Source organism: Parasteatoda tepidariorum, chromosome X1 (assembly GCF_043381705.1).
Source record: "Parasteatoda tepidariorum isolate YZ-2023 chromosome X1, CAS_Ptep_4.0, whole genome shotgun sequence".
Classification (NCBI taxonomy): Eukaryota; Metazoa; Arthropoda; class Arachnida; order Araneae; family Theridiidae; genus Parasteatoda; species Parasteatoda tepidariorum.
In genome coordinates, this window is record NC_092214.1 from 26,827,390 (window position 1) to 26,899,478 (window position 72,089).

The 72,089-nt window shown below is 27.3% G+C and overlaps 2 protein-coding genes and 1 long non-coding RNA gene across 3 annotated transcripts; 1 reads left to right on the plus strand and 2 right to left on the minus strand.

The window, feature by feature from the left end:
* Window positions 1-15,561: 15,561 nt before the first annotated feature.
* On the minus strand, window positions 15,562-24,936 carry LOC139427048 (trypsin-1-like). The gene is made up of 7 exons (XM_071187548.1): window positions 24,770-24,936; window positions 23,452-23,573; window positions 23,059-23,168; window positions 21,837-21,912; window positions 20,678-20,873; window positions 17,644-17,783; window positions 15,562-15,813 (listed from the first exon to the last, which is right to left on the minus strand). Exons 1-7 carry the CDS (start codon window positions 24,834-24,836, stop codon window positions 15,640-15,642), a joined length of 885 nt encoding a protein of 294 aa, XP_071043649.1. The 5' UTR covers window positions 24,837-24,936; the 3' UTR covers window positions 15,562-15,639.
* Window positions 24,937-25,038: 102 nt separating this feature from the next.
* Window positions 25,039-42,541, minus strand: LOC107440329 (trypsin-1-like). The gene is made up of 7 exons (XM_043043990.2): window positions 42,301-42,541; window positions 41,921-42,027; window positions 40,907-41,010; window positions 36,514-36,586; window positions 32,705-32,885; window positions 28,968-29,113; window positions 25,039-25,213 (listed from the first exon to the last, which is right to left on the minus strand). The coding sequence occupies exons 1-7, from the start codon at window positions 42,344-42,346 to the stop codon at window positions 25,058-25,060; spliced, it is 813 nt and encodes a 270-aa protein (XP_042899924.2). The 5' UTR covers window positions 42,347-42,541; the 3' UTR covers window positions 25,039-25,057.
* On the plus strand, window positions 25,088-30,716 carry LOC139427049 (uncharacterized). Its single transcript, XR_011638201.1, has 2 exons — window positions 25,088-25,219; window positions 30,479-30,716. It is a non-coding gene; the product is annotated as an uncharacterized lncRNA (long non-coding RNA).
* Window positions 42,542-72,089: the final 29,548 nt, after the last annotated feature.

The window sequence follows — 72,089 nt, forward strand, 5'->3', positions numbered from 1 at the left end:
GAAAGAAAAACGATTTAAAAAATAGTGGGAGTGAATAAGTTCTCAGACGTCGCCAGAAATGTACATATTGACAAATGAGTGAGCTGACCCCTGTACCTTCCTATCATGCAATTGCAATAGCTTTAAATTCAGATGAAATTTGAGATAAAATAAAAAAAATAATAATTTCGCTAAAATGACACTTGAGTGAAAAAACGGTTTCGTAAAGTTCTTTAGAAATCACGTTTCACAACGAAATGGTTGAAAAAAATAACACAATACGACTTAGCGATTGCTGAATCATTAAAAATATGAGTTTTGTGTCTGAAAGTGTGTATAATTCTTTTACTATAACTTATAACAGTCATAAGTAGTAATATTATTTTTACTCTTAATTCTGACTTCTGTTGTTACACCCATAGCCTCTGAGTTCGTTTATTTTAAGAGTTTGCAATTAACAACTAAAATAAATATAATTTGAATTTAGTTTTGAATTACTATTACGAAATGAAGCTTGAAATTTTTTGGTTAAAAGTAAGTATTTTATCAGCAATTTTAACAAATCATTTTCATCAGGGATCGACTTTATTTCAAAATCAAAGATTTATAAAGAAAAAAATTTAAAAGTATTATGCAGAATACGACAAATCTCATAAATGATACTCTTGTCAATCTTATTTCATATACTTATCATTACAAATAGTTTCTTTTCTCTTATTATCTTCATTTTGAGTTTAAATACTTCGTTGAGCAACTGCGGCTTAGTTAATCATAATCTCGCTGAAAGATTAAATTGAACCGCAAACATCTTAATACCACAAAATCTCCAATCACCAAAACATTAAATCAAACGAACTGAAACGGACGTAGAGATATTCCAGCAAGTAATGTAAAATTTTAAAAACCGGAATTGTAATAACAGTAGAAAATTAAGTGGAGTGAAACAACGTGATCTGCTATTAAGTTTCTTTTTTTTTTTTTATCAAATATTTAACCCATGTCCACATTAGTATCCACTACCCCTTTTGGAGACATTTATTTTTTTATTTTTTTATTTCTAATGGCAAGGCAAGTAACTATCAGAAAACTATTAAAAATACAACAAAAATGAAAATAAAAGGGAATTGGCCTAAGCCATTGCCATAAAAGTTCTCTGGCCTGCCAATAAAGCGCTTTTTCGTCGTTCTTACGAACTGAACATTGACGGAATTGCTGTCTATGCATGGGTCTTAAGAGTCGCAATGAGGACAGCAAGGGCATGAAAAGATTCGAATGTGGTGTAAGAGTTCTGTCAGACAGTCATGTCTGATTAGTAGATGAAATTAGGCTACAGCCTGCTGTCGTGAACTGCTGGGAATTCTCAAGAAATCTTCCACGCTCCAAAGTTTTGCTTGTATTCCGACATGAACCTGTGATTTGAAATGCCTAGTTATTGTTTGATTGATATATAATTTTATTGAATGATAGTGGGGAGGATTTCATTTGAAGAAGTTTCGAAAACTTTTTCGCTCTACCATCAGCCAGCTCGTTTCCAAAAAGACACAATGATCAGATATCCACTTAATTATAACACGTTTCATTTTTAGACGCAAGTCTGGCAAGAGTTGCCAACACTAGGAGATTTCTTTTGATAACGGCGTAGTTGAACCTATTGCCTGAATAGCGCTTTGGAAATTAAAATCTACTTTGTCGTCAAAAATCTTTAAGTGATAAAGAACAATTCGAATAGTCTCTACTTCTCCATCAAAAGCTGTTCCGTATTTTCCTGAAAAGGCAGACAAAGAGAATAAGTTTAGATAAACTCCTGCTCTTGTCGACTCAACATTTTCATGAAAGGAGCCATCTGTGTATGTATGCAACCACTCAGATTCATGGTACCACTTGTCTTTAGTATCAAGAGCATGACACTTTAATACATCTGAAGAGTTGCTTTTCTTAGGAAGCTTGATTGAAAGACACTAGCTTATTTCAACTTTCACCATATTCTGTGTATTAGAAGCTATCGACCACTTTACCGTTACTAGTACGTTGCCCAGAGTACACCAACGAAGAGGTATAAGTACACGTTGCACCCCACAGACAATTTTAAATGTGCATCAAACATCCAAAAGTTAAGGAATCCAGTTATCTTAATTTATAAATTCGATAAAAAAAGGGCTTCTGAATTTTTATTATTTTTTTAAGGAAACAAAAGCGAATTTTTATTTTTAATACACAGAAAAAAAATTAGCATTAGATTACCGTACAGTATGGTAAAAACATTTCTGGTTAAAAAAACTCTGATTAAAGAAATAAAATTATGCGGTATTTGAACCATTTATTCGGTAATTTTTTCATTCATATGACAACGGTTTACTAGAAATTCTGGTTTTCAAAATTACAGTTCTCCTAAAGGGGACGCGGTACCTTTTCTTTCAAATCTTTTATTATTAACCTTGGTAACAATTTATTGATTGAAATATATTCTTAAGGATTATGAAGAACTTATCCTAAATTCAGAAATTTGAAAAAAAAAATTTTTTTCATTTTTTTTAAAAAATTTCAAAAATTTCAACTATTTATTAAAACACTACTCCTCTCTCAATTTTCCTTATTTTTCCATGAAACTTTTACAATATCATCATTGAAAGGTGCTTAACAGAAAATGGTATTCATTTTATAGAGAGATGTTTAGAAATTTTGAAAAAGATTATTTTCTGAGGCAATGTAGCGTAATAGCATAAAAATTCAAAAATTTCAAGTTCGACAATTTTTTAAAAAAAAACTTCTAAACTGATTAAAAAATCCATACCATTTTTCAATCATCATAGTATCACAAACTTGTGTATCAAATATCTAAGTATTTCATGCAATAGTAAAAAAGCCTTAGGCTTTTATAGAAGGCGGAAATTTAGAAAAATTGGTTTTGAGAAAAATGGGTTTAAAGTTTTTATTAGCCACAAAACAATGTCAAAACACAATTAAATTATTCAAAATATTTCTTTATAAGAACTTCATACACTCATAAATATCTTCTAAAAGGTATTTAGCATAATAGTAAAATATGATATTACAAATATTTCATATTGTGTTAGCTACTCATGTAAAAAATAAATTTAAAAAAAGTGGTAAAAAACTGAATTTGATAGCTCCATGACCACCACTTATGTCAAGAAAAACTTGTACTGCACGTACGTTTACATCGAAATGTGACGATTTGCCATTGGTAGACGAAATTCTTTTGCTAGTATATATGTTAGAGTCAGATAATGCACAACTTTTACAAATAACTTTTAATTGGTGAGAAAAACCATACTTCTCTCCCAACTCAATATCTAGAGTGGATTTTTTGCAACAGCTCCAAAGAACAGTATTAAAAAGATTTTTCAAGGTATCTACACTTATAAATATGTATTTTGTTGAATCAAGAATTTCAGAACAAACAGTTTTGGTGTAGCCAACATCTGAAATTCTTGAAAGCTTAGAAATATTTGAAGATTCAGCAGCATTGTCAACAAATGCATTAGTTTCACTTTCACATTCTGCAAGATCCCATCGTTTCTGAATGATAGATTTGTTAGCCTTTGAACTTCGTTTCAAACGTGTCATGGTAAAAACAATTAAGTTTCTCAGAAATAGAATTATGAAACACAATTACTTTGATATAAAAATGTATAAAGCAAAAATATAATAAGTAATCTTGATAAAGCAAGTTTTTTTCGAAAACGAAACTAGATTTTGATTAAAATCTAACAATAATATAAAATTCGATACCATAGATAAAATGCTGAGAAAAATATAAGCAAACAATTCTAGATGCAAATGATCCACTTTACTTCAATTCATTTTTATATTTCAGCCGTAGATTTAATAAAAATAACTAAGCCTCTGCTTGCCTCAGAAAAACTTATTTTGATTACAACTTGTGAAAAATTCGATATCTAAATAATTATTGGTCGTAGAGGTCTAAAATTTTGCGAGTAGGTGCAAAACAGTACAAAGAACAATTCTAGCTAAAAAAATTGATTTTGATATTTTGATCGATTTTAGCCAAATTTTAGGTACCATGTCCCCTTAACTCACATTTAGTAAAAAAAAAAAAAAATACAGAAATGAAAAGTAAATTTAACCGAATAAATGGTTCTCATTCCCTGTTCTAAAGACATCGTGATAAAATTAAAATATTGTATCACAATTACAAAACCATATTTTATTGTTATTTTTGCAAAGCGCTTCAGTAGAAATTACACTGTAAAAAATTCTGAATCAAATTACAGTATTAATTAAATTAGCTGTAAAATCTATTTTTACTGTAAAATATAATACCGTAATTTTTACAGTAATATTTATTAAATTAATGTGAGACAGTGATTTTAAGTTAATTATTAATGTCAAAGGTACGGTATATCGGATTTTTGGCTATATGTAAAAATGGATCGGTAAAAATGGATGAACGGGCACCCTAAATGCCGGTACTTATTATCATAATTTACATTTTCAAACAGCAATAATTTAGCAATAATTTATGTAATTATGTAATTTATTTACAGTGTACCTAGCTTTTTGTTGTTCCAATCGAGTCAGAAACACGGTAAATTTTATTATATTTCGTAAATTTACGAAATTTGACTAGCTTCAGCTTTGTTATACGAATAATTTTTTTTACATTTCATTTAGTTCTTATTTGCTACATATATTTTCATAATTAAAAAAACGAATACGACGAAATAAAACTAAATAATACATGCATATTATCTCTCAAATTAAAGAAAAATTGTTTGAATTATTTGCTTAAATTGAATAAGCGAAATTCCTTTTACGATGTTTTAAGTTCCTATTGAATGATAATTATCTTTTGACGATGAAATAAGAGGAAATTAACGAAAACTCAGTTGCGTTTCTGATCAGATTATTCTACTATCAAACGTCGTTATCATTTTTCGTGTAGTTATAGAAATAAATAATCTTTGAGGAAAGATATATACGAAATTTAAAATTTTAATTTTAATATTTTTTAAAAGTTGCTTTAAATAGTTTCATTTTGGCTAATCAGAAGTTATGTCAGTAAAACTTTTAGAATTTCCTCCATTTTGAAATGTTATATAAAATCCAGGACATTTCGGTACCTCTATATCAGTCCTTTTTCAATTTTATCCTATTATTATTTCAATTAGTCTATTTTGATATAAATATTCAATTCCATTTCTTACTTTTTTATTAATATGGTCATATATAAATGGTTTTAAGTTCTTAAAATATATTATAATAAAATTAATTTTTTTAGTTGACTGCGTCGTAAACACGACATTTCGGCCTGTTTTCCAGTGATGGGAAATCGGGAATTTCAAATGGTTATTAAGTATTTGAAATTTATTCAACCTGGGAAGGGGAGATTTAGTTTTGTTTTTAACCGCTATCATGCTCATTCTGTCAGTGACGTAACTATGAAAAAAAGTTAAATGTTAGCAGATAAAATTTAAGAAAAACGAATTAAAAACCATTACATTTTTAACGAATATTTTGCATTGATTTTGCATATTTGTGTAAAAAAATTCAAATTTCAATAAGTAAAAAAGAAAAGCTAAAACGGCTAGAGAACGAAACGTCCTGCGTCGCCTGTATACCTGCGTATATCTAGTATATCTGCGACACAACGACCCGTGCAGATCTATATACCTTTTAAACCTTTTTCAATGCAATTTGTCTAGTCTAGAAATATTTATTCTAAATGTATTGCAAATATCAGCTTCTAAACATCCACCGTTTTAGAGCTATCATTATTCTTTAAACAATGGAGATTTTAAAAATATCTTCTATTAATATGCACTGTCTTACTATAGCAGTGGCTCCTAAAAGGAACCCTAAGGTTCCTCGAAATAAGAGTTCCGAGAGTGAGAACTTGTTTCTGATCGATTCCGTAAGATTTCATATTGAAAATAAATTGCTTTGTAGAGAGAAAGGTGTAGTATCGAATTTGTAAAGATACTTGATGAAAGTGCAGATGTGACTGAACGTTCTGTACTCAATGTTAGAAATTTATTGGATAAAATGGTTAAATAACAATTTTTTTAATGTTATTTTACCATATTCAAACAAAACAGTCAACTAGTCAAAAATACGATGGTAATCAAACTTTTAACTGCGAGAAAAACAGTTTATTAGCTGTTTGCACCTAATACGGTTAAACAACCAGAATTTTATAAGTTCTTTTCAGCTGGTAACGTTAAAGAGCAGCGCTCCCAGCATCTTCCGAGGTGAAGAATGTATGTTCTGACCAGACATATGTTCTTCACATCGAAAGAAGGTCGATTACTTAGCTTTTCACAACTGGGATTCGCTGTACTATAGTACTGTTTGTCTTAAAGTTTGTTACTTATTTTGAGTATCGGAACAGTATCGCAAAGAATAGTATGATGATTTTATCGTGATTCTTCAGTGTATGGTGCGAAAACAAATAAGAAGAAAAAGAATTTTAAATACTCGAGTTTCTGACGAAACTTCAACGTAACGACTAGAATAAGTGGCAAATAAATGACTTAAATACTGTAAATTTTGGCTTTCATACCCAGAATGCTTGTTTTTTTTTCAGAAAAGTAAAAAAATTCGAGGATTTTTTCCCAGTGTTTGTATGTTTGGAAAAAAAAGTTTTTTGAGTACCCAACTATTGATATGAACCGATAAATAAACAATTCTGATTAATAAGAAGTGTAGTTCTAACTCCGATAAGTTGTAGTTGCAGACTAAGAATATGATTTTTGATATTTAGCGAGTTTTTCAATTGAATCTTAAATAATAACAAATTTATTTCAAACAAATTTTTTTTTCATTTAACATTACTTTTAAATTTTACAGATCTTATGAATTTTTAAATAAATTGAATTTTATTTTGACACTAATTAGTATTATTTTATTTTATTTTATTTTATTTTATTTTATTTTATTTTATTTTATTTTATTTTATTTTATTTTATTTTATTTTATAACTAGCGTCGAACAACCGGCCAGTTCTGAGCTTGCAACAATAATTGCTCAACTCCGTAGTCTTGTAATTTTGAACCCGATCCAGAAGACTTGGGAACTCCTAGATCAAGCAGTGAGACTACCTAGACTAATAATATGCGTATTCTGCAAAAAATATACGTAATTCTTCAAATCACGTACTATTATAAATTTTTTTTCGCTTTTGCATTGGTTTTCTAATTTAACAAACTTTGAAAGATTCTAATTTAACGTTACAGATTTTTCTACTTTAAATAAAATACAAAAATGGGTAGGATATAATACAAATTAACAAAGTTTTATTAGAACTGCAGCAATGGCATAAATGGGTTAGTAAGAAAACTAAGCTGAATATTTATCAATTTTTTGCGAGTTGAATGATAATCTACATTTTGAAATAAATCTTTTAATCTTTTAACTAAGTGATTGTTATTCTTTTTTTTCTTCCTGATTAGAATATGAAATATTGTCTTCGTTAGATTTTGTTAAATAAAGCTACATTTCCGACTGATATTAATCTTTTGTAAGGAGTTTAATTTAGTATGTGTTAAACAATACAATTCACTGAACTTATAAGAGACGATAGCCTAAAGGAAAAAAGTAGTATATGTTTTGTTATCTGGGGATTATCATATTGTTATATAAACAAGAAGTTTTTGAGAACGCATGTTAAGCATTTCTACTAAGATTCTCGGATGACTGGACTAATCTTCTGTGTGAAAGTGAAAAAAAAGGAGTTCAAGTTCATTTCCTTACAATCTGACACCAGATCTGGTTCACAAGTCGTTTTTACACTGATTATAAGCGTTAAAAGGAAATTCAAACACCAAAAGCATGCGTCTGCGATTAAAGAACCAATTACTGGCACGAAAAAATTTTTGAAGTTTCTTTTAAAATGAAAGAAAGAAATTGTAAAAGCAAATCAAGTATTTTTAAAGAGTCATTAAAATATCGTTAAAACCATATCAGAAATTTAAAGATTGAATGATGCCATTTTAACTTCTTCATTCCTGATATTCAATCAGCGAAATAATTTTAATGATTGAATACAAAAAATAATGTGTCTGCTATTTAAGTACCAGTTACTGACATGAAAAAAGATTTGAGGTTTATTTTGAAATAGGATAAAAATTTAAAAGTCTAACAAGTAGGGGGAAGTGAGAGAAAGACTGGTTCTTAAGGGATTTTTGGTTTGTAGTAACTGAATGAACACAATAGCTTAAACTTTTATTTGAACAGTGAAATAATCCTTTAGTTCCAAATATCATAGTTAAACAGGCCTACAATCAAAACAGTGATTATAAACCAATAGCTAATTTTGATAGTAAAATAATGAAATTTATCCGTGTATCATTTTTTTTCACAAATTGCAAATTTTTATTCACCAATCACTTTAATCTAAAGAATGGAATAAAGATTTAATACCATAAGTAGTCACTAATGGCTAAAACGTGAGATATTTAGACTAGTCTACAATATGTATAAATGAAAATATATTTTTAACTAATAAAATGATCATAGATTTCTTTTGTCTGCAGATTTCAATTCTAAATGGCTCTTATTCGAGGGAAGAAACTAAAATTCTCATATCTAGGCAAATTAGGCGCTGTTACTACAATACTTAATTACGCTGAGTTAAATGAAAACAGTCCTAAGAGACGATTGGATCAAAAGCTTAGAAGCCATTAATATTTTATTTGTAAAAAAGTACAGTTTTTAACTCATTTGTACTCTTTGTATTAGCTTGGACATTTTTACGTGTCTGAGATTATATTTTAGGCATGCGAGGCAATAATTCCTATGTACTTTTTTACTTTATATTCAATAAAATCGAAATTAAATTGATGAAACTAACAGTTTAAGAGAAAAATGGGTTTTGCAAAACTAAAGTACAATTTTTTTATTTATGAAAGTCTATTAACTGAACCCTAATTATCTTCAAAACTGTTATTTATATTGAATGATTTAATTTTTTTAATTCTCGGATTTATTATAAAAAAAATATACAAGAAACAATATCTGTTTTGTCTGTATAGAAATGTCAGACTCATGAATAGGCATAAGTGTAAAATTTCACTTTTTACACATGAAAACTTTTAAACTTTTAAACTATTCGTTATCTTGAATTTCGACATATTCGATTCAGCATAAAAAATACGTATGCGCCTCATTTTTTGCTTCTCTTTTAGTAATTATTTAGCCTTTCCGCCACTTTAAAAACAGGCATTCTTCTCCATAAATTCAAACCAAATTTGGGAAAAATTCTTACGTGACTGAAAAAAATTAAATACAACGTTTGAAATCAGCTATTATCCAACAATTAACAAAATTACAATCAATTTTTCATAACTCAAATCATGCTGGCTGGTGACTATATTACAGAGAGTAAATTAAAGTGTAAAATTCAGTTTCAAATTAATTCTTGACCGAATAAAGCTGAGTATGTTCAAAAATAATTTAAAAAAGTTTTTTTCATCTGAAATATTTATTCATGGCATTATAGGAGAAAAGATGAATCAAAGTCTTACAGTATGTATACTCTATTTCTCCACTCTTTCAATGAAACATTTGTTCACGCATGCTTACTTGCTTTTATACTTTTCAAAAAATAAAACTGCACTGTGAAAAAACCAGAATCAAATTACAGTATAAAGTGTGGCACTTTGCGTGCATCATCCGGAAAATCAACTTTATAGTAAAATCCATTTTTATCGCACAATATATTACTGTAATTTTTACAGTAATAATTATTTGATTCGTGTAATTCACTGATTTTAAGGTAATCATTACAATAAAAATTACGGTTTATCAGATTTTTTGTTCCGTAACATGTTCAGCTGAAATAGATTACTCGGTAAAATGCAGCAGTATCCTCAGTGCTAGCATATTTTACCGAAATTTGATCCAGAATTTTTTAAGTGTGCTTGCCGTTATAGATCAGTTTGTTTCTCAAGCAGTATGTGGATGAATCTTTTATTCAGAATTGAAAATGAATTTTACAAGAAAAAAGCTTAGAATTGAACGTTAGAATCCTCTTGCCCTCTCTCCGCCTTATGTAAATGTTAGTGTCATCTAAAATCCTCCACCAAAGCTAGTTTGTCCTAATGGTGGATCCAAGAGTTCCCTTGTCTTCTGGATTTGGTTCAAAATTACAATACTGAACAATGATAGTCGTAAACTCAAAATCGGCCATCTGTTACATGGGTTATGAAATAAAATATTTCTAACCGAGTTTTTGAAAACTGTGGAGTCGACAAATTAATACCAAACTCTGTTTTTCCTTTATCTTCAAAAAACATAACATTTGTTTGCAATTACTTTCGTGGGATTTTTGATAATTAGCAGAAGTACTGGAGTAGCTGAGTCTCAGTTTTATTTACCTATCTGGTTTTTTTCAACTTTTTTCTATTTTTAAATAATTATTAAAGTATAGTTAAAATCACATCAGAATTGTATGATTGAATTATTATTTTCTACATTTCTGATGTTCAATCAAAGAAATAAATTTCATCATTGAATGCCAAAAAGTATCCGTCTACAAAAGAAGTCGATTTTATAATGGTAAAAAAAATTGAAAAAGTCAATCAAGTATTTTTAAGAGTCATTAAAAGATTGTTAGATTCCTATCAGTATTTTATGATTGAATGATGCAACTTTAATTTCTGATATCCATTCAATAAGTTGAACTCATTATCAAAAATTTATTTCTATAATCAATAGGAGTTTCATTGACTTTTCTACATTCTTACGGATTCCTTGTAACTAGTGCTTTAAGAAAAATAAGCATATTTATTGAAATCGTCAGTCATTATTATGCACCGTTAAAAATTTTGCATCTCGTTTACCCAAAGTGCCAAGAAAATTTTTGGTACAATCTTATTTTAGCTTTAAGCTGAATAGGACAACTAAACCATCTACAGTTTAATATTAATCAAACATTCTTAAATATTATATAATATATCCATCATTCTACATTGCAGAGTATGATTTATGAAAAAGACCTAGTTAATTCTAAAAGTTTGAAAGTTTGAAAATTTCTTAAGAACTCTTTCTTATCGTGATACTTTGATTCAATGTTGAACTGTTTTTCTTTAGGTTTATAAGAATTCGGAGAAAAATAGACGTTTTTCGAGCATTATACTTTCCATAACATAAAAACACTACCTAACTCAAAGCCTGGGATTTCTGCACAATGAGGCGAAATGTCCATACTAAAAGGGACTGTATTCAAATTCACTAAAGTGTCACTTACTACTTTTATACGTGTATCTATCGTACGTGTATTTATATCTGGCCGTGTATTCTAATTAATAAGTTAATCTTACTAAACTCAAACTTAAACTGCATACATTCTTTCATTTTTAGAAATGTAAGAACACTATTTTATCGAAGCGTAGTTTCAGTGAGTTTAAGTGAGAATAATTAATTTTCAACTTGTTAAAAGAATGTCAGTGCACTTACGATGCATCAAAAATGAAGTTCACTTTTTACCGTCCTCCTTCACCCTGACCATTGAATACTAAGTTAGTCTTCTTCTCAGTCTAACTCAATGAAGCATTACCAATGATTTGATGTTGGGAAACTTTATGCCACGGCAAATCAAATATATCAACTTTCTCATTGGTAAGAACATAATAGGCGTTGGAATAAACGTGTAAAAAGAGTTTGTTGTGTCCGAATAGTGATAGACATCGTAATCCGTGCAACGAACTGTGTCGCTGAGAAAAGTAGTTTTCATCAACTTAGTTGAAGTACGCAATTTGAGCTTTTAGCGCTTATTTGTATCATTATACATTCTACTATTTTCTCCTCATTTATTCGGTTGAAGAATTTTTCTACAGTCGCATTGGGTCATTTACATCGCTGAAATTGCGGAGACGACGATATTACGATATGTTCCTGGCTAATGGAACGGGGATAATGGAATGTTTTTGTAGGTGTTTAGTTTGTAATATATTACGATATTATGAAAGCTCAAACCACACATAATGAATATGAATAAAAGTATGTTATAGCAATTTCAGAGTTCTTATAGTTGAAGGGTTAAGCAATTTAACGCACTTGGTCTATTGGTCAACTTAATTGAAATTGAACACAATAATCAAATAATCAAGTAGTCAGTTATTGAATATATATANAACCATTAAAATATATATATATATATATATATATATATATATATATACCTGCTCCCCTCTTCTATATTTCCTCCTGTTCTATGTTCCATTGTTCTTTGGAACTTCTCTAAATTATTTAGCTATTATAAATTATTTAATAGATAATTAATAGCTTACTATGAATATTTTTAAGGAAGTATAACTCTTCTTACTGAAGAAGAAGCTGATATTTCTTAGTCTACGAGTTTTTCAAATCAATGATATGTCTAAAATTCCTAACAAATCAAATTTTAATACATTTATTACATTTATACATTTTTAATACATTCAATACATTTCAATACATTTTAATACATTTATTTCAATACGTTTATTTGCATTTTAATGTATTTCAAAGAATTACTAAAAGAATTTGTAATAATAAAATGGTATGGGAATGTTATGCAATGGTATTTTATATTATTTGCAAATGTATAAAGCCTGGTTTCATGAAATAACTAAATATAGTTTTTTAAATAAAGCATTGAAGTAAATTTCGATACAATTTTGATTTTTCTAATTTTTTCCTTAATTAACGTCTTAGCCTAAAAATTTGACAAGCCATCATTTTATTTTAAAAGCAAACTATAATACTTTCAATATCAATGCTCATTTCAATTTATTCAAAACAATTTCCAAATTTTTATCAAAATTATACAAAATAGGTTGTTGTCTAATGGAAAATAAGGAAAATGAAGTTACTTATTTCTATAAAAAAAAAAGCTTTCCATTTGCACTAAAAATATTCAGGTTTTTTTTTCTTTCATAACTAAAAGCTTTACTTTTAGAAACAAGATGAGAGAAAATAGTTAATTACTGCCTCTAAATATTTTATTCCTTTTGAAGCTGGTTTAATTTGCTTGGATTTTTGTATTAAAAATATTGAATACTACTCGAAAATAACATATAGTACAATTTTGTGCGGCTTCATACATTGCTGCTCTTATAGATCTTATTCAAATTCATTAAAATTGTTGGGATTTCAAAAAGTTTGAAAAATTAGGGAAAATTAAGTAAAATTTTAAATAATAGATGAAAATTTTTTTTATGACAATCATATTCAGCGTAGTTTTTGTGTTTGGACTCATCTACCATAATGATTACTCTCTGGAACAATTTTTGTTCTGCTGCTTTAAAATTTTGAACACATTATAGATACTTTCATATCGATGACATCAAATCTTCGATCAATTTTTCTCGCCAAGCTGCAATTTTTTTAATGACAAGTGTATTCTATTTTTGTTGAAATGTACGAGTTTATGAAGATTATATATAACAGGCGGTCACGTAAATAGTTCTACTAGTGCTGTTTTACTACTGTTATACGTGCTTGGCTAAAACTGTTTCTACGCATGCTTCTGAACTGGTCATAATAGAGAAGCTCCCCTAGCCGAGTATGACTACGTTTCAGGACATGGTATCCTATTTACTTTTAATCTTGAAGTTGTTGGTTGCAACAATTTCGCGAGCCGTGGTGGCTCAGGGGATAGAGCGCTCGCCTTCCTAGCTCCTTTAAAAAGTCCAGGTATACCCTTGTCTTCTGGATTGGGTTCGAAATTACAAGCCTACGGAGTTGAATATTATCAGTCGTAAACCCTAAATTGAGTCGGCTTTTCAAGGATGGTTATGAAATAAAATAACGACTTTAAGTTTGTACATTTTGACAAAAAGATGATTAAAAATGTCATTGAAAATAAGTCTGCAGCTTTAGGAGCTAAACTAATTTCAGATATGAAATCCTCTCATCCGATTCAGGCAAGATCAAGTATTGCATAAATGCAACAAAAAATTTGTTTCCTAGTGTTATTAATATATAGTATTATACCTAATCAATTAAAATATTGCTTAATATTATTTTTTAAATAAAACAACCGAAGTTTATAAATTTTATTTATCAAACAGGCTACTCTGGATTCGATTCTTAATGTTGACTTCATCATATTTCTGTTATTTTATATGTTAATTGACGAGAATTTCACTTTGAAAATTGAGAACATTTCTAAAGAAAATTAATTTTTTAGAAAATTAGGAATTAAAAAAAACTTTAAATATCAAATTTTTACAACGCATTTTTTATCTGTAACACTTTTTTTCTTTCTTTAAAAAAAAGTAGGAAATCCGAAGCATTCATTTAGTACAATCTTCACTGCAAGCTTCACAACAAAGTTTTTGTAACAATTTCAAAACAGCCATTTTCATTACATAATATACATTCCTCATTTTGTAAATTTTACAATCCCAGAAACTGAAATTAAGAAAATATTTATAATAAATAAATGATCCTGGAAAAGAAATGCAAAAGTATTTTCAATTAACTTTAATTAAATCAAGGTCAAACGTAACACTTAAAAGGAGTTCTTAAAGCATCGCTAAATCTTTAATGTGATTCGAAGTTAACAAACCAAGTGATCTACTTATTCCGCACCAAATGAAGTGATCTTTGTACAATCTCATACCATGCTTTGACATAATAAACAAAATTAATTAAGCTTTTTTCTAAGTCTCGACAATCTGTCAATCTTGATTAGCTCAGCAATACAAGTATAAATGTTTTAATTACCTTAGATAAATATTGAGATAATTTTTTTTAATTTGTATTTTAATTGATGTATATAAATAATGTAATAAAAACTATTTATTGAAATCTATATCTTTATATAAATCGTTATCCATTTTATAAAAAAATATAAATCATATTTTTGATTAAATTATAAAAGCATACCTTTGAAAACAAAGAAAAAATATTTAAGATTATATAAATGGATTAATTTATTTAAACACGGCGTATTTTTATAACTTTACAAGAAAGTTAATAATAGTTCTCTAAAAAAGATACGAATGAGATTCCACTAGGTAAACTAATTAAGCTAGGTTCCATGGATCGCTTGATCAACCACAACTCAACCATAACCTATCTTCAATGACCATTTTCTAGCAAAAAGCCAAACATAACCAAACTCTAATGTCCAGCTAAATTTCATTTTTATGGTTTTCAAACCATGCAAGTTGTAAATGGTTACAAGACCGTATAGTTTTGTTTCCATGGTTTTTTGACCCTATCACTTGTAAGCAGTTTCAAACCTGTGAAAGTAGAATAGTGTTCTTAACCATAAACTTTGCAACTAATTTAATAAACATACTGGTGTCGATTATTCTACCGTAAATTTAGTTCTAACAGAGTGATTCTTACTTGCAACTGTCCGCTCTGAATGCAATTTTAACTCTTCTATTATCTTTACACATGTCAAATTGAAAAAAAAATTATAGATGCATTCGATGTAATGAAAAAACTATCTATTGATACCAAGTTTGACTTCCGTATAACATCCTTACTCTGAAACGACTTTCAAGGGCTGGAACTGAGTTTGGAGATCCTTTTGTATATGTATTTAAAGTGATATCCTAGAATGCTTGCTACGAAATTATCTAAAGAATTCATTTAAAAAAATTTCAGAAAAGAACAATACATATTTTTATTAAAAATATTTTCATAATAAATAACAGTTGCAGTCTTGATCTATCAAATCTAAGAAGAGTTAAGAGAATTCATTGTTCTAACGATCCAGTCCATATAATGAGAAACTTCAGTATAAACACCAGGATATTTGGGTTGAGCACATCCTCTTCCAAACGATACAATTCCAATCAAGGTTGAAACTCCATTTTCTGATCTTTGAACAAATGGTCCACCAGAATCTCCCTAAATAATTAAAGGAAGTGGTAAATTTTAAATTAGAATAAATAATTAGAGAAAAATGGAAAGAAAAAACATGTTCAAAGTTCAAATATTCTTGTTTAAAACTGTTCTTAATAATGATGGAACTCACAATTACTATACCTTAGCACAAGTATACTGATATTTGATTTAAAAACATATCTTAAATTAGTCTCATCACAGGGCAGGTCGTTGCCGGCTGGATCATAGCACACGGTTCCCAATAGATCACTGAAGTCAAGCATCGCTGATTGCGGTCAGTGAGAGAGTGGGTGATCATTTTGATCAGCTTGCTAAGGGACAGGGGGTGCACATTAACGGTGGTCGTCAAACTGTTCTACAGTTAAGTGCTTGACAACTCAAGCTACCAAAGAAGGGCAGCCATCCCCTCTACAGAGTGTCAAAATTGCGTTGGCATATCTTGGAATCATCCTCAAGGATGTTTCCCAGACAGTTGCCAATAGACCATTGTTCAGCTCTAGCGCGACGTAAATGAATTACTACGACTGCATAGATTATTAACTTAAAACTTTCTCTTAACAGCCTGCGGTAGACCAAGAAGGTCATGAAGGTGACGGTTTACCAATTTCCAAGCGAACGGCATAGTGGGAGCAACGCGGTTGTCTTAACTTTAAGATATTCTTGAACATATCAATTTGATAGAGGATGACCTTAAAGCCAGCATGGAGATTAAACACATGTTTTATACAATGATATCTCAGAGCCTTAATCACTGGGCCGTTAAGGTACTAGTTAATTATAAAGAGTTTAATATTCTATTACACTTAAAATTACTAACACTGATGTTGTTTTCTAAGAAAGTACTGAATTTATTTTCGAAATGATTTTATTATTGCTGCGTTGAAAATTTTAACACGCTTTTCTTACTTTCAGTGAATTGTTTTCTTTTTTGTTCCAGATATTATTTATGTCTCATATTACAGTCATTTTACAAATGAAAAAAGTTTTGATATCGTTTCTTTATTTGTTTATTTTATTTATTTATTTTTTTTATAATTTTAAAAACTATTAAATCAGTTTTCAAAAGCACTTATTGCTTTTCTTCTTCTGGTTATGGTACACATTTTGCGAGTTTTCTTCTCTTTTATTTAAATTTATTCAGAAAACGATGGACAGAAAGGTTCATTTTTATATTTTACAGTACCATAATCAACAGATTGAAATTTTAAATTACTCGTCTTTCGGATGCATTCATGTTGAATTGAATGTATACAAAATTATGTTTATGGGTAAAACAAGGTATTTTAGCAGGCGAATTTTAAATATTAATCTGCAGCCTAAGTAAAAAAATAGCCATGCGTAGATATAAATAACAAAAACACGCTGAATTATCACAAAATATAAACAACAAAAGAAGAAAGCGAAAGATTGTCATATAAAGGAAACTTTTAAATGGTTCAAGATATTAAACTAAGTAGTAAAATTCAAGTGTCTTATTAGACTAATGCAATTTAAAGAAATAAAACAATGAATGAAAATCAATTTAAACCTTTGACATCATGATTTGAAACAAACTCCACAAGTTTTTCATGATAAGAGGTTTCATAAAAATGAAATTACAAAAATTCAGAAGATTGAAAACATAAAAAAAAAAAATCAAAACCATAAAAAAAAATTATAAACGTAAAAAAAGAAATTTATCAGAATAAAAAAAAAAGAAAAGTTCAGCAAATTCATAAAAACAAATAATAACAGAGAATAAAAACAAATTTAAAACATTTAAAAAGATCGTAAAAATAAAAAAAAAATCATGAAAATGAAAAGGAAAAATTCACAAAAATAAGAATAATGTACCTGGCACGAATCCCGACCACCTTCCTCATAGCCAGCACATAACATAGTGTTTTCATATAAATCACCATACACCTCTTGACAAACTGTATCATTCAATATTGGAATATCAACTGCTTGTAATGTTTCAGATAACTTTCCACCTACATATAGAATTATCTCCAATAAGAATATCAAATAATTGGTAATATTGACTTTTACAATGTTGCAACCAAGTAAATTAATTCTTAAACATTATTTCACTGATAGAATTTAACACAAAGGGACAAATTGAAACGAAATATTTCAAGTTTTCCCATTAAAACTGAATAGATTAAAAATACAACAAAATTGCTTTTTTTTAACCGCGTCTGTCTGTAAAAGCAATCATTAATGCATTATGGTAATTGAACGTATACAAAAGGTTTCACAATCTGTCGTTTAAGAAAGTAGTGATGACTCTAATTAAAGAGCTGGATTTAAATTAATTTTTAATACTTCCATTTTTTTTAAATATTTTAAGTATGTAAAGGAATTGATAATTAAATAGCTCAAAATAAAAATTTTTAATAACAAGAAGTTTGCAGGGACCTCCTCGTAATTAGTACTTTAGCATTGTAAGAGAATATTTTAAAAATAGTATTAAATTTTCAGTGCAATAGTTTAAACTAAGAACTTTTTGTTACGCTAATTAATTAATAATAAATAAAGTACTATAAAAAGGGGCGTGCACATTTACAATTTTGTTCCACACATATTCTTCTGAGTTAAACAGCATGTAGCACTAGCTAGAACGAAGATGCATTAGTTTTTTCTTGAAATAAAGTTACTCGAGAAATTTAACCAGTCTCAGGAACATGTTAAAAGGAGAACTGGTTGGCATTTTTGTAACTACTGATTCATGTTTATGTACAAAAATTACTATTTGTGTTTTTATTTCCAATGCGTCTGTATTATTGGATACATATTTATGGTACTATGATCGATAAAATAAGTTGAAATTCAGATACTTTGCAAAGTGAACACGAAACATTTAAACTAGTTCATGTCATGGTGATCCGGAATATAGCAATTTATTAGGTGGTGATTCTATTCCATTTTCTAGTTGTGTGAGAATCAGATCAATTTATCATGATTGTAGACATGAAATTGACGGGGATAATTTTTATTCTGATGTCACATTGCCAGTAGAAGTGGTTGAGTTTAATGTAATAACCAGAAATGATGATGAAATACCAGGAACTGAAAATGTATGATAGGTTCTATTGCAAGTGCCGATGAAGGATGGAAAGAGATGTCAAAGAGAATGGAGAGGCACAAATTGATTTTAATGAAAGAAGCTGATTAAAAAAAATATGAGTGCAATTTCTCGATAACAGCTACTTACTGTTTTGTGTGCCAGATTTTGGTCATTTTTAAAAAGGTAGGTTTGGCAAAAATTTTTTTTTTTAGATTGTCTTCATCATTTCAAATGTTTTCAATTTTACTTACAACAGTAAAAAACAATTGTGCCGATGTATTTTGTAAAATATTCATAACTCCAAAATTATGATTTTAAAGAGAGATAAAAAAATATTCAAAAATAGCACAAATGACCCCAGTTTAAAATAATAAATGCAGATGTAATAAACAACTAATATAATAAAAAGAAAGCAAATAACTAATAATCTCTCATTGCTATATAATAGTTTTTTTTCCAAAAAAATGTGGTCTAATAAATCAAAGTTGCGTAAAACTCAGTAAGTGAATAATTAAGTTTCATTTATGAAGTAAACAGAAGCATAAAGTAAATAATCAAAAGCATAAAGTAAATAATTATCCACTCTCACTTCACTTGCTCTTGGTACTAATCGTTTACATTTTTCAGAAAATTTATCCAACTAATGCATTCGGTCAGAAACTGCAGAAGAGATGTTAATGAAGCTTTTTAATCTCATTATTATCCCAAATTTTCTAATATTTTTACTGAATGTTATCTCTATCTTTCTTTAAAAGAGTTAGATATAAAATAATTATAAATTCCCAAGTAATAGTTTAAAAATAAGTAAAAGTTAAAATCTATAACTGTGCATTTTACTGAATATTTATTTTAATAAGAATTGGTTGAAACTTTTAATGTTTGATCTCTTTATACAAACTCACCACTATTTTGCTTTAACTCAAGCCAAACTCTTTTTAATTATTATTCGTTTAAAGAATGCACTTTAATGCACATTAAAACCTAAACTTCCAAGCACGTTTTCGTAAAATATGCATGCACGCCATGAAATGATTAGACCAAAATTTCATAAGTAAATCAGTGTAATTTAAATGGTTAATTCTGTTTAAAAAAACAGATTTTTAGTAAATGAAACTTAAGAGTAGATCAAAGTATTTAAATAAATTTAATGTGCTATTAAAGATATTATTTTGATTTCTTCAAAATAATGGAAAGAAGTTAAAATCTCACATTTTAATTAAATTATATATCCGAACGTTTAGTGCAACAAAAAGTCTTAAGAGAAAAATGCCATTAAAGGACATGCTTGCTAACACACATACTGTCTTGCTAACACACATATCTTAAAATATTCTTCGTTTCCTGCTAGAACTGTATTTCTGACTTTCTAAAAGGAAAAAAAGTTCTGCATTTTATGACAATTCAGGGCTGGTACCCCTGATGACGTCAGCTTTGATTGTCATGTTTTTTCAAAATTTTTATTAGTTTTTCTTCGATGTCTCACTTCTAGAAGGACACGTCTATGTCACTTTTCTAAAGAAATTTTTTTCGTTCATTTTTATTAACATTACAAAGTCTGATAATCATGGTAGGTTAATACAATGATAAAACTAATTGATAAAATAGAACGATAAAACTAAATTCCATTCCTTTTTATAATTCAGTAACAAGTATTTTAAGGAAATTACCTGAAATTGTATCTTCTTGTTGACTCTAAGAGTTTGATTAGATGAAAAAGAAAAACCCTTACCTTACTCGCCCTTGCCAGAATTATTAAGCAGAAAATACTGTGCTTAATTTTTAGAGTATGAAAAAGAAATAAATTTTATATTTTCCTACCCTGGCTTGTAGTTCCCCATCCTGTCACTGTACCAATGCCTGTAGTATTATCTGCCATATCTCTTGATGGCAAGCATACTCCAGTAATTAAGCCTTCTGCTTCTTCCATATTCATCGGAGACATCAATCGCAATAAAGCAATATCATTTTTTAAGCCAGTCATAGGATTATAACCTTCATGAACGATAGGAATAACCTAAAGTTAAGAATATCAAACACGTGTAAATGCTGTTCTAATATATCAATTAAATGATATTCTTTTTCTACTGCCTTACACTGTAAAAAATTCTAGATCAACTACTCTAAAAAGTACCGGCAATTTAGATGCATCTTCCGTAAAATCCATTTTACCGTAAAATTTCAGAGTACTTTTTATTTAATCACGGATTTTACAGCAATTAATATTGCAAACGCATAAAGTAAAAAAATTAATATTGCGGTCAATCCGATTTTTGTGCCGTAACATGTTCTGGTAAAAAATGATTTTGAGGTAAAAAGTACCCGCACCCTGAGTGCTGGTACTTTAATCGAAATTTGATCCTTAATTTTTTAGAGTGTATCCCTTCAAAAGCAGCTTTAAGTTAAGTTAGAGATAAAGATAGGTACCTAAAAAAGTTATTTAAGTATGCTATCAGTCTTTCTTAAAAGTATTTATTGCTGTAAATGAGAACGTTACTTTCATGTTTTGTTAATTTCTGAAGAAAAAAAAATTAACTGAATTAGCAGGAAATTTTATTTTATCCTGATATGCATTGTCTGTTTTAAATGTTACATTTCAGATATATAAATAGAAAAATAAAATATTTTAAATATAAAGATCTTTTTATGGCAAAAAATTAAGTTCATTTTGGATTTTTACATAAGTTATTTTGCAACAAATTCTGACATTTTAATACTTTCCCAGTTCAAATGCCCTGTAGCAAAATTTATATACTTTTGATTTATTTGAATGTTAAGTATAGTATGATATTTTTATTATTAATTTCTAGAACCTAATGAATTGAAAAAAGTTTAGCAAGCGTAAGCATTTTAATTATGTTCAAAATTTCGTTCAGGTGGAAGGATTTTTAAATTTTCTCGAAAAAATTTGAAGTTCGAAAGCGGACAACTGAGGATCTTCCCAACAATAGAACAAAAGCTCTTAAAGAACGTTACTTACTCTATGATTAGTTGGAAGAGTACGAGTCGTAATATTGTGCACTCCTGCGGCAACTCTATATGTTGTAAAATATCCCCTGTAAGAAATTACACATAATTCAATTTTAGATAATAGGAAATTTTATGTCTTTAGATAAAAAATGTCAATTAAGCTAGTCAAACATAATACTTTTCAATATTTCTTCTTAAACACACGTAAATGATGTAAGTTTTAGATATATTTATTTGGGATATGAGGTAACTGACAGTCTTCGACACTTGCCTAAATATATATATCGTAACCAATGACCACAAAGTAACACATATTACCACTGAGTAATAACTGCGTTTTGATTTCAAATAAACTCCAACTGTTTCAATAAACTTTCAAATAAACTCCACTGTTAAAACTCCAATTAGGGTGAACAATCTCTTCTTGTGATTTTTTTCCATGATAGTAGACATAAATAAACAGGACATTAATAAATTATAATTATATATATAATATTAAATATATGGATATAATTAAATAAAAATTATAGTAATAACATTTTTAAAACTCATTTGATTTAATACTGACAAAATTCTTTTTAAATAAAAGTTTCACGTTAATTTTCAGATCTGATGATTTTTTTTAAATTTCTTAAATAATTATTTCTATAAATTTATCGATAATGAAATGCCAAATATTCAATTTGTATCATAATCTTAAAGGAACACGGTTGTTTGTGAAATTACGTGAGGTACAATTTTTTTTCTTGGTACAATTGCAAATGCTTTTATTTTCTTTAATATAATAGCTATTACCCTTATTTATTAGCAAACAACAGTCTTTCAACAAATAAATGAACAAAAACATAAATTCGAGTAAAAAATATTTTTTATAATATTTTGAGCAAAAGTTGTTTTTTTTCTTCATGCTTTTGATTTCAATGTTGGTTTACTCATTGTCTAAAAACAATAAATAATATGGTAACTATAATCTTTGAAAAAACTGCATAAATGTTGAAATTTTCTGAATTAATTAAAATAGTATATTCCATACGTTTAACATAATATTTTTCGCAACAAAATCTCATTTTTGATGAAAAAACAAAATGTCTTTTTTGAAATAAACATTACATTAAAACAAAATAGCAAAATTTTTAAACATAAATAATGATAAAATTACATTAAATCACAATATTTAATCTATTAGTGAAAAAAATTACATTTAATCAGTTTCAAGAAAAAATAATAATTACCCTGCTATACAGTGTGCAGCAGTTACTGCCCAGTGTTTGTTGATTACAGAAGCCCCACAAATGTGTTCATAACTGCTCAGCATTGGTAATATTCTCATTTGAAAAGATAACTAAAGAATTATTAAGAATAAAATTGGTTATTATTATTTTTCAACTTGAAAAAGCAATTGAAACTCAAATGAAACAATCTAATTAGTTTTTCTATTGGCGTTATCAAAAACAGGAATTAAAAGGTTTGTAAAATAGTTAATTCAATGTTTCATCTTCAAATATTAAATATAAAAAAAATGCAACCTAAAAGAATAATAATAAGTATGAAAGAATAATGTTAAAATATATTTTGAATCTAAAATACTACAAAAACGTAAAAGGTGTTAAAAAAAAATAAACTACCTGCCAGGGAAATTCTCCTTGTAGAGCATTTCGTCCACCAACTATTTTATTATCTGATGCCGAAGTTTTACTGATCCCACATTTTTCCATACTTGGGTTTTCTTCGCCTTCGCTTTTCGCAGCTAGTAAATTTAAAATAGTTATGAATGAAATTATTTTACATTCGTTTGTTCCGCAGAACATTTTATTCATTCATACTTTACAACCGTTAGAAGAGAGGATTTTTAATAATACGAAATGTTCCATAATGACTTTTCTTAATCTATATTATTAGAATCTTTGTCCAAAAGGAAGTCAAAAATCATAATATTAAGGGACGCAAGTTAATATTAAAGTGAGGAAAACACAAAAACCTTTATTATAAAACTGTTAAAAACTTTGTAAAGAAAGCAGTATAAAAATATAAAAACCAATTTCATTGATTTACGAAGTTTGGAGGTTTCTTATTGCCACCTTTTTTCAGCACTTTTCTGCTTCATTGGAAAATCAAACGAGTTTCTAATTTGTTTTCATTTCCGCATTACTCGATAGTCATTCGTATAATTTAGATACAGTTGTTAGTTTTGTTTGTTTCCCGTGCCTATGAATTAATTTGCGACTGCCACTATGTTTTCTTTTTCTTTTTTTTTTTGTGAAAATCCTAAAAATTATTAAGGGTGGTTATTTCGAAACACCTTGTTCAGCAATAGCGGAAGTAAAATACTGTGGTTACCTCTTATTTCTAACCACTCGTAAGTGTTTTTAAAAAATGCAGAGTGTGCAAAATAAAAAAAAATACCTTATTGACTCTTTTATACGGTTAGATTTTCTCGTACTGTTATGCAATCTCAATGGTATTAGGGATCGACCTATATCCTAAATAATGCAAACGATATTTTAAGAGAGAGTTACGAAATAAGATACAAAAATTTCTTTCTCTGAATAAACACCATTATAAACTCATTTATTCAGAAATATTCACGTAAAAAGCATTTTTTAATAAACTATTGCTTTTTATTTTTTAATTTATTAATACTAAAAGAATTGAATTACATGGCATGTAAATTGTTAAATAATTTTAAAATTCTCAACTTTATAGTTTTCAATGGTAAAATACGAAACTTGAACAAAACCAATCCAACATTTTTGTGGAAATAAGAATTTGCAAGAAAGGTAAAGCCCGAGTAACAAACAAAATATTTAATTTCTCAGCAAAGAAGAAATTTAGGACAATTTCAACTTTAAAAAAAATATTAAATACTTTCTAACATTTTTGTAGTAAAAGTAAGAATTTATTAAGATATATCAAATATGTTTAAAATTTATAAAATATATTTACCATTTATGTAAAAATTAAGTATTACTAAGCAGTATCCAAGAAACATGCTGGAATGATGAGTTTTCATAGCTATACAACTTACAAGGATTTTTCAATGCTTTATAGAAATCGAAAACAGGTTTTAGGTTAAATATATTTATGACATGTCCTTTTTTTACCTTTATTTTCGTGTGTATGACCCATTAAAATTCTATGTCATATTCCTTCACCTTATTCCTTATCTGAAGTTGTATTTTAAATCAAAAAGATAGAAAAGAAAGGAAGAAAGCTCAGAAAATTATCAGCATTTTATTGAACATTTTTTTCAATCCAGTTTACAAAGTTAGATACGCGTGTATACACTCCAGGCAAACCAGGACGTGCACATCCTATGCCCCAGGATATTATTCCAATAAGTATAGCTCTTCCATTTTGACGTTGAATCAATGGACCTCCAGAATCCCCCTGAAAGTATGTTTGAAACATGTATAAAATTTGCTAATTCTAAACTGTTTGAATTTTCATTCTGAAATTACTGTAAGAAAACCGACACCAGTCTGTCCATTCAATTAACCTTAAAATTTAGGTTAAGCATAGTTTTTTACCTCTAAGTGTTTTTAACAATTTACAACTAGCATAGTTTTATAAGTTAATTTAACTGGATACTGGAGCTAAGCTTTTTGTTAGGTAATGGGAGCTGGAGTTAGATTGCGATTGAGCTGTATCTTATTAAATGAATCATGCAATGTGGTTTAATTAGTTTATCTGGTTATATCTCTTATTGTAAGAGATGGAAAATACAAGACTTTTTTGTGCTAAGCAACTTTATGGTGTTGCCCTCAGTGAGAATATCATATTCTAATAGTCCAGGGTCACAAATCGGGGAATGCAAGACACTGGAAATTCTTCATGTGTTGAAGCGAATAGAGGAAATATTGTGGTGTCAACGCTGGAACTCGAAACCCGTTCAGTCGATCATGTGATTGACCGATTAGCCCACTCGGCTATAACATGTACCCAGCTGCAGGCATATATGGCAACGTTACTTTTAAAAAGTAACGAGTAAAAGTACAAGTATTTTTAAAAAAAGTAACGAATAAAAAGTAAAAAGTTCTTATTTTAAAAAGTAACGAGTAAAAAGTACAAGTAAAAGTACAAATACTGAACAAAAAAAGTAACGACTTAAAAGTACATTTCTAGGAAATCGAAAATTCAAAGTAACATAAACTTTTATTGAATAATATTCTTATGTTCTTTAATGTTTTTGCAAAATTGTTGTTATTTATTTAATTATTTTTAATTTTGAAAGTTATGGATATTAATTTATTTTTAAATTCGGAAGAATATTATAATATAATTTTATAATATAATCGTATAATATAATTTTAAAATCAAATATAATTTTAATATCAAACTTTTTATGGATTTGCACGAAAAAGAAATTTTATCTATTGATTTTAATTTTTAGTTTATTATTTTTATTTATTTAAATTACCATTGATTTAAAATTGTTTTACTCTATAGAAACGCGTTTTAAAAGCACAAACATAAACAAAGCAAACACGGGGTTTCAGATAGCTTTGTGATCTTTGAGCTAGTAAAAAATAATTGAATGTGCAGTATAAGTTGAAACAGAAGGTATTTAAACACGAAGTTAGCTGTGAATGCATATATATTGCACATTAATTTTATAAATTAAAAAAACATAAGCATTTTTTTTAAATTTAATTTTTTGTTTTTTTAGAAAGCTTACCGAGTTTTAGAAAAAAGTAACGATTTCATTCGATATTTCCGTTACAAATACTTGTACTTTTTCCCTAAAAAAGTAACGAAAGTACAAGTAAAAGTACTAAATTTAAGAAGTAACGAAGTACAAGTAAAAGTACGTACTTTTTACTTGTACCGGCGGTACAAGTAACGAAAGTAAAAGTACTGCCATATATGGCTGCAGAGAACTAAGTGGCTTCACTAGTAGGCCTAGTTGTTGTGATAAAATTCTGGTTGTTTAACCATATTAGGAGAAAGCAGTTAATAAATGGTTTTCCTCAAAATTAACAGTTTAAGTACCATTTTATTTATGGTTATTTGACTGCTTTGTTCAAATATGGTGAAATAGTAATTAAATGAATTGATATTTAATCATATTTTTCGATAAACTTCTAACAGAACTATTAACTCTGTTAGAATCAGAGCTATTAGATATGTATTAAGCTGTTAGAAATTTTGCAACATTTTGAAATAAAATATCGTTTAAAGTTGTACTAACAATAGTGCTAAATTGAACCAAACTGTTGCATTTATAAACCTTTATTAAACGATACTGTTACTCAACTTGTATGCAAACACTGTTCATATTAAAACTGCGTTTAAAATATTCTATTTGGTTTCAACGTTGAACACTTTTTTCTGAGATTGAATGAAGCAGAAAATAAATAAATAAAAGTTCGAATTGAATGAAATTTTATTTAATGATCGGATTTTTATTTTCAAAGATATAATCTTAGTGGTTCAATGGAATGATCTTAAATTTGCTAAATATTGAACACACAATATTTTTTAATTTAAAAAAAATCAGACACAAAAATATGCTTTCGCCATATTAAAGCACAATTAAAAATTTGCGACCGTCAAAGCCTGGTTTGTAACCGCTATATAATTTTAAAAGCAAAATATATATTTAACAAAATCGGTTGCCTAGTTTCCGAGAAATAAAACTTTGAGTAACCAATCATTTTGCATTTTCATTACTCAGAAACTAATTTGAATAATTATAACTAAATCATGAACTTCCTCATTTAATATTATGTAATTTTAATTACCTAACAATTTAAAGCATTATTAACCTTTTAAATAATTCAGTCATTTAGTAATATAAAAATTAAAATTTAATACCTCTTTTACATTAACTTTTTCTTAATTTTTAAGAAAAACAGAAGGAACAATTTTATTGATATTTTTATAAATTATTTCTCTGCAAATTTAGTTTCCTGCTTAGAAAAAGAATTATTTCTATTAAAAGTTACAGTATGATATTAGTTTTTACGCATTTCAATCCAAGCGATTTCAAATTAATACCGCATTAAATAACAAAGCATAATTCATCAGCATTAAAGGTTATTTTTGTTAGACGTAACTTAAATTCAGTAAATAAAGAGTTACAAAAAGATGTTGGTTTCTCCAAAGCATTTTTAGCTCAAAAAAAATTCTGTAAATAAACAAATTACAGTACCATTTTTGAAAATAGGTTATTCTTTACGATATGCGACATAACTTATCTCTAAGAGTGAAAAAGAAATTAAAAAGGAAAGTTGTTTGCTCATAAAAATAATGACTCTCAATATTTTGTATTTAAGGTGTTGAAGAGAAAGCATGTTTGATATTAAAAAATATTTTTTATTCAACTTTGCTCAGATCCAATTAATTAGGATATTTTAAGAATTTCACAATCCATAAACAAGCAACAAGCACGTTTACATCATTGAAATATATCGAAAATAATAGATTTATTTAACCAGAAGTTGTACAGATCTTTCAAACAGTACAGTGCGCAAAATAAAAAAAACGGACCGTTCTGAATAACTTTTTATCTAATGATCGGATCTTCACGCTCTAGGACTCAATCTTAATAGCTGGAAAGGGTGACCTTAAATATTCAAGTTAATAAGTGTTGACGATATTTTAAATAACGAAATCAGACTCAAAACTGCACTTTCTTTAACTAAACATTTTTTTTAAATGGATATGGATTTGTGAACCCCCAAAATATAGAAGGCAATCTCAATATGGGAAATAGTTTGATCAGGAGAGTGATCCAAAGCTTGGGCCCTTTAATGTTAATTTTAGTCTTCGTTTCTTTCGTAACAGCTCGAGAACTTTTTAAGTAAGTAGAAAAGTTTTTTCGCACAATTATAAAATTCGAGATTTCAAGCAATAATAATAATAATTTATTATCATTATTTTTTTTAAAATAATAATCGAGAAAATTTTGAATTGTGAGGTACTTAGTTTGGTATTTTAGTTTTTATGTGTTAAGGAATGAAATTGTGCATAGAAAAATACAAATTTGAGTAAAATGGGTTGTATAGTTTCTGGGAAATCAAATTTTCGAAATATGAAATTTTTTAAAATTCAGTTTCTCAGAAGCAATTCGACTGATTTTTTTTTAAATTTATTTATTTATTTTGTGTGCAGTACGTAAGATTAAATTTTCTATCAATACCTGACAAGGGTCCATTCCTCCGTTAGGTTCTCCGGCACATAGCATTTCTAAGGCATAAAAAATATCTGATCCATAAATAATCTCACATTCAGAAGATGAAACCAAAGGGACCTCCACTGCTTGTAAAATATCTGACATATCACCATCTGAAAATTATCATCTTCTACATATAATACAATGTTTAAAATATTAGTCGAAAGAATCATTCATTGTACAATCATAGTGTATGAAATGATCACTTAAAGATTACAATAAATTATCGAATTTATTTCGCAGCTTAAAATTTACAATAATTTTCTACCATATATTATATTTAAATCAGGGTTTCCCAACGCATGCCCTATGCCTAATGAAAAGACAATTTGAAACTTAAGGAGAAAGGGCAATATAATTTTTGGCTTTGTATTCTAAACATATTATTGAATTACAACGAGAAAAAAAAGTTTGGGGACATTAAAATTTATTCATTTCATTGATATACTAACGATAGAGACCAAGTTAGTCTTCACAAATCTTTGGTTATCTGCTCAAGTTATTTAAACATATTTTACCTTTTTGAAAAAAAAAACGCTTAACTTATATAACTTTAGGCAGTATACCCTATGTTATGTAATATGACCAGGAGTTTTTTTTCCTACAAGGTAACAGACACTTAAATGGTTAAGCATATCTAATTTTTTCTTTTAATTGACTGCAGTACGCTCACGATGTATTAGATAAAATTATAGCATAGCACTGAGAGTTCGATCAACGTTTTACAATGCAAAAAATTCCGTATTATAAACAATGACATTTCCACAAAAAATAATGAAAGGAAACTGTAAACATATCTTATACATGGTTTCAGAAATGTTCTTTTAATGCAATTTCAAAAACGGAACAGTTTTAAATGTAAAAAAAAGTTCTTAATATATTTTAAAAGCATTCTTCACAGTAAAAAAAAATTTAATAAAAGCTCCGGAAAAAAAAATTCTAATTCGAAAATCTATTTATTCAAAAATGAAACAGCATATGCTCATTTTTGAGCAAAGTTCACTACCTCAAAAGAGACGCGGAGGAAGAATTGTGTGAGATAGATGCGCGTGGGTTGTCAGCAGGATTCGAACCAACGACCTGCGTGGTCAAAGTAGGACGCTCTAACCACCAGAGCAGTACACACTAATGAATAAAGACTTAGGAAGCTCTATATAGTGGTCGGCGCAATGAAACATCGTGGTATACATTCCATTCTCTTAAAAGTTTTTTAAAATATAGCAAGTAAGCAAAAAGAGAAATTAACACTACCGATCTTCTGATTTAGCTATTGGAACCATATTTTTCAAATGTCAACCCTTTGTACCACTGAAATTGGAAATTAGTAATGTGCCATTGCGCTTCTTCTTTGACAAAGCATTTTGCTCAAAAATTAGTATATGATATTTCAATTACGAATATATGGGGTCTTTAAATACGACCACTATTTGTTTTGTTTCGGAACTATTTTGACACATGTTAACTCATTTTTCTTACAGATATGTACTGGTAAAGATGAATCTTGACAGCTGAACTTGACAATGGAAGAAGTTAGAATTGTTTGGCCTTAAAATTCTATTTGATTCTGGCACATTTTAATACAAAATATATAATTGGGAATGCAAAAAAGATTTCCATAGTAAATATTAATATAAAATTTTAATTAATTTTATTATAAATGTGGTTTATATTTTAATATTTTTAATTGAAATTTAGAAATAAAAAATATATGCACTAGTTTTCCATTATTTTTTATGTTTTTGTGGTCGAAATTCAGTTCTTTTCAAAGTATCATCAATAAATAGAAATCCCGTATTGAAAATTTTTGAAGAAATGCAAAATAATTTTGAATATTGAAAAACACTATCATTATGTGAAATAGGCATTACTTCGTTCGGCAAAAAGTTTTACGAACTTTTTAAAGTTTTTAAATAATTTAGTTGATAAAAAGTTAATTAATTTGGAAAATCTATGGGATGATATGGTTATTACAATTAAAAAAATCCCCTTAAGAAAATCTGTTTTTTGCCAAGGTACAGACTATTTGCCTTTTCCATTTTAAATGTGATATTTATAATGGTCATACATATTTATTTTTTTTTCCATTTATTTATTCATTTTTTTTCCATAAATTTTTTTTAATCTCATTCTTTCGTTTCCTTCCTTCTAAGCTATATATTTCTAAATATTAATCACATATTCCGCCATTATTTAAATTTCAGATGTCAGGAGGATATATATAAATACAGGAAAACTCTTTTTATATTATAAAATAGTTAAGTTGTTGTTTTTAATGTAACTTGCCAATGCCAGCAAGCCTGTTGGTTGAAACCAAGCGAATTTTAGGCTTTTAGGCGGAGGTTGCGTTTCGTATTTTTAAGTGGCACCATCTATAAGCAATATTACGACTTCAGCCATACACATGTCATATCCCGTTTATAGAGCAGACTTATCCCATACATCCATTTATTCATTCTTAATCGTGATTTTGTCCTGAAACAGAGAACGATCACTCTCCCATTCAGTACCCCCAGAGGTATGATTTGATATGGGAACATGGGGGACTTTGTGAATAGACAGATTTACCGTGCACCAGTCACCATTTACATCACGGGGAGTTCATAAAATTCATTTTTAGTAAATAAAATTATTTTTGCTTCCAATAGCAGCTGTATTACCAGAATTAATCAAGCATCATTGGCGTCAATAATAGTAAAGCTATTTTTTTATGTTTTTCTGGAACGAATTAATGCTATTTCCTCATCAATTTTGCTTTTAAACACACCTTACAATATTTTATTAACCGTTCATTTTAAATTATTTATTTTTATAGAATCACGTTATAAACACATAATTTGTGACATAAATACATGAAAATAATATATAGGATTGTTTTATAACTGTGTAGATAATTATTCGAAAAAAATTACATCACTATACATTATATCAAAATTCATATTAGTACTCCCAAAAGAAAGAGATAAGAATAATAAATACACATTTAAAATTGTGAAGTACATTGTAAAGTATATATATATATGTATATATATATATATATATATATANTCCTTTTCATTCAATGCAAAAAAATATATATATCTTTTTTTTTTTTTTTCCTTTATATTTTGCGCGAAGAATGGGAAAAATTTTATCCGTATTTGAATTTTTTTTTTTAAATACCTCCAATTCTGTTTTAAGGTAAGTAAAAACGCATTTAACATAAACGTAGCGTAAATATCGGAAAAATTAATAATAGCTAAGTTGTTAAGAAAAACTTAAAGTATTTAAGCTTTTAGCAATATAGTCTGTATTTATATTACTATAATCCGTATTTTTATAAGCAACTAATTTCATTACCTTAGCAAAGTGGACCAAATTTCTTTAACATGCATAATAATTTTATACTTTCACTTTCGAAAATCTATCTAAAAAATTATCGTGATTTGCATATGACACCTTAAACACCTTTCTTGTAACTCTTTAAATTTCGGTGAATTACAATCCAGATATTTTTGTTGTGAAATATCAGCAAAAACTATTCACGTTTTATTAATGAAATACTAAATTTAAATACCATTCAAAAATCAACGGAATGCAAATTTTTTTCTTTCATATCAGAAAACCTCATTTTTATACTTTCTCACGATGCTTATTTACAACAATTTGAAGAAAAAAAGGGAAAAAAACGTAAACACAAACATATAATAAAATAAGATTCGTTCTACCCTCGATTGTGTCTCCCCATCCAACAGAAGTGGCGTAACCAGTCACGTTCTGCTCCAGTGGCGGTAAGCAGATGCCGTTCACTTGTTTACTCAGAAGGAGAGGCTTTTTCAGCTGAATTAACGCTATATCATTCAGGAAGGTCTCAGGATCAAATCCTTCGTGAACTCGTATTTTTTCTACCTACCACAAAAAGGAAGAAAAAAAATGAGACATTTAACGCGACATTAGTTGTATATTTAGTGATTAAAAAATTATTGTCACAGTCTGTCATATAAATATTCACTGATTGAAATGTTCATTTTTTGAAAAAAAAAGTTTTACAAATGCTTTCGATAAATAATTTAAAAAAGAGATAAATTGTTTTGAGACTTCCAATAAAGATTGGAGTTCAAAATATCACGCACTTCTTTTCAACTTTATAACGAATAGGGGTAGAATGAGCTGTTTAAAATCAATCAAATGGTTTAACACTTTAATTGTACTAAAAACAACATTTCCCCTTATATTATCGCGATTTGATTTTAATATTTTAAACCATATCGTGATCCCTCTTAATTTCTTTTTTTAAAAAAAAGCACCAGTTAATTAAATATGAATTTGTTGCTCTTTTACAATCACATTCATTTTTCTTTTTAACTCTTGCTCTTAAAAAGTATACAAAACAATTATTTTATAAAATTCACAAATTATGTGTTTATTTCAGTAAAACACCTAAATCCGTGCATTTCGAGACACTATTGAATTTCGACATTCCCCATACGATTCGATGTTCAAGTTACAAATCAATCTTCCATAAATATATATTTCGAACGCTGATCAATGTTTCGGAATATTTGTTACGCATTATTATTTACGTTATACCAGGTACCTCAGTAAAACATTAATGTAAGAGCTATGGGCAGTATGACAAATGTTTTTTTTTCTTATCACATCTACCAAAAGATTATTACTAATAATCTCCGGTAATGATTAATAATAACCGTTTTTACCCGCATAATAATAATCAAATAAATATTATAATATCAAATAAATTTATATAGTATCTGACCAAAATGTCCGGATTACTATTGTAAGTATTTGGAAAGTCCTGAAATCCTGAGTCATATATTATTATGATCTTCGTCCCTCATTTTTGCGTCTACGACAACCGGCACATGTTTGAGGAGTTTTATCTACAGTTTTTGATAGGTGTCAATGGGAATTGACTTCCAGGTGACCATCTGAGCTGGAGTGTGTGGTTTTGATAGGGACGTAATTTGCATTCTAACGCGTCACCAAGGTGATCAGTGGGATTTTGATAGGGGCTCTGAAAGTGCCAATCCGGATTTTGAACACTTGTTTTGTTAAATAATTGTTTTGAAAATCTCTTTCTGTGAATGGAACAGTTAATCTACTGGAAGAGAAATGTACCATTCTCGAAACATTGCAATGCACTCTAAAGCAGATTACTTGTTTCAGATTCTAAAACAGATTACTTGTACTTATTACGAAGTTTCTAAACCATAATTTAGAGTTTGTATCCTGTAACGTTCTGTCGTATCGTATGTAACTATAAATGCTAATTATTGGCTTATTTTTTTCCTATTTTATTAAAGAATTCAAAACACTTTTTTTAATCGTACTTACACACGCAGTGTAATAACTTTAATAACAAATTTTAATTTATTGCTCTTAATATTCCCCAGTATAAAGAAAACATCAGTACACTGAAAAATTTCCGAAGCTTTCTTATGTTCTCAGCATATACATAAATGCCTTTATTTTGTCTTAATTTTAATCTGCTACTTTCAAACTTAACCCCATATTTTATTTCAATATAAGTAAGCCTGATAGCAAGAGGCAAATTTATAGACAAATTAGTTCGGGCACAATGGGGCCTAATGGAATGTCGATCTTCTTCATTTTTGAGCGTGTCTTCTCTATATATACATAAAGGCCTATATTTTTCTTTTATGTTAACATATAATTTTCAAACTTGGTACCATTTTCACCCCAATATACTTAAACAAGAGGCTAAGCTAAAAAATTAAAGAAAATGAGTTTGCCACTTTGGGGCCAAACGGTCATGTCAATATTCTCTTTACAATAGGAAATATAGCTCATTTTCTAAGTATACATAATGGTCTATATCTTCTCTTAATATTAATTTATAACTTTAAAATTTTGTCAGTTATATTGTTATATTGTACTAAACTAATACAACAAGTCACAAAATTAAAGACAAATTAGAGACTGTGTAAAGGGTCATAATATCATGCGCCCTACTCTAATTCCGCTGATATGATTTAAGAGCTTGATTCCTGATAAACAGTTAGATAAGTGCTGTTCCATGGTATGAAAAGTCAAAATTGCTAGTTCTAAAACCTTTCTATTTATGATATTTTCAGAAACAGTGGCTCTGATCCATAGAAGTGCTCAAATTTAATGATTGTTGAATAAGTGTTTTACCGGTTTAATTTTATGCAGAAATTTTTCTGAAATGGAGTGTAATTTCTGCATATAGTTATTTACAACTAGGTGATTTAAAATTCGTGATCCTTAATAATTTTGCTTAATAATTTTAAACCAAAATAAACCATTTCGTTTGCAATTTTTTTACCGTCAAAGCAATTTTTTTACCGCCTTCTATTTTATGTATCCTATGGAATTCCTCAAAAGGACGCTGCCATTTTTTTTTACTTCTTGTGATGTTTTTCTACATTTTCGAGTTAATTATATATTTGCTTCAAAACAAAAAAAGGACAAAATATCCTCTTTCTGAAATTCAGGAAATTCCATTTCCACTTTATAATTCTAGCTTTAAGATTTTATATGTAATTCAGATAAAAATAAAGTTTTAGATCAATAAAAAAGAGCTTTAAAAGAATTACATTCATTTCAAATAATACCAATTATGTAACTCCCCGCTCAAAATATTATAATACATAATAAATTCGCTCTTGATATTAATTTCATATCACCTCTTAAAAATTATATTTACAACATTGATCAGTCTATGTAGGCAGCACTTATCCAATTATCATTTAAAAATGCTAATTTTAAAAAACGCGTAAAGCAATTTTCATTATTTTATACCATTTTTAGGTTTACATAATGATTGAATGTAAAATTTCCTAATATGAAAAAGACCAAAGGGACAAACTGTTCTCTAGTGAAAAGTAAAAATTCTTATTATATTGCATATCAATGTAGCAAATTTAACTATATAAAGAAATATATGAGATTCAAGAAAAGAAAGAGCGAGATTTGCTGATATGGCACACCGGGTCGTGGAGCCCGTATTTACAGTAGAACCAGATTGAGACATTCTAGAAACTCTCAATCTACTGTCTCAATCTAATCTGGGTACTAAATACTACCTAAATCTATCAATCTAGAACTTTGGGAAATAAATACAAAATAAAACAGTCAAATATGCTTTATGCAGTTTTTTTTGGAAAATCGTGTTATTTAAAAAAAACACGGATATTTAAAAGTTTTGATTTCTTCTACAAAAATTTTGATTTCTTCTACAAAATTCGAAAGTATAACAGTTAAATACAAATTGTCACTCGATATTTCCACATCTAAAGATCTTACAAGTGTTAGTGCATGAGCAGGATAAATTTAATTTCATCTTAATAGGCAAGAAATGAAAGAAAATATATTTTGATAACTTTTTTTTTCCTGGTTTAAAGGGTGGATTAGAAGTTGAGAAAGGACACATCTCAGATCGAACCATTGCGAAAAGGAACTTTTTACTTTCGAAAAAGAACAATAGTTCCATTTAAATAAATCTAAATGGATTGGATAAAATTGTTTTACTTACTTTGTATTGTATAGAAGTTTCGTCTGATTGACTGATGATACCAACTACAACTCGAAAATTCCTTGATGATCGTCTAAGAAACAAAGTAACACTTTAAGGAAGCGTGTGATAATTTTATTATTATTATTGTATCATGATATTATAATAAGTTTTTTCTCGACTTCTATTATTCTTTTAAAATTTTTGTTAGTTCATTAGACTTCTGAAAGTTTTATATTTTTTCAAGATCAAATCAAATAATTTTTTTCCATTTGATTTACTTGTCCAAAGCTGTGGTGTGAGTCAATATATATATATATATATATACACCCTTGTGCAAATTAATTGAAGCAAGCTCAATAAATTCAGAAAACTAAGAGAAAATGCTATTTTATTTAAATTTATGCAAATTCAAAAATTTCCAGTACATAATATGATCTCCATGACACTTTATTAACATTTGGACACGATTCGGCATGGATTCCACTAATTAATTACAGTCATTTATAATATTTGTGTCCTTGTACCACATATGAATTAACGCCGTGATTAGCTTCTCCATAGTTGTACAGTCCATATTTAACATGCGATTCTTGTATATGGTCCAGATATTCTCAGTTGGGTTGATATTCGGAGAGTTCCCTGGCCATTCCAATGTCTCAATTTGATTCTCAGACATGAATTTCTTGACAATTTTGGACGTATGGCAGGGAGCTAAATCCTGTTGAAATTTCCCTGTTCCATCAGGGTATCGTTTCTTCAACTCTGGAACAACTTTTTTTACCCAGAATAGTAATGTACTGCTCAGAACGCATCATACCGTCTGTCGAGAATTCCCACTATAACTGTCTTCTGCGCATGTTGTTTTGGTGCGCCCATAGCGCCACCAGTTGATGTTTTGATCTCAATCTGTGAACAAGCATGTTGAGCTCCTCCATACGATAATTAGATGTTTAATTGTTAATCCTTTTTTTGTTTGTGTTTTCTAATTCCGTTATTATTAAAGTGATTGTCTATAAAACATGTTAGAGTCTTTTATGACTGAGCAAATTGATATTTATTACCCTCCAAAATGTGGCAGTCCTGGAGAACGGGGTAAGTAGCACTTACCTTAATTAATATAGAAATAGTTTTCTTCAGTTTTTGCTTAAAAATTGACACAGGAATTGGAAACATAATCGGCCAGATAGTGATGAGGAAACCTCAATTTTGAACTTGTCTGGAGATAACTATAAAGAAATCGTTTCAGTATTGGGCCTTAAATGGAATTTATACAGGGATACTTTATCTTGTGAGATAAATGAGGAAAATCAACCCATTCCGAGTAAACGAAATGTATTATCTATGTTAAGCCGAATTTTTGACCCTATTGGGTTTACAAGTCCTGTCACACTAGTTCCTAAATTAATCTTGCAGGAATGTTGGAAGGAGAAAATTAATTGGGATACAGGACTTCCGGATAATCTGAGGAATAAATTTCTAAAGTGGGCTAATGAATTAAAATATCTGAAAGAAATAGAAATCCCTAGAAAAACACCTGATCTAGATGAAAATTCTACTCTGCATGTCTTCGTAGACGCGAGCAAATCGGCTTACGCGGCTTCAATTTTTATTAGAAATGTTAAAGGGGGAATAGTTAACTGTCAACTCTTACAGGCTAAATCCAAGGTAGCACCCCTAAAATCGATAACAATTCCTAGATTAGAAATTCTCGCGTGTACCATTGGAGCCAGGCTCGCTTACACTGTAAGAGATGATTTGAATATGAAGAATGTGCAAACCTTTTTCTACACTGACTCAATGAACGCTTTATACTGGATTAAAAAGCAAGATAACTGGGCCACTTTTGTTGCTAACAGAGTCAATGAAATTCGAAAACTTACGGATCCGGAGGCTTGGCGACATATTCAAGGAAAGTATAATCCCGCAGATTTGCCCTCGCGGGGATGTAATTCTAAAGATTTATTGAAATCCCATTGGTGGGAGGGCCCCCAATGGTTAAAACTGCCATTCGAGAATTGGCCAGCTAGTGAACTTTCTCCGGATATTGAAGTAGTTCTTTCAGAAAGAAAACGAACTATATCCTCAGCCACAAATTTAACAACTAATACCTTTGAAATCTTCCAAAATGTGTCTTCCTTCAATAAAATTGTGAGAATCATGGCTTACGTCATCCGATTTTATAAAAATACTCTAAGAAATCATAGTGATAGAAAGAAGGGAAAATTGGAGGTAGAAGAGATCGAAGCATCTGAGAAGTTCGTTTTGAAAGAAATTCAAAGAGAATCTTTTAATGGAAAGATAAATTTTCGAACTGTGAAAGACAGCGATGGTCTCTTACGAGTTGAGACAAGAATAACATCGAGAAAAGACTTAGAAACTTTTAGATTCCCTATATTATTGCCTAGCAAGCATGATTTGGTGGAAAAATTAATAATGGACAAACATATTGAACTGAAACATGCCGGTGTTCAAACTTTGATGTCTCACCTCAGAGAGTCGTTTTGGATCATTAAAACCAGAAAGACAATTCGAAGCGTCGTAAGAAATTGCGTCAAGTGCAAAAGATTCTCGGTTAAGCCATTGGAAGCCGTAAGCATTCCACTCCCAGAAGATCGAGTCAGAGACGCAGCTATTTTTGAAATTATAGGTGTCGACCTGTGCGGACCTCTGCTTTTAAAAGGAGATAGAAAATGCTGGGTGGTACTCTTCACTTGTGCCATCTACCGAGCGGTGCACCTCGAAGTAGTATCGTCCCTGTCAACAGATTGTTTCATCTTGGCCCTTCGCCGATTTATTGCTCGCAGAGGACACCCGTCCACTGTATACTCTGACAATGGGACAAATCTTGTGGGAACGGCAAATCTTTTGAAGAACATTAATTGGAACGAAATTGAAGACTTTGCTTCAAGGAAACGAATTTCATGGAAATTTAATCCTCCCTCTGCCCCTTGGTGGGGAGGCTTCTTCGAAAGATTAATAGGAGTTTTGAAAGGCATCCTGAGAAAGGTTCTAGGACGAGCTTGTTTGAATGAAGAAGAGTTAGCTACAGTATTATGCGACGCGGAAAGTTTAATTAATTCCCGTCCTATAACGTATCTTTCAGAAGATCCCGAAGATCTGTCAGCGCTCACGCCATCCATGTTTCTACAGGAAATTAAAGAAATTGGTGTTCCTGAACTTGACCTAATTGATTCAAAAAAATTGAACAAAAGATATTCTTATCGGTTAAAATTGCGACAAGACCTGCGAAACCGATTCAGAATTGAATATCTAGGTTTGCTTAAAGATAATTCTAAAATTAAAAGGGAGTCGTCTATCAAAGAAGGAGATCTTGTGCTAATCGGAGATTCCAACCATAAAAGAATACTCTGGCCATTGGCCAAAGTTGAAAGGACTTATCCAGGAAAGGATGGGAGAATCCGTTTAGTGGAACTTAAGACCCAATCTGGGAAACTATTAAGACCTATACAAAGACTTTTTCCGCTGGAAGTGTAACCATTTTGCTAATAATTTTATTTGTTTAGTTTTTTCAGATGGACCATATAGACTAAGAATTCTGTTTGGATTCGAAAATATTTCTTCGAATCCAAAGGTGGGAGATTGTCGAGAATTCCCACTATAACTGTCTTCTGCGCATGTTGTTTTGGTGCGCCCACAGCGCCACCAGTTGATGTTAATATCTCGATCTGAGAACAAGCATGTTTAGCTCCGTAAATAATTGAACTTTAATTGTTAATCCTTTTTTTGTTTGTGTTTTCTAATTCCGTTATTATTAAAGTGATTGTCTATAAAACATGTTAGAGTCTTTTATGACTGAGCAAATTGATATTTATTACCCTCCAAAATGTGGCAGTCCTGGAGAACGGGGTAAGTAGCACTTACCTTAATTAATATAGAAATAGTTTTCTTCAGTTTTTGCTTAAAAATTGACACCGTCAATAGGATGCAAAGGTCCAACCCCATTGTAACCGAACCAACCCCAAAACATCTTCATCAAAAAACACGAAAAAAAAAGTTTGTTGCAATTAATTTGCACAAGGGTATATATATATCGACAAAAATTCGCAGTTCGTGTAAGCATTCCAGTGTAACTAACGAATGCGTAAAGGGTTAACCTTCCAAGAATCATTGAAAATTCAAGACTATAAAAGTCTGAATTGTTCAGCAACGCACTGCACACAACATTTGCTATATTTCAATTTAAAGAGATATTGTAAAATAAAAGAATATAAAATGTCTACTATTAGGTTGAGATAAATTTGAAACAATAATTTACTTATATTAATATAAATTACTTATTTGTTAATCATTGTAATTTTTCCAATGTTAATTCGAAAATTCTAATCAACTTATTTATTGCAACAAATATGGCATTAACAAGATCAACAATTTGTTGATTGCAAGAACTTACTTATTAACACAATGTGCTGCAGTAATTATCCATCTATCATTCAGGATAGCACCTCCACATAAATGAGTCAGGGGTATTAATATGTTTGTAAATTTAATAGAAACCTGAAACAATTGTTATTTTTAAAATCTTTTGAATCTTTTTAAATAAAAATGCCCATTATAGTTGGCACCAAGCCATAAGCACGAACTGACAAAGTAGCAGATTCATGTTTTTGGTGTGGCACGGAAGATATATAAATGTTAAAGTCATTTTCTTATTTCCAAGGCATTTACGAAAAAAATATTAAACATCGTTTTGAACGTTTTTAGTATTTTTGTTAACATCGGAGCATAAATCTTCTCTTGGAATGAGAAATAAGCTAATGCAGATATAATTTTTTTTAATAAAAAAAATTTCTGTCATCATTAGTTCCTTAACACGTAGTTTGTGAGGCGAAGTTTTAATTTTTATTATCTCATTTATTTAGTAGGAAAAATATTATTTTATTAATTACGTGAAATTTGGCATTTAATTTATAAATTAGTTGGACAAATCAATATGACATAAATATTGAGAGGAAGTTCACGAGAATTATGTGAAATTCTAAAAAGAACTTGGGAAAAACTCTTTTGGGAAGTAAAGGGTCGGCCACCTTTACTTCCCAAATTACTTGGTATTAATCGATTTAAAGCTGGGTGTGCTTTAAGCCACCAATCGAGATAGACGACATCTCATTTATAAAATTATAGATTAATACCTTAACTATTATGGCATTGCGGTTCAGATTGAGTTGTCAGTTTGTTCATCAGAAGTTAATACAACTATGAAAATTAGTATATTTTTGCTTCTTACTATAAATCGTCCATTGCAATTGACTATCTAAATAACATCTGAGTCAATAATATCTGATCTTTAACTTAATGAGCTTTATCCGTCCTGGTGCATTTTTTTAAAACCGGTAGAAACTTTTCCATTAACTTATTTAAAATTAATTGAATTGTAGAAATTTTAATTTTATTATTTGCAGCTTACTTGCCATGGAAATTCTCCAAGAACAGCATTTCTTCCCCCAATTATTCTTGCAATATCCATATTTACTTCTGATATACCACAATTTTCTATGTTAACTGAGGCGTAAACTAAAAGAAAAAAGAAAATAGATAAATAAAATAACATATATATATAATAATAATAATAATAATATATATATATATATATTTAAAGCAAATTTAATGTACCCATCTCTTTACAGAAATTCACAAATGAAATTACAAAACTGACGAAACAACTTTCAAAGCATTTAAAATTTGCAAATTAAGGAATACTTTTTTTATGAGACCATATCATTCAACAAAAAGAGTTTTTTCAAAAAAAAATTTTTTCAAGAAAAATAAATTTAAAAATATACTCACTTCTTTGTAAAGCTAATACAAGAAACAAAGCAACAAGAGTTTTCATCACTAATTTTAATATTTTAATTCATTAATTCAATATTTATTTATCTAGTTTTATCAAAAATAGTTTAAATTTAATTACTCTACCCTATTATTTTAGATTCCTGAATCCGAAATTCTCGGTGTTAAATAAGCTTTTATCTTTATATAGACAGCTACAATTCTCAAATTGCACAGTTATCCTTTTAAGCTGAAAAGCTTACAACACTCCATATCTTTTTTCAAATGTTTTATGTTTTACCGAAGTTATAAATTAAACGTGAACAGAAACTACATCTTTATGGAAACATGGATGATAGAGTGATGATAGTTAATAAATCTTGTCCTGAAAAGTATTTCATTGTTCTTAGAAATAAAAAGCAATATTTTCTAATACAAACAATGAAAGACTAAAATCGCATTTTAAAAGTAGCATTTTCTTCGCCTTTGACGATAAGGGTTCTTACATAATAAAAAGTTTTCCTTAAAACTAAATAACTTTGTTAACCAAAGCATGTCTATTATTTTTTTGGCTTTTCATTGAAGATTTGGTGCAATAATAGATTTACAAGTTCAGGTTCAAAATTATTGGTGAATGTAAAATGAAACTAAAAAAGTCATTACATTATTTACCCTCACACTATTTGCCACATAGTAGACCGATATTGCATTTGTGAATTAAGCATTTTTAATTCACAATTTTCATTATTGCATTTATAATTCCGGAAAAAAAATTTTTTTTTTAAATGAAAGCTTGCTTTATAATTGCTACCCAATACAATCAAGAGAAAAATCTCCAAAAAAGAAAACGATCGAGTCATTAAAGGCTGCTGGATTGTAAATCAGCTGCCCGGTTCATGCAAAATAGGAAAGACTAGCTCATTCAAAAAACACACAAATAGGGAAAATAAATTGACTTGTTATTGCATCAAATCCCTCATATGACACCAAATGAGCAATAAAATGATTATTTCAAATTTAAGTGCAGCGCATTGTATCCTAAAGTAACTGCAAGATTAAAACAAAATCTACAATTGTATTAGTTTTTTTAAAAAAATAATTGCTTTACTTCATATATAAAACACTAATTTATTTGAGTCAAAAGTGCGCAGATAAATTTAAAATAACAGATTAGTAGTAAATGAAGCCATGTTTTTATTTATAAATGAACCCTTAAAAATGTAATCCAAAAATTTATATACTGTTATATTTATATACTGTTAAATTCGTAATGTTATACGCAGGCGTTATTTTTTAGTTCATATAAATAATAATTAAACGAAAATTACCCCGGTTATTTTATTATCTAAAAGGCAGGTTTTATTTTTCCTTAATACCGATATCCATGCCTCCTAATAACTAGAATCCCGATTGTGGTTATAAACATGACCGCAATCATAGTCTATATTGACAAATTATTAACTGTTAGACAAGAATCATACGTTATAGTTAGTTAAGTTCTACACTTTATCAACATTTTAAGCCATAACCATAATACCGACACTTTGAAATAAACCAATTAAGGTGCACAAACCTTGTAACCTTAATGTTAATTCAAAGATAATTACATGGAAATAATCATTTTTAATATTTATTTATTATTTTTTATTATTTAATATAATAATAGTTGAAAAAAATTAGAATTATACGGAATACAAATTAATGAAACATTAATGTAATATTAAGTTTCGAAATGCAAAATTTAAGCGAATAGTTTATGAAAAATCAATTTTTAAAGAAGTCGTATATTAACGAAGGACACCGGATAGTGGATACATAACATATTACATAGTATTTTCATTTTCACTTTTGAGCCGCTTGTTTAATTTAAAACTATATAGTGCTGCCATCTAGAAGTGAAAACAGAAGAAAATTAAGTATAAATGTATATGTATTAAGTTTAAAGTATATGCTAGATTTATGTTTACAATAAACACTAAATAGTAATTGAGAAATTATAATTTATTGTTAGAGCAAATAATCAAAGTTTTGTATTTAAAGATGTATCATTTGTAATAAGAGTCTGGAAGCAGTTGTAGTAAGGTGCAGAAGATAATATAAGAGGATTATACTTACAAATGTAAATTAATGCTGTGTCGAAAACCGGCAAAAAAAAAAAAAAAAAAACTTAAAAAGTTGTAAAATATGTATTTCTACTTAAATTTGAATCATATCCGCATTTATCTAGTATTTTTCTTAAAAACAATTATAAATCAAAAATTTATAATAAAATACTTTATGATCCGTTTATTGAAATTCCTTAAAACATTTAAAACAAAAGAAAAAAACTTAAAGCAATAATATAAGAATGTAAAATAACGCAATAATAATAAAATAAATTTTTTTTTTATCAATTGCTCAATTTTTATTTTTTTACAACTTATTTTGCAAGCATATGCTGAAATATTATATTGAATATAAGCTAAAATTTATTTCATGAAAGTTATAATACGTAGATGAGGTAAATATTTAAAAAAATATTCTTTTGTTGCAATGAACAAAAAATATATTTATTTAAAAATAATCAATTTTCTAACGTAAAAAAACTTTTACATACAAAATTGAAAATACTTATATTTTGTAATTTTTTTTAAAAAAAATATTTTTCTTAAAAATGATTTTATGATCTTTAATTTTCAAGAAAACGGTCATAAAAGTGTCTATTTTTTTTATCCCTGAAAATTATATGAAACTATGTGTATGAACAATATATATATATATATACATTCATTTTTAATTTTTGATTTGTTTTTAGCTTGAAATTTTAAAAAATTTAACTTTTAGGAAAAGCCAACATTCAGTGTTAAATGTTGGTTTTCCAGCAAGCAAGAAAAATTTTAAAAATATGTGTTTTGAAAACATCCTGGCACTTAAAAATAACCTGGTACTAGGTGTAAAATGAGAAATAAAATTTTTTCCGGGCAAAAAAAAAAAAAAAAAAAAAAAACTAANTTTTCCGGGAAAAAAAAAAAAAAAAAATTAGTTTCCAGCCCGTCAATATCACTGGAGCGAGAAATAGCGAACGAAATCTCAATCTATCATTTTCACGGGCGCGAGAAGAAAGGGGTTAAAAAATAAATTTTATCTTGAGCGCAAATTAGGTGATTCACAAAGAGCCTAACTAAGTAACTTTGCTAAGATTACAAATAACACATCACAAATAGACGCATTTGATTAGTGCTGATTAGCTGACTTTAGTGCTGGCATCTGGTTTAAAATAAACTAACTATCTATAATTACCTTAAAAATATCCTGGTACTGCTATCTGGTGTGTAAAATAACGAGAAATAACGAACGAAATCTCAACCCGTCATTTTCACGGGAGCGAGAAGGAAAGGGTTAAACATTGAAGTTTATTCAAAAAATTTAATTACATTTGCTTCAAAATTAATTTATATAAATAAAATTCATGGTGCAGGCCAGATAAATTTTTTTGGAAGGATCATTTAACTTGAAAAATTAATTTTTTTTCTCTCACCTTTGAGTATGCTTTAGAAAATTATAGCTCTTTTTTTAATTTAAGAGAAACAGAGTAGTTATTTTTCAAAAAAAAATCTATTTTTTCCTTTTTGAGAAAATTTTTTTAAAAGTCAGAAGTTTAAACTTTTACGAATGAAAAATTCGCATGAGAAATTCTCATTTTTATATGTATAAAGTAAACTTTGGTACTTTTTTTAAAAAAAATTTAGTAGCATTAATATTAACTCCGGTACGCGCACGAGCCTCCATAATGTTATTACTTTTGATTAATTAAATCAAATACTCAAAGTTTAAGGGCATTTCATTTTCTATAATATCCATCATGTTGGCGAAACTCACACCTAAAAAGCTTGTTTTTATTTTATTTCATACATAGATTCTCAAAATATTAATTTTTTCTGACACGTTAATGGACAACACATTTATTGTTGCATTTTCTGAAGTCATGAAGTTAACTGTTCTAGTAACTGTTAGTTTACTGTGAGGGAAATAATGCTCAAGTTGCTTACATTGAATCCTATATCAAATCAGAATTGTTATTTTCGTTAAAATCAGATATTTAAAAAATAAATATTATACAACATCTTTTGGGATCCAAAATGCAGAAATAGTACATCAACGTAAAATATCTCAATGTATTTCAGTCATTCTGGAGGGAAATAACATAATCGAAAATGATTCTTGAAAATATGCCTTCAGTCAATTATCAGATAAATCAACTTAGGCGATGACATCTATGCTTTTGCTTTTGTGGATTTTATTTTCGTCTTTTTTTCGATAAGAAATCAAAAATAATGAATATTGCGTCTTCTTTTATAATAAAATTAAACATGCTTATTTTTTATAAACATTCCTGCTACGTAATTGTAAATTATGCTACTTCGAAGATTTTTCAATACGATACAGTACCGTGCTGTTGTGTTCACCCTGGAATCTATATCAATACTATAATCCTAGGCTGTATAAAGAAATATGTGATCTAAGTTTTAAATGACAACAATTTTTATTTCTATTACTGTCTTTTTGCAATCTCCAGTCATTTGAGAAAATTTAAAGTTAAGCTTATCAACAGAGTAGAAAATGGTTGTTATGGACTTATATGTTATTTGTCTAGAACAAATAAAAAAATTTGGTCTAACTATTTTTCTTTATTTATTATGGCTGTTCAACAAATGTTTCAATGAAATTCATATATGGAAGTTTAATCATACATTGCGTTATTAATAATACATCTGACATAGTTCCAGGAACTTCAATTTTCATCTATATAGTGTATGTAAAAATTATGTCTCATTTATTGCGATTGATAACACTATTAAGATATTCTATTTGTGTGAAATTAAGCCGGTATGCTAATATAATGCTGATAATTCTATAGCTTAATGCGGAGCTTATTTTGCTTTTGTTACTTGTGTATTAATTAAACGCTATAATAAAACAAAGTCTCTTGTTTCTTTCATTCCCAATAATATAATTTCCAAATAATTTAGCTACATAGAATACATTTAGATTTTTCGAAGTGACTTAATGTAATTTGCCGATTTAGAATTTCATATTATTAGATATACTTTTGAGTATGTTTTTATATCAAATTCAAATGCATGAAATTTATTTTTATTAATAGCTTTGCTATTTAATTTTGTTTATACCACTTTGCTCAATGCAATTATCAAAAGACATTTTACTCGATAATGGATATCAATCTTAATTCTCATTTATTTTATTTTTCTTGCGTATTTAAACCATACATATAATTCATTATTATAAAAAAAAATATGCATGTGTATATTATTTTATAACCGTCGTTGAACAGCCGTCCCAATTTCGGGTTTACGACTACAACGTTCAACTCCATAGCCTTGTAATTTTGAACCCTAATCCGGAAGACAAGGGAACTCTTGAATAAAGTATTGGGAGAAATTTGCTTTCGTGGAGGGCTTTTGGGAGGAACTTACACGCATCTGCGCTATATGGAGAGGAAAACCATGAAAACATCTCATGGTTAGCCTGACTGCAAGGGAACTCTAATCCATGATCCGTCTACCACTGATGATATTTTATGTCAGCACTGTGGTCGGTTCAAACCGAATGCGGAATTCATATAAACCAGCCATCGCTGGGATTCGACCCAGGTTCACCTTATTGGAAGGCTAACGCTCAATCACCTGAGCCACCACGGCCAGCGAAAATGTTGCAACCAACAACATCAGGATTAAAATTGAACAAGATCCCATGTCTTGAAATGTAGTCATACGTGACTAGGGGAGCTTCTCTATTATGACCTGTTCAGAAGCATACGTAGAAACAGTTTTAGAAAAGGGCGTATAACAGTGGTCAAAAAGCACACATATAGCTAATTCCATCACCTCCTGTTATATATAACGTTCTTGTATTGTATCGTTCTTGTATCGTTCTTGTAAGTATATATCTTGTATAGTAGTAACTTGTATAGTTCGATAAAAATAGAATAAAACTGTCATTAAAAATGCCCCTGAGCTATCGCGGCTCATGTATTTGTATTTAATTTTATTTTAAAACCGATTTAATTTGAACAGCCGACTCATTATTTTGGGTTTACGACTACTACTGTTCAACTCCGTAGCCTTTAAATTTGAACCCAATCCAGAAGACAAGGGAATTCCTGGATCAAGTAGTTGGAGAATTTTGGCTTCATTTGCCTTTATTTTAAAGGTCTTTTTGATTTAAATGACTCGCATTTGTTGCATGGAGAGGAAAACCAAGAAAACCTCCCATGCTTAGGTTGACGGCAAGAGGACTCCAACCCATGATCTGTCTGCCACTGAGGATACTTTATGTCTGCACTGTGTTCGGTGCGAGCTGGGTGCATGTATGTGTACTAAAAGAAATTTTTATTGAATTGATTTTAGTTAATTAGAGATAGGGGTATCTTCCTCTATCGTGATCTGTCACATCAGCCATAATGACCAGGAAGCCACATGGATTTTAAGCCTGCAATATTAAAAAAAAAAATTATAAGAAAAGATTATGATCCGTGTATTGAAATTCTTTAAAACATTAAAAAAAAACTTAAAGCAATAATATAAGAATTTAAAATAACGCAATAATAATAATAATAATAAAATAAAATATTTTTTTATCAATTGTTCAATTTTTACTCCTTTGCTACTTATTTTGCAAGCATTTGTGCAGAAATATTATATAGGATATAAGTGAAAATTTATTTGATGAAAGTTATAATACGTAGTTAGAGGTTATTAAAAAAATACTCCTTTGCTGCAATGAACAAAAAATTGATTTATTTAAAAATAATCAATTTTCTAACGAAAAAAAACTTTTATATAAAAAATAAACATTGAAAATACTTATATTTTGTAATTTCTTTTAAATAAAATATTTTTCTTAAACAATGAAAATTATTCAAAAAAGTTTATTAATTTTGTTACAAAAATAATTTATAAAAATAAAATTTATGGTGCAGGCCAGATAATTTTTTTTGGAGGGAGGAATAATTTATTCTTTAATAATTAATACTTTCTATGGAGTAATTGTTTGCCTAGGGAGGGTTCTAGTTATATCCTTTGAGAAGGCTTCCTTATGTTTTTATTTATTTATTCATTCATTTATTTATTTATATTAGTATTTCACAAGCTGCTGCCCGGAAGTTGTTCAGACTTGGCAATTATTCTGCTGCAGATCACGATACGGAAATCTTCCAAAGATAAATTTTATATATTGCATTTTAGCCTTAAAACATATTGATTATTTGCTGACAAAAACTTTTTGTCGATAAAAAATAACAATATAATAATGTCTGAGATTTCATGGGCAGTTTCTAATTTCAGTGTATACAAATTTTAAATTATCCATTTTAACTACGGTTCAATAAAAAAAAACATGTAGTAATTAAAAGCTCTCTTGTTTATTCTATTGTTTTGTTTTCTTTCATCATAGTAATATATTGATGAATTACATATATTCTAAATAATATATTGCATAGTGACATATGAGTTTGTTGCAAAAAAATACTATAGCATTCTAAAATATATCGTTATGCTAATAAAATATTTCTTACTTATTCTTTGTTCAATATCATAATAGTTTAAATCACATTTCAAAATGTGATGTCAAACAGTCAATCTTTTCATTAATTTTACTCGTAATTTATACGTTTATTTAGACAATTTGATTTTTAAACTTAATGCAGCGGGATTAAACCGACTATTAAAAGTTATGCTTTAATCTTCAAATTATGTACATGCACAAAAAAATATAACTATATAATTGTGGAGCTCAGCTGACAATATATTTCCAGTTAATACCTGATTGTCTACAATATATTGGTTTATATTACAACTACAAATAAGCAAAATGGTCAAAATATATAATTCGTGTAAGTTTTTATGCATCAGAAAAATGAAAAAATAAGAATTCTGCATCAAAAAGTTAAAGATAGACATTACAAAAGCCCTTATATGAAATAAACAAATGATGTACTATTATTTTATTTTCATTAATAAAACAAATTACGAAAAAATAACCAGTATTTTAAGTTTAGAGAAGGTTAGCCAATTTCATAGATATGTAAAAGTTTACTAGCTAAGCGTAGAACACAACTATTACTTCACATATAGTAGTATTAAACTATTACTTTTTATATAGTAGTATATAACTGCTACTCAATAAACTGCGTACGCCTAGCCATAGGCGTTATAATTATAAATTTTAAGTAAATATTAAATAAATAAATAAAAAATAATTGCCATCGTCACTTATTTTATCGGTCTATGGAGTTTTTAGGAATAAGCAGCTATTTCATTTTTCAATAAAATATCTCATTAATACAAGTCAGTAAAATCTTTAAAAATATTATAAACCAGTGTGAAGCAGGGTAGAGCATAGTTACACCAATTTTGAGCATTTTCTAATTCCTGGAAATCTTTGATTTTGTGTACATCGATCTGGAAGGGAAAAAAATTATTTATTTTCTAAGTTAGATTTAATTACTCCTGATATCTTTTTACTAAATCAGATAGAACGGCATTTTCATTTTCGCAAAATGATAAACTGGATAATGTTTCGTAGTTTTGGCACCAGCTCATTCATAGCAATTGAGCCTGCCTCTTTGCTAATATGGTTAACTAACACTGATTAAACACGCTTTAAAATATTATCAATAGCAACTAAAATACAATTTACATTCTTACTAATATTCCTAAATTGCTTACATTGAAAAATTTGAAGAAAAGAGCCTAATTTGAACTTTCTCGTACAAAAAGTTAGCTTGAACGTGAATTAACTAACGGTTCAGATAGCGATTTTTAAAGAGTTTTCCGATTGAACGGATTTTAAGAGCACGTATGTTGCATCTAACCGGTGAATTTAAGTGGAGTCTAGGATCGAATTTCAACCCCTCTGGACAGGAGTTCGATTCTCTAATCACTGGGCTATCGCGGCCCATACTAAGTACTAAAATATTTGCATAGCAGAGAGATGGTACTAAAACAAATTAAAAGAGAATGAATTCTTGTTCTTGCTTTCCATTCTTAAATTAGGATAAAAATATTGTAAAAATTTGGTCAACATTGTAATAATCAAACATAAACATTATAACTATCAAGACTGTTAAAATGTATTAAAGCTTTATAACAACGAGACAACTTGTTTTCTTAAACCTAGATTTAAACTAATAAATCAAATAAGGTAGAAAATATATTAACAGTAACACATTATGCATTCTGTGTAATATAAAAAATTAGATTTTATACATTTATTTAGATAAACTCATTTTTTCAAACTTGATTTTATTCCAGCTTTCAAAAATATTACTCTTAAAAATAATAAATTAATTTTCTTTTTCTGTTGTTATAATGGAATTTTTATTATTTTAGTCTCTGCTGTTACTAATTATCCTTAACGCTTCAAATGCCCTTATTAGATTTATTAAAAAAAAGAATAACTATATGAATACGTTTAGTATAGAACCTTAAGAATACATATTTTAAAAATATAATATTAGACAAAAATAAAGATTAAAATAAAATAGGATTATTTTTTCGGAATTCCTTAAACGGCAGCTGCTAAATCTTAAGTTTAATTTCTTTTGCCCTTATCTGTTAGCTAGAAACAAATTTTTAACTAAATATTTAAATAACGTCATGATTCAATAAAAACAATTTTAAAGGATCTATTAATTTAAACAATTTAAATAAAATAATTCCAATAAAACCTTTTATTACTTTATCTATATAGTTAATAGAAGAAACTGCTTTTTAAAATTATCAGCAAAACTTGAATGCATCTCGTTAAATTTAAATTCTCCTCATATTTAAAATAGATCATCTTATGTACTTTATTTTTTACATTATTTCTAAAATGCTACTTTTTTATCAAGTGCTGGTAAGTCTTTTCGCAGAGTAAGCTAAGCAGATTTAAAAAAAATTTTACTTTTAATAAACTATTAAGCTTGATAGTTTCTTAAAGAAAGAGAAAAATTTTAAACATTCAATTAAGAGATGTGGAGTAATATAGTGATAAGGTACGCTATTTTCAAATATGGCATTTTTGTATCCAACTATTCTTTGACTATGTTTCCAGATATGTGTCATATTTCTATTTAATCGATTAAATAACAATATAATACTTTAAAAAATACTTCTTTGCTTTTTAAGTAGCGTTTTTCATCCTAAAAACTATTTTGAACAATTTGAAAATATTTTTTGTTCAAATTATTGTCACCATAAAAGTATTAAAAGAAGCATTAATTTAGTCATATACTAATCATTTATGAATTTTTTCTTAACTTTTAATGGCAACTATATTCAGTCTGTCTAAATATCTGTATGTTTATTTTCTGTTTATCAAAATGTTTTCATCTATGTTATTTAGTATATCAACTAGATAAGAGCATAAAGCAACCCCCCCCCCTCCCAAACAAAAACTTCTTTATCGTTCAAGTGTTTTTCAAGTGTCCAAAAAACTCTCTTTTAAACAATTTGAAAATGTTGTTTGTTGAAATTATTGCATCTTAAAAGTATTAAACGAAATATTGATTTAGTCATATGTTAATCATTTATGCCTATTTTCTTAAGTTCTGAAATAAACTACTAACTTTCTAAAACTGTTTCCTACCTGTCTAAATATTTAAGAAAATAGAAGCATTTAAAAACTTCACTGTTAGAAATTTTATTCTAAAATTAAGGTAAAATAACCGGCAGAAGTCTGTCCATCCGATTAACCGCAACATTTCTTACCTTTACGGTTTTGAAACCGCTTATTACTTGTATGGTTATAAAACCATGAATACAAAAATATACAGTTTTATAAACCATTTACAACTAGCATGGTTTCGAAACCTTAAAAAAAGAAATTAAACTGGATATAAGAGCTAGGCTTTTAATTAAAGTAATGGGCAGTTGAGAGTACAGGACATAGATAGGGGAGTGTAAGACACTAAAAACTCGAAAATGTGGTGGTGTGAACGTTGGGACTCGAACCCCAGCTCTGTCTGTCACGAGACTGACAGATTAGAGCTCCCGGCTTTAATATTTACGTAGTTGCGGGAAACGAAGTGGCTTCATTAAGTGGGCTTAGTTAGTGCGATAAAATTCTTATTGTTTAACTGTATTAGGGTAAAGCAGTTAATAAGCGGTTTTACTTACAGTTAACAGTTTTATGACCATCTTATCTACCATTGATAAGGGATAAGGTAAAATGTAACTCGTTGCGTCAAAGTGTAAGGAACAGGACAAAAATATTATAAATGGCCCGTAAAGCTACGAAAAAATTTTCAAATGTCATTCCACAAAGCATTTATCATTTAAAATTAATACAATTTGCAGTATGCACTTGCTGTATAAACATTTATACATATACACGCGATCTGGGCTACATATAATGGCACCAAAAGATGGCCTACATGTCACCAAAAGTTCAGAAAGAATCAGGGGAAAGCGAAAAAATGTTTCGAAAATCGGGTTTTAGACCCAAAATCACTACTTTTTGTGATGCAAGAACGGGTCACTGTATGTTTAAAAAAAAGCTAGTTATACTGATTTTAAATCATAAATGTTTCGTGGTATGGCATTCTAATTTTTTTTTCAATTTTCGCTATTGTATGTTTAGAGGATCTTCTAAGTGACATTAGCAAAACCGATAGCATTCTAAACTGTTAGCAATTTCGACTTCAATGCATTTATAGAATTTTTTTTTGCAGCACTCCTAATTTCTCATAAAAAGAAAAAATATATATAGTTGAGCTTTATATTTAAAAACAAAGATTGCAGTTTGATTTTGTAATAAAAGTAGATTGTATTTTATAAAAAAATATGAATTCCAAGTTGCGCTACGTTATTAAAATCGCAAGTTCAAGAAGAAAAAAAATATTTATTCTAAGAATTACGCTAAAAATTAAGCATAGATTTTATGTAATTATCGAGAAGTTTTTTAAAAAAAAGTCTAAGTTTTTTAATCAAAAATATTAATAGATTATTTTTTAATTGAAAGTTAAAATCTTAGAGCAAGTTATTTATAATATTTAATTATTATTCTTAATATTAGATAAATTCTATGTAACAAACACTTTATTTACTATGCCATAATATTACTTGGATATTTTATTATATTGTTAAATGTACTGACATATATTTGACTCGTAGTTCGTAAAACATTAAAAAATATATTCTGTTCTAATAATAAAATAAAGCAGTTTAACAAGAAACGAAGTAAAATGCCTTAAAAAATGAAGAAGCCAAACTATATCTTTATAAAATGCAAAAAAAAAAGTTTCGTGTTTGTGTTGCACAAAAAAAAGTATTGCAAGTGAAAGTATTTCGTAAATACATAGTTTGAAATCGAGAAAAGTCTTTATTTTGTGTTACGCTGTATTGCTTTGCCAATAATAATTGTATAGTGAAGTTTTTGATCCTTGGTAAGTAGAGAGTGATGAAGGTGACAAGGACTCTAGGTATCAAAGCAAAAGAAAATATGAACACAAATTTATGTGGACACTAAAATTTCAAATATCTTACTCATCTTATCATTAAGTAATATTTTTTAAGAGGTAAATATTTAGCTAAAGCAAAATATTTATGATGAATGTAGTAAGATTTTCAGACAAGTTTTAAACTCTTAAAATCTAAATATTCCTTGAATTATGAAAGAAACTAAAAAAAAGTTATATATTTATGTTACTATGCACTATATTTATGTAATAAAAGTGAAAATTGATTGTAGGTGTAAAAATTTATTATTTACAAATAAGTAATTGCAAATAATAAATTTTTAACCTAAAATTAAATCACTTACATTAATCACTTACATTACATGAAGAAAAACTTAAAAAAAATAGATTTAGGGCCTCTTAAAATTATATTCAAGAGCATGTAATTGATGCATTTGCTCCAATCATTCAAACACCTCTGTGTGCCACTAACATAGATTTAGGCTAAATAAGCAAAAAGAAAAAAGAAATTATGGAGTCCAAATTTTTGAACTCTTTCTTAACTTATTTAATGGAACCATATATTCCACATAAAAACCTACCTTTTGACAATCAGAACCCATTAAAGAAAATGTATGTTTATCCCGAGTATAAGAACAAGTCTGATTAATTAGCTTATTTGAGATGCACTTCAGGAACCATGAAAATTGCCTCTTCTTAATTGAACGTGAAAGTCTGATAATTAGATAAAAAGCTAATTACAATGAAAAGCTTTTTTTATTTTCCTAGTGCGATTTGCAATAAGTGAAAGAATATTCCTTGAAATTTATACCTAAAATCTAAAGTTTTATTTACCAAATTCTAAATTTCATCGTTCGAAACAATGGTAGTAAATTATCGCTATGCATTTCTTAAGGCTACTAACTCAGAAAAAATACCATGCCTTAGAATGCGCAGTTTTTTTTATGGGTTTCGGTATAAAATCTTGAAGAGAAGAGCTACGCTTTTGGTAGTTATTTACAGTGCTCAAAGGGGGAAAAACGGACACACTGAACAACTTTTGGTCGGACTTCATGTTCTAAGACTCAACCTCAATGGTTTAAGGGGTATATAATATATGCTGAAATGCCTCAAATATTCTAGTTAATTACTCTAGAGTCTGGACCATATTTTAAGTTACGAAATCAGACACAAAAACGTACTTTCTCTTAAATATACCTTTTATTTCAACGGATTCGAACTGCTGATCCCCAAAATGTAGGGGGTAACCTCAATATGGGAAACATGATTCCTATACTTTGGCCTGGAGAGCGACCCAAAACTTGGACCCCTGATTTTAACTTTTACTTTTTTTCGTATTTCGCCATATCTCGAGAGCTCTTTAAGCGAATTGAAAACTTTTTGTACCTAGTCATAAAATTCGTTTATCAATACATAATTCCAAGCAGAAAATGAAATTTAGTAAATATTGATTATTTTTTATTATTTTATGATACAATAGTCGACAAAGTTTTGAATTGTAAGTATAAAATTTCTTAGAATACTTAATTTTAGATGGCTAAGTACTAAATTTGAGCGAAATTGGTTGAATAGTTTCGGAGAAATCGAATTTTAAAGATGTCACCTATTCAATCATTCTGAGGAAAAAATTTTTTGCAATGTGCATACTCTGTTTACATGTCTTCTCAATGACAAATTTAGTGTTTCATTCATTTGCTGATTTATTAATTGGTTAGCCGGGAGTTTTCTTCATTTACTTATTCGTTTGATATTTGGTTCGTTCAATCCTTAATTAATAGATTCATAAACTGAGTCATTCACTTATTTATTGATTTGATACCTTATTGATTCCCATATTAAGTATTCATTGATTCATTGATTTTATATTCTTGTTGGTGTAATTTGGTTACTCATAAATATATGTACTTGTTATGAATAGACTCTCAACGAGAGTCACAGAAAATAATTGAAATAATATTTAACATCGATTCCCTCCTAACCACTATACCAAAAACACGAAATGATGAGTACCCCCTAGAATTTTCGCATATTTATTAGAAATTATGCATAAAATTGAATTCTATCTGTTTGTTGAACCATATTCTATGCGCATTGTTGCGTTTTGAACGATAATATTGCTCAAATAGAACAAATTTTTCACGTTACTGATTTGTCAAAACTTAGTAATCCTCAAATCGATTCAATCGTCATTTTTTTACCTCGAAAAATCGACATAAAACTTTCTTTCCTTTTGATTTTCAAGGGCATCCAGCCTCATATTTTGGTATTTACTTAAAAGTGGTACACAATTCTGATGAACTAAGTTTTGTAGTTTCAGATCTAAAGAAACTGCAATAATTACAGTAAAAAGTGTTACGTCTATGTATGGGCAAGTTATGATTAAAAAGTGCTGAACTCAACACAAGATTAGTATTGAATATAGTATTTTGAGAAAGTTTTTTTTAAATATGAGTCGAAGGTCTTACCATACATTATGATCGAATTTAGATTATTTTAGTCACTTCTTTGCACTTATTGACTTCAATAATAGTTAACAAGACTTTAATTTTTTTTTGCTCTTTCTCACTTTGCACATTAATTTGTGATCTCGAATATGTATAACTTTTTTGCTTCGTTTTTACGTAGATTCTAATAACACGCATTAAGAGCAGTCATTAAGAAGCATCATGTATAATCATATAATCATATACATAAATTAAATCAATCTGGATGAAATCTCTTTACGTATCACGATATCATCCCGGTATAACTATAAGCTTATAATTTAGATCTACACAATAGTATATTATTATCATAAAACTGTAAACACTGTGTAAAACTCTGCGAAACTTTGATATTTCTATTTACCATTGAATTCACTTTCAGAAACACAGGGAACTGTAAAGAGGAGAAAGACCTGAAATCTAATATACTTTACGTGGTATAAGCCCATATACTAGTCCAATCAATTTAGTGCTGGCATCCGATATACTGGACATCATCTTTAAACTTGTGTATAACCCTTTGACGAAGAGGGGATACCAGTGTCGCTTTTATAAATATTTTCTGACGTTCTAATCACAAGCAAAAATCTATATTGGTATTTTTTTAATTATTAAAAACAGTCTAACCGTTACTTAAAAAACCTGTTTGATTATCGGTATTATATTTGAACTAAAATACAAAATTCAAAAAAAAAAAGTAGTTAGAAAAATTTTTTTACTTATATTCCAAAATTTATCGATAATTGATTTTGTAAATTAAAGAAATTTCAATGATGGATTTCAATGATCTCTTGGATCTAAATAAGTGCAAATTTGAAAAATTATTGTTTGGAAGTCAGCCGCGTCTGAAAGATTTTAACGCAGAAAATGACACCAATGTTTCATGCTACATTTCATAACTATAAATTATTAAAATGCTTATTAGAATATTTTTCACTTATTTTGGCCTAAATTAATACAAAATGAAAAAAGCATTACAAATATTTTTAATAAAATTTTTGTTTTAAAGGGTCAACTTTATCAGTAATCACCAGAATCACTATGCATTTGTTTCATGGACAAGAATCTAATTTTAGTATTTTATTGTAGACAACAGCATGGACATTCAAAGAGTCATTGCATTCATTTTTGAAAGATATTTTATTTGCTTATTTTTTTTATTATTTTTTTTTTAATTTAGCATCAAGTAAAAGCCAATATTTCATATAGATTAGCTGCATAGTCAGTTGATGCATTCATAATAAATTATGAAACATTTTTAATTTACTAGCGTTTCCTAGAATTTTCTAGTTTTTATCTGAAAATGTCGCAACTTATTAAAGCACTTACAAATATAATATTCAGCATGGTTGTATGCTAGGTGACAGAGAAAAGACCCTCACTCAATCATTTTAAAATTTATGTTATTATAAAGCATTATAGTGCAAATAATATTCAAAATAAGATTAAATGATGAAGTAGCCAAATAAAAAGAAAACTGACTTTTTTCAATAATAATTTCGCCAAAAAATAACCTTAAGTGATTTCTGATAAAAATTTATTATTTTTTTTTAAAAAAAGTTGTGGGCGGTCTGGTTTTACACGCGACAGGGGGGCGCGCAGTCCGCGTGGGGGAGTATTCTTATAAAGAGGAGACATTTCATTTTATTTACAGAGATTTTTCACTGATACCGTTGCCAACTCCCACAACGCCTTTCATTCGAGCAGAAGTTTTTGATTGGGTGAAAGCACGAAATGAGAATTTCAAAGATCGGATTCATTTTTGCGTTCTGCATCCTTGTTCTTCAAACTCTTCCACCTGTAGCTGCTTTCGATGCCAAAGATCAAGTAAGAAAAACACAAAACAATTTATAAATTTTTAATTACAAATAAAAAAATTAATAACAGCCAAAAATGATAGATTTTAAAGGAATGTTCTTTTTTTTACTGTTTGAGAAATGACATAAAAAATATTATTACCGTTGTTTTTAATTAAAAATAACCAGTATTTTTCATTTAATTGCTCTTATTCTGCAAAAATTAATGAAAGTAAATCAAATAAAATTTCCAAAACTTAGTGATGTTTCTTCTCAATTCATAATAAATTTTTTGTATTTTCAGCCGAAGGCAATGGCTTTTAAGACCGAGAAATGTTTTTCGTATAAAAAATGTCACGAAATGGTTTTACAATTTTGAGCAAAATTATTCATTTTTTCTTTAATTTTGTGAATATTAATATTTATTTATGAATATTTATAAATGAATATTTATTCTATCATGAATATTTATGATATTTATTTCAGTAATAATATATACATATAAATTAAGTAAGATTCATGAATGCTTTAAGTGTTACTATAAGTGTATGACTATTATTAATGAGACATATCTATTATAATTCAAAGACGATAGGTTTTGGAGATGAAAAAGTGATATTTGATTAAAGCATTTGAAAAATGTCAAGAAAATGTTTAAATTTTTCAGAACCAAATTATTCTTAATTTTTTTTAAAAAAAAATACTAATTGTTCTAAAATTTGCGAAGTTTCATTAAGATTATTAAATATATATCAAGTTAAAAATTTCAAATATGATAACAAATGGTATCGATTATTAAAGAAACATCAGTGTTATTAGACTCAATAAGCTTTTTTTACAAAGAATAAAATTACTAAAGTTATTTGTAGTTAGAAAATGAATTTTATTTTTTTAGTTTTTTTTATTGCTTTAAATTTGATACAATTTTTTTAATAATTGTGATAGGAATTATCTGTTAGAATCAAATAATATATCACCAAATTATTGGCATAAAGTTTTAATTATGAATTATAATGTACATTTTTTTTATCATTTATGATAATCTTTGCACTCAATAACAGTTGAAGCAAATTATGATGCTATTGAAAACAAAGAAATTTTTTATTATTTCATATAAGATACAATAGTTTAGAAAAAATTTATGCTTTTTTTGGATTTATAAATTCTAACTACATTGTACTGTATATTCCATTTATATTATAATCAACATAAGTCAGATAATATTTCCAAAACATGATAATTAACATTCTTCTTTTTAGTAATACATTTAATAATACATTTATATCATTCTTTTTTATAATAAATTCATAGTAATACAGTTACGATAGTTTTTTCTGCCTCAAAAACTATCGTTTTTGAAGCAGAAAAAATTACTTGTTCGTTTTATGAGATAGAATCTCTCAATAATATTTCCCCTAGTAGAAAGATTATCATTCATATAATCTGTAGATTTTATTATATAATATATAATGCTGTTGCTGTTACTAATGCCACTTGCCAATACCAACAATCGCGATTATATATAATAAAAAATAAATTTATATTGATTAAGAATACACGGCATAGTAAATTATAATCTATTTATCAAGTAGTTATAAGTTAAACAGCGCTTGTCAGAATAAAATATTTTGTGCTGTTGAGCATTATAATATAATAATCATGCTCAACAGCACAAAATTTTTTGTAACACAAACTGACAAACGCTGTTCAGCTTAGAACTACTTAATAAACAGTTTATAATTAATATGTTCAGCATTATAATATAAAAATTTTATAGCAAATCACACCTCTGGGGGTACTGAACCAGGAGTTTCCATGTCTTTTGAACTGGTTCAAAATCACAAGGCTATACGGAGTTGAACATTAGTAGTCGTAAACCCAAAATTAGGTCGGCTATTCAACGACGGTAATAATATAAAATAACATATAAAAATCATGATAGCATACAATTACGTTAAAATAACAGTAGAAATAATAATAAAAAAACAACTGCGCTTATTTGTTCGGCTTCTTATTACATATTTTTTTTTAAAAGAGGGGAAAAAATATACAACAATGAAAAACAAAATATACAACAATGAAACAATTTTTTGCATAATCACCAGCATGATCTCATGTTCCAGATATATTTGCCTTTGCGGTTTTTTTCCATGTAATTTGACATTATTTTTCAATTTTTCTAAGAATTATTTTGAAAACTTATTTATGACTGTCCTCTTCCTTATAAGATCAAGTTTTATCAACCAACAATGGTAAAAAGAATATGTTAAAGAATGTTTTAGCACGGACTTAATCAGATTCAGGAATTCAGAGATTGTCTCATAGAAGCTTCCAGAAATTACAAAAAAGCAAAGTAAGTTCTCTGTATACTGCCTTATCCAATAAACTGTGAAAGAAATATATCCTGCTATGCCAAATTTTTACGAAATAACGTTTGAAGGAATGTTTGGCTTCTGGATTAACTTCACTTCTTTTAATAAACTTTAATTATCACTGCGATGTTGAATAGGTTAATTTAGATAAAATATAAAAAGTAATAATTTAAAAAATTAACTAAACTAGAGTAGAGAATGAAAAGTGTATTTTCTTTTCAAAATGAATTTTTTTTCTTAAAGTTTTTACTAGGTTATCCACAACCACACTGAGAGAAAAGAGCATTTTTAAAACTACCTGAATATGGTAAACATTACCTTGTTTCTGACTCTATGGGAACACCAAACTGCTCGATAATTTCTCCGAAACTCTTTGGTAATGATTTTGGAAAATTAATAACTAAATATGGTTTCATAATATGCAATAAAATTTGATAACTATGATGAAATTTGGTACTTTTATCATTATACTTTAGAGCTATTCATTCGGCTGAATATACTTTTCAGTTTCGTATTTTCTACTAAATGAGTCGTACTAAAAACTATAATTTTATAAACCATAATTTCTAGAAAACCGTTACCATATGAACAGGAAAAGTACCAAATGAATGGATTAAATACGATATAATTTAATTTTATTAATTAGAATTATGGCTTGTTTTAAAGAGATGTCATTACCATTCAATACGGTAATTTTATCAAATTTTTTTTCTCCGTGCTTACATAATATTTCCTCATAATTTATAGGGTCATTTCATAAGATCTTAAATTGAACTACGTTTCCGATGAAGTTAAACCATAATATGATGTATTATGTTTAAAATGGTTTAATGTGGGCAATCAAATAATTCACTGAGATACTTTATTAAGGTTGAAACAATTTGCTCCGTACTGTGATTCAACGTGCACTTGAAGTGCCTAACAAAATAGTGAATGGATATACTAATCTAAATACTGAACTGATTCAGGTGTTACACTTCATATGTATGTTGCAGGTATGTTCTCGCTTTCTAAATTATACTGAAAATTACTAAGCGTTTTTTTTAAGAAAAAAAAACAACTTTATGGTGTTGTTGTTTTTTTTTTTTTGTTTTTTTTGAAATTCAGAGAAATAATATAAATTGTATTTGTTTGTTTTTTTTTAGGAAAACAAAAAATAAACGTTATGTCAGAATGCTTGATCTAACCAGTGACTAGTGTACATTAACAGTAAAAAACTATGATTGCTATGTAGGAAATTGCTAAAATTTCAAAATTTCATTTTCAATAACTTTTTGCTTATAGTAAAAAACTGCTCTATGCTCTAATTTAATTGAGCTCGACAAGCTCTTTCAATATAAACATTTATGACAGTGAATGAATTATGGTTGCATGTAATGAAGTAAATTCCTGCATTCTGAATTACAATAAAATTTGTGATAATTATAATCTATTTTTTTTCTTCGGAAAAAATAAACTTATTTTTAGAAAATCTGTATTAAAAAATGCATTTCATCCAAGTACCTGCATTACAAAATCTCTGTACTATGTAGTATCAGCAATAATAATTTTCTTTATAATCTTTTATAATGATCTTTTTAATAATTTCAAGAGACTTTTTGAAATTATATGATTATTATTGCTCTTAAAATGTCTTATCGTTACAGCCAGAATTAACACAGTACTAAATTAAGTGAATTTACCGAATGTTCTAATCATTTCTTTGCTTAGGAAAAAAAATTGGGCATTTTACAGAACAGCGAAATATTACAGAGCGCTTCTTTTTTTTATATGAGGTAAATTTTTTGCATTCTTCGGAAAACACAAAAAGTACGTAGTCTAACTAAACGCTAATATAATTTGAGAAAACGATGATATTCAAAAAAATATTTTGAAGATTTTAAAATTTATTTTTAATTACTTTTTAAAAAAGTCGACTTAAATTTAATTATTATTAGTTATATAATCAGTTTGTTAATTTTAGTACAACTTCTTGTAAATTAATCTATAATGTATTTATTAAAGTAGTTTTTGTGTACATTTTGAATATTTTTTTTACAGTGTTTGACTTTTTCATAAAATTGTTTGCGAGAGAAAATATCCAATTTGACAAATTTAATTTTCTCTTATCAAAATTAATTATGTATGATTAAATTTAGCATGTATTTTAAATTCCTTCAAATAATAAGCTTATTTTAAAAAATGATTCAAATATTTAAATATGCTGTATGTTCATAATGTGTAACAAAAATAAATCTATTATAACAGATGTCATTAAAAAATTTGGAATATTAATTTCTCCATAATTTCTGCATAATAATCATTATATTTTTAAGGGTATTTCAAAACTAATAAATTATAATTAAAATAGTCATAATTCATGCATCAGCGAGTAAGTTATTTAATTTGAATTTCTTGCGAAATTTCATTATTGAGGCAAAAAGCATGAATAGTAATTTGATAAAATAGCTAGTCTGCAACGTCTCAGAGCAATATTTTTCTTATTTATAAATAATAAGTAATTTATAACAATTTCAAAATTTGAATACGTTGAAATTAGAAGTTGCAAATTTTAAAATAGCAATTCCCTGAAAGTTTTCATTGCTTTATTTTTATTACCCTAAAACAAAGGTACTTTAAAATATATATTTAATAGTATATATATTATACATATTATTGTATCATATAAATATATATTATATCATAAATATATATTCAAACAAGTTTAAATAATGCATGTTCTACTAAGTAGAACTTATTCTAATGCATGGTAAATTACGGAGTGTCAAAAGCTGTAACCAATAAAGTCAGTGCGATGACTATATATATATATATATATATATATGCAGTGGAACCACCAGGTAGTTTTACCTGTATGTAGCGACCACATTTATTNTATATATATATTGCCAAAAACTGGGACTTCCAAGATATCTTATACTTTAACTTCCTGAGCAACAGCTTCAAGGTTTTAAAATTTAATTATGCTATTGACTTATTGTAGTGCTATTTATAATGATTATTCCACCCGTATTAAAATTTTTTCCTAATTAGTAGTTCTTTTTTTCATGTAATCTCTAGTACAATCAAATCTGTTCAATCAAATCTTAGTACAATCAAATCTGTGTTACTAGTTCTACTTGAATATTGTGATTATTATTTCTTATGTTTACCTTCACGATCCAGTAAACGATTTATTAAATAAAAACAATATAGAACATTAAATAAAAATGTTCATAATTAATTCACATTAATAAAATTGATTCAAAAATTTGGACACAATTCAAGATCAATAAAAATCATGTTTAGGAATTGAATACGTTGAAATGAAAAAGAAACAAGTATGGTCAAAACCTTCAGAATATGTAAAAATTTGCCAAGTTTCTGGTTCTATGGAAACTCGAAAAAACCCAAAAGAAATCGATAATTTTTCCTAAAGCACTTTAGTAATGATTTGGGGAAAATTAAAAATAAAATATGGTTTTAAAATTTGTAATAAAATTTGTTACTGTAGTAAAATTAGGTTATTTGATAGTGTTACTTTGAAACTACTAATTGGGTAAAATTTACATAAGAGTTTTGTATTTTTTACCGATTGCTTGGCAATACGAACTATAATTTTTAAAACCAGAATTTCTGGTAAACTGTTGCCTTAAAAACGGAAAAATTACCAGATTAATGGTTTAAATACCGTACATTTTTGCTTTATTACCAGAATTATGCTTTATTGTATTTTCTTTAATTGGAAATGTCATTAAAAATAGTCATTAATATAGTCTAGAAATGTTATTATTATAATCAGTGCGGAAATTTTATTCTTCTCATAATTTGAGAGAAGGTTGAATTCATAAGCCTTAATGAGACGATAAAATATTAAAAAAGTTTTCTCCTGTTATAGATATAATTTAATAGCAGACTTGTTATAATAAAGTATTCTTTAATACTTAACTCTGAACATTTCTTGAAACGTAAACTTTCGTTTACTCTAATTAGTCCAGAAGCTTTTAAAAATATGTAAATATTTTATAAAATTTATTTGCGTTAAAAAAAAAAATTCATTTAAACACCGATATTATATTTCTTACGCAAATTTCAATTGCTCCTTATTTGTATTTCAGTAAATCGTATTTTAAAAACATTTCGAAAGTGTATTTGGGTACCTTCTGTTTTGGTCAATTGTATGAACATTTCTATGTTGTTGTTCTTCCCTTTAAATCGCTGTTGTTTCAAAGGAACTGATTTCTTTAAAGATTAAATTTTTATAACAACTTTATTAAATTTTTACCTAAGCATTACACCTTATTTTATTTTTTACATATCTTCTAAAAATACTCACACCGTTATCATTCTTCATGTAACTCGACAGGTATCGGCTTTCTTATTTAAATTTTTGTTTACGTAAGATCAATTAAAAGATACAAGAAATTTCAATTAGTTTAGTACGAATTTCCATGTCAATAGATCAAAAAAAGTTGTTTTAAATATTTTTTAAAAGAAACTCGTTAATATACTTTTCTGCATTTCTTTACTAATAAACGTGCTCCTTTATGTCTTAAAATAGCACTCCTTTTTATAGAAGCAATTACATAGTAAACTTGTATAATATGTTTTTTTTAATCGAAAACATTTAGTTTACTTTACACAAAATACTCTCAAAAGCCCTATTATGCCTCATTAAAGTTTAGTGTTGGCTAAACGAGTAAGATTTTCTTTACTGAAATAGTATTCAATAGTATTTCAAAGGTATCTAGATTTTACCGAAACACTCTGGATTCAAAATTCCTTTTTTTTCATATAAAGCAGCAAATTGTTGAAACAAATGACAAAAACACAAAAATTAAAAATCAGCATTATAAAAAAGGTATCTAATTTTCTTTTCGATGGTTTGATAGTTATAAACTTTTTGTTAAAAATTTAATGCATTTAGAGATGATGTGCTATTTTGCCCTAGTATATTATTTTTGAGATTATGCGTTTTGCCTCAAAATTAATTAATACAGTTTTAATTTTGAGCATGTCACTATACTCAAAAATGAGTATAAGAGTTTTCAATTTCAACTATATTTGTTTCGGAGCTATTTTGACACATTTTTGAAACCCTTTTTTACAATGAGTCATGACAATGAGTCCTTAACAATGAAACCCTTTTTTACAATGAGTCATGACAATGAAACCCTTTTTTACAATGAGTTTTTTGACAATGAGTCCTTAATTAATCAAAATGTAAGAAATCTTTAAAGCATATTAAAAAATCACTGTATTATATAAACCTTTAAATTCATGTACTTTTTATTGTTTTTGATGAAACGAATACAGGTTTTTAATTAAAAAAAACATGCATTCTAAGAACAATGAAAGATATGTCTTCCGTGAAAATAAATAAGCTAAACTTCAATTGTATACAAATCATTTTTTATACAGAAATTAGAAAATTTACGCGGCAAATGAATTAATCACCGAGTAATAAAAATTTTTTTAAACAGTGTAAGAATCGTAATCACTCGATGCTGAAGTTCAGTTGACTGCTCTTTCAAGTAATTTCCTTTATATAAAAACTGAATCTTTTAAATAAACTTGAAAAAATATTTGAAAACGGAATTCTAAATTTGTAATCAAAAATATTTGTTGACATAAATCATAGATCTTTACAAATAAAAATCATATGAATTTTAAAAAAAATCAATAAAATTCACATTTTAAATCATACGTTAAGAATTTCACACATATTTATAAATTATATACTGATTAATGTTATGAAAAAAAAAAGTCAAAAAATTACATTAATCATTGTTTGACCTGGATTTTTTTCTTAATAGATACATCTTTTTACTCTGAATGTTAATAACTAATTGTTATTTAGTTTAATTATTGTTTATTCAAACTTGTTTTTTCAAACAATAAGCATCTAGTTTTAAAACATTAAAATATCATAAGGTATTTTATTTTTCATTTAAAACTTACGTACTGAAAATGTTTTCTCTAGAAGTAGGCTTACGTACATTTAATGCTTGCAGTAAAAGCTAAATTCTTACAGAAATAAAAGTTTTCTATGTAAATTGCGCATTATAATTCATAAAATCAGTTTTCAACCGAATAATTTATGTTTAAGGGAATATACGAAAACATGTGCATTCTTTTATATTTTTTAAGATTTTTTACCATTGGATAAGTACCAAAAATTTCTAACTACATAAATTAGTATCATTCATACACCTGTAAACGAGCAGATAGAAAAATCACTAAATTTCTCCTATATTTTCCTCGATTGTTTTTCAGAGAAAATTAGTCAGAAAGTTCTCTAATTTCCTAAATAAAGGACTGATCTTCTGTAAAAAATTTTTTTTTCATAGCTTAGCCTAATGCTTATCTGTTAGTTTAAATCTAATCCAATAAAGTTTTTATTAAATAATAGTTTACTTCACTTAAGCATAATTAACTTATCGTGAATAAAAGAATTACTTTCTCATTGAAAGTAACAGCATTTAAAACAATTGCGGTTTTGTTTTCTATTCTTCCTGTGCTTGTCATTGACTTATCATTATACCAATACAATCAAACTTATTTGAAATAATCCCACGCATGAACAACGGAAACAAATTCATAACGCAAAGAAAAATTATAAATTCAATTCCATCCAAAATGAAAATTGAATTTCTATAAAATTATATTTTTATGCCTTTTATACATTTTTAAATTAAGAAAAGTTTTTTTTTTCTTTACTTATTTTAGTTTAAGGATAAGGAATGAGACACTTTATTTTAAAATTAAGACTAAGATAGCATTAAGATACTGAGTAATTATTATGCTGTTCTTTATTATTATATCTAATTTTCAGTGAGCAAAATATAAAAGCATATATGCATATATATATATATATATATATATATATATATATATATATATATATATATANTATATATATATATATATATATATATATATATATATATATATATATATATATATATATATATATATATATATATATATATATATATATATATATATATATATATATATATATATATATATATATATATATATATATATATATATATATATATATATATATATATATATATATATATATATATATATATATATATATATATATATATATATATATATATATATATATATATATATATATATATATATATATATATATATATATATATATATATATATATATATATATATATATATATATATATATATATATATATATATATATATATATATATATATATATATATATATATATATATATATATATATATATATATATATATATATATATATATATATATATATATATATATATATATATATATATATATATATATATATATATATATATATATATATATATATATATATATATATATATATATATATATATATATATATATATATATATATATATATATATATATATATATATATATATATATATATATATATATATATATATATATATATATATATATATATATATATATATATATATATATATATATATATATATATATATATATATATATATATATATATATATATATATATATATATATATATATATATATATATATATATATATATATATATATATATATATATATATATATATATATATATATATATATATATATATATATATATATATATATATATATATATATATATATATATATATATATATATATATATATATATATATATATATATATATATATATATATATATATATATATATATATATATATATATATATATATATATATATATATATATATATATATATATATATATATATATATATATATATATATATATATATATATATATATATATATATATATATATATATATATATATATATATATATATATATATATATATATATATATATATATATATATATATATATATATATATATATATATATATATATATATATATATATATATATATATATATATATATATATATATATATATATATATATATATATATATATATATATATATATATATATATATATATATATATATATATATATATATATATATATATATATATATATATATATATATATATATATATATATATATATATATATATATATATATATATATATATATATATATATATATATATATATATATATATATATATATATATATATATATATATATATATATATATATATATATATATATATATATATATATATATATATATATATATATATATATATATATATATATATATATATATATATATATATATATATATATATATATTAGTTAAAGTTGCATTCTTGTTTAGTGTTTTTATTTATAAAATTTATTTATTTCTATCAGCTTTAAAACGAGCTCACAATTATATTTTTTATGGAAAAAATGTATTAAAATAAAGTTTCTTTAAGTTAACACCTAAAAAATAATACAATTACGAAGTTTGTGATTTTTCTTTACTTTACAACCTTTCTTTTCATCCATGTTTAAAATTGAAGAGAAAAATGTGAATAATTTATGCAAAAAATTTTCTGCTTTTTATTTGGGATGAATTACATATTTTTTATGAGTTTCATTTTTCATGAGTCTCCCATTTTATCCTACTTCTGCAGAATCAATCTAATAAAATAATAAAATATCTATGAATTAAATTAATAAATATAATATAATTTTTTTTATTTTTCTGAGATGAATTCGGGAAATATTTATTCATGAGTTTCAAAAACTTATTTTGAATTTGTTAAAGTTGTAAATGTACAACATAAAATAAAATAAAATAAATTTTTTTTTTTGCATTTTGAGAAAATTATATTTAATTATTGTATTGTGGTATTATGTTTAAATACTGTATTGACTAAACAAAGATATAGGTCTTCAAGCTTTAAGCTATAATTTCGTTTTTATTTTTATATAATTTTTAATCTCGGAATTCCTAGATTGACTTTGTTTAATTAAACAACACAGGATGCAACACGGCATCTGATAAATCTAGTGTTAGCATATAAAGCATTTTTAATTACTTAATTTAAAGTGAGATTCTAACTTAACAACGTGCATTAAATCTGCAATGTATTATATCTCGGGAAACTAGTTTATAGTTGTTAGAGTTTCAAAAGTTATTTTTATGCTTTCATATTTTACATTAGAAGCTATCCAAAATCTAATTTTGGGAATTGCTTTACTAAACTAAATGCCAAACAGTTTACCCCATATTAATCAATAAATATATAGGGTAAGTCAAGGATACATGGCAGAAGTTTTTGTAAACTGAAATAAAAGTGCTAAAAATTGATATACAAGAAATGTTAGCGCATATTTTAATTTCTCATGCATGCACATAACATATTTTGAACAAAAGATTATGAAATATTGACAAAAAAATATTTTAAAAGAAAACATTTGAAGAAATACTTACAAGTGGTTAACTCTCCTTAATGTAAAGGTGAGTAGGCCATCTAATACAGTAAAAGAAAAATAGAATTTAAATTCTAAAAATTAAAATATTTTATTCGGTTAACCATGAAAAACGTACGATAATGTGCGAGGAATGAATTTTATCACGTTAAATAAGTAAATAGAATTTAATAAATAAAACCTAATGTACAAATTCAATTCAAATTTAACTCATCACAAAAACATTATCTCATTTTTGACAAAGGTTTCCAAAGTATGTACACATTTTATGAAGCCACTGCATGCACCTCACACATCATATTCTGTCATCATTTCCAGTTGTGGCATTGTATTCTTCGCTACAGCTAATACACTGATATTCAGCACATTCTGAGAGTGAGATTATTTGTAGGATTCTGTTGAGTAGGCAATAGTATAGGGTGTTATCAGATTATCAAATAATGCGTTAGATCTATATAATCGGAATGCATCAAGTAGGGTTTGCATGGTCTTTAAAAAAATTTAAAAAATGGTTTATGTATTGAAATAAAAAAAGCCAAGGATTTCTTTTTATTAGCTTTGATCTTAATTACGGAAACAAGCGAAACTAAAAATTACGCAATTAGAATTTCTTATTTGAACACATTAAGCGTGGTGGTGAAAACAAATTTACTTAAACATCTCATTTTCTTACTTTTTCTATCAACTTTTAGAGTGTTTTAAGGAAGGAACATACTAAATTTGATGTCGAACCACCCTATCTAATATGCCTATACGCAATAATAAAAATCGGAACTCTCCAATTTTAGGAGGCCCTCTCCCTTAAAGTTGAAGCTGCCACCGAATTTATAATGTAACTCCGCCACTATATTCTTTTGCTTTTCAACCAGGAACAAAGATTGGATAATATATGTGCCTTGAATGTCCATCTAGAATACATTGAAATGCAATAAAATATTTAATTCACAAAAAATATTTGTTCTCTAAATAAAATAAACATTGCAATTTTTCATACTTTTTTGCTGTCATGAAAAGCAGCGCTTTGTCCAAATATCTAAACAAGTTAAGAGCACCTGTGAATCAATACTTGCTATAATATATTAACAAATATCGGAGTTACTTTAATTGGCCACCTCTCTTCCCTGATCATATAATCTAGAAATGTATGCATTAAATTTACAATCTAAAATTTTTCTTATCTACGCGTGGGCAAAAACCTTTACCCATGCAAGACACATTTTCAATGTGTAATAACTTTAAGGGAGAACCAATTTTCTATGCTATTAATTAATGAAAGCCCCAAA

Bases quoted from the DNA above. Each gene is read 5' to 3' on its own strand.
- LOC139427048 (XM_071187548.1), bottom strand. From the start codon at position 24,836: ATGAAAACTCATCATTCCAGCATGTTTCTTGGATACTGCTTAGTAATA. The intron at 23,574-24,769 runs GTAAATATATTT...TAAATTTACTAG, and splicing joins ACTTAATTTTTACATAAATG to CTGCGAAAAGCGAAGGCGAA. The intron at 21,913-23,058 runs GTAATTATTATT...AATTTCTTACAG, and splicing joins GCTGCACACTGTATAGCAGG to GGGATATTTTACAACATATA.
- LOC107440329 (XM_043043990.2), bottom strand. From the start codon at position 42,346: ATGAAAACTCTTGTTGCTTTGTTTCTTGTATTAGCTTTACAAAGAA. The intron at 42,028-42,300 runs GTGAGTATATTT...TTTTTCTTTTAG, and splicing joins TGTATTAGCTTTACAAAGAA to TTTACGCCTCAGTTAACATA. The intron at 36,587-40,906 runs GTAAGTTCTTGC...TTTGTTTCTTAG, and splicing joins GCAGCACATTGTGTTAATAA to ACGATCATCAAGGAATTTTC.